Raw genomic sequence first — 71,636 nt, 5'->3', positions numbered from 1 at the left:
TAAAGGTTAGATTGGACGAAATTAGATTTTATCGTGTGATTGTAAATGGCGTGATGTGTTATGTTTTTCTTTAAAAACTTGCTTCATTTTTAGTATATGCTTATCATTTGTGTTGTTGTTTTGATGCCTCGACCTACCCTGAGTTGGTTTTTCAAAGCACATGTTTATTTCTAATTTTGGACATAGTTGATAGTTGAAATGTGTTCGTTTGGCGAAATCCTAGGTCTGGTTCACTGAGAGATGGTCGTTTCCTACTAGGGGCTGCTCGTGTTCCTGTGGAGACCCACTAGAGTGGAATTTGGAGCTCAGCGACAAGGCTTAGGGCGGAGTATTGCTATTGCTATGGTGTTGGTTGCTGCCATGAGCATGAGCCTTTGAGGCGCTTGCCGCTGCCGCCTCTTCGACATCGTTTTCCTAGGGTCCACACCGAGTCATGTTACCCACTAGACGATTCTTCGTGGGTGCAAAGGGTGGAGGGTGCATTAATCTAGACTCACCTAAAGTCATGGTCGTGCTTCCGAAGTGCTTGACATCGGTCATGACACAACTTTGGTACTCTGTGTCCCACCTTTTCGTCATTCATGGCTTGCAGGTGGATATAATTGTGATGGGTGCAATCTCTAACCCTCTGGATATGGTTGTATCAACTGTCTGGCTCTTCCTGTATGAACGATAAATCTCTTCGTCATATATTCTAGACATGAAGAATAAGATTTTCTAGCGTTGGCTTAGTGGTAGACGACGTTCACGTCAAATATGAGGCTTGTGTTGACTTTGTCAATCTCAAGGTTTGACGACTCAGACTCCCGAAGGTCTCATAGTGGTAAGGTATGTATGCGTATCTTATAGGAGCGAATGCACATGCATGTAAACGTCTGCATTTAGGAGAAGATCGGAAAGGATTCTCTGTCTAAATTTCATAACACTATGTACAACTAAATAAAGGTTAGATTGGACAAAGTTAGAATATAACGTGTGGCTGGAAATGGTGTGATGTGTTATGTGTTATGTTTTTCTATAAAAATTGGTTCATTCTTAGTGTATTTTTACATTGTTGTTGTTGTTTTGATGTCTCAACCTACCTCGAGTTGGCTTTTCAAAGCACATGTTTATTTCTATTTTTTTGACATAGTTGTTAGTTGATATGTGTTCGTTTGCCGGAACCCTAGGTCTGGTTCACCGAGCGATGGCCATTTCCTCCTAGGGGCTGCTCGTGTTCCCGTGGAGATCCCCAGAGTGGAAGTTGGAGTCGGTGCCATCGGGCGGTCTCAGCCGCAATTCTTCCTAGGGCGATGCCATCCACCAGACAATTCTTCCTAGGCGGAAAGGGTGGAGGGTGCCTTAATCCACGGTCACCTAAAGTCATGGTTGTGCTTCCAATGTGTTTTTGGCATCGGTTGTGATACGACCTTGGTTCTTTGTGTCACGCCAGGACCTTGGTTCTTTGTGCCATGCCTCCTCACCGTTTGTGGCTTGCAATTGGACGCAATTTTTGTGGTGGGTGTGATTGATAACCCATGTATTAGCAATTTATCAACCGTTTGACTCTTCTTCCATGAAATTGATACACCTCTCTATAATGTATTCTGCTTTTTGATGATGTTTGCTCAGTGGGAGACCTTTGAAGGTGCTTGTAGGGGTAAGATATGTTTGCATACCTTTATAAAAGGGAGTATACGTGCATGTATGTCTGAGCCTTTGCAGTGGTAAAAGAAGACAGAAAATAATTTCTGTCTAAATTTCATAGCCCAGTGGACAACTTATTTTTTCTAAAAGTTGGATGAAACTAGATTTTAATTGTGATTATTAATTTAAGCTTAGATAACCCTCCCCCCAACACAAATGCTTTTTTTGTAAAAGCTAAGCTATGTGGTCTCCTTCACCATCTTGCAAAATTGGGTAAAATTCTGGTTCCTAGACCTAACCAACAGACTCGCAAGTTTACAAATCTATGTGCAGCAATGAAACAAAAATATTGACATTCGCACATACTGTTTTATAATATAGTGCGCATTCGTTTTCGCAGAAGTCAAACCTCATAAACTTTGATCATAGTATTTATAAGAAAAAATTATATCTACAATACATAGTAGTACATCATATGAAAAACACTCCATCTCATGATAAATCTATATTGGTTTGGTATTCTAGATGTCGATAATTGTTTGATAAACTTGGTTAAAATTTACAAAGTCCGACTTAAAGAAAAATAGACGAAGGGAGCACCGTAGAGTAAAGGAGAGCCCCAAGATTTTGCATTTCCTTTGGATTTGTGATTTGCTATCGTGGTCCATTAAGCAGTGCGGAAAAAGCACAAATCTCAGCGCAATAATCGATCGACGACGCCAAAAACCCACGAGACAAGCAGACAACCGGTGGCCACCGGGGGGAGATGGAGCGCGCGGCGGATATGGCCGCACTCGCCCACCACCACCACCGTGTCCTTTCCTTCACCTCCTTTGCAACTCCAAGTTTTATGAGATGAACTACTGTTATGACATATTATCATGCTAGAAAAAGTGATTGAAATTATCATTGATTAAACTTGTGCACCTTCTAGCATTCACACTTCATAAATTCTTTCTTTTATCATTTACCTACTCGAGGACGAGTAGGAATTAAGCTTGGGGATGCTGATACGTCTCCAACGCATCTATAATTTATGAAGCATTCATGCTATTTTATTATCTGTTTTGAATGATTATGAGCTTTATTATACACTTTTATATTACTTTTGGGACTAACCTATTGACCGGAGGCCCGGCCCATATTGCTGTTTTATTGCCTGTTTCAATATTTCGAAGAAAAGGAATATCAAACGGAGTCCAAACGAAATGAAACCTTCGGCATCGTGATTTTTTGGAAGAATATCATCCTGGAGGCTTGGAGATCAAGTCAGAAGACCCTCGAGGAGCCCAGGAGATAGGGGGGCGTGCCCCCCTACAGGACGTGGCCCCCTGTCTCATGGACCCCACGAGCACCCCCCGACCGACTTCTTTCGCCTATATAACCCTACGTACCCTAAAACTATCGAAAATGAAGATAGATCGGGAGTTCTGCCGCCGCAAGCCTCTGTAGCCACCAAAAACCTCTCGGGAGTCCGTTCCGGCACCCTGCCGGAGGGGGATCCCATCATCGGTGGCCATCTTCATCATCCCGGCGCTCTCCATGACGAGGAGGGAGTAGTTCACCCTCGAGGCTGAGGGTATGTGCCAGTAGCTATGTGTTTGATCTCTCTCTCTCGTGTTCTCTCTCGTGTTCCCTCTATGGCACGATCTTGATGTATCCCGAGCTTTGCTATTGTAGTTGGATCTTATGATGTTTCTCCCCCTCTACTCTCTTGTGATGAATTGAGTTTCCCCTTTGAAGTTATCTTATCGGATTGAGTCTTTTATGAGAAGACTTCATGTATGTCTTGCCATGCTTATCTGTGGTGACAATGGGATATCATGTGCCACTTGATGTATGTTATGGTGACCAACTTGCGGGTTCCGCCCATGAACCTATGCATAGGGGTTGGCACACGTTCTTGACTCTCCGATAGAAACTTTGGGGCACTCTTTGAAGTACTTTGTGTTGGTTGGATGAATCTGAGATTGTGTGATGCATATCGTATAATCATGCCCACGGATACTTGAAGTGACAATGGAGTATCTAGGTGACATTAGGGTTTTGGTTGATTTGTGTCTTAAGGTGTTATCTAGTACGAACTCTTTAATAGATCGATCCGAAAGAATAACTTTGAGGTGGTTTCGTACCCTACCATAATCTCTACGTTTGTTATCCGCTATTAGTGGCTTTGGAGTGACTCTTTGTTGCATGTTGAGGGCTTGTTGTATGATCTATCTATGTTATTATTGTTGAGAGAACTTGCACTAGTGAAAGTATGAACCCTAGGCCTTGTTTCCTATCATTTCAATACCGTTTGTGCTCACTTTTACCATTAGTTACCTTGCTGTTTTTATAATTTCAGATTACAAAAGCCTATATCTACTATCTATTTTGCACTTGTATCATCATCTCTTCGCCGAACTAGTGCACCTATACAATTTATCATTGTATTGGGTGTGTTGGGGACACAAGAGACTCTTTGTTATTTGGTTGCAGGGTTGTTTGAGAGAGACCATCTTCATCCTACGCCTCCCACGGATTGATAAACCTTAGGTCATCCACTTGAGGGAAATTTGCTACTGTCCTACAAACCTGTGCACTTGCAGGCCCAACAACGTCTACAAGAAGAAGGTTGTGTAGTAGACATCAAGCTCTTTTCTGGCGCCGTTGCCGGGGAGGTTAGCGCTTGAAGGTATATCTTTAGATTTTGCAATTGAATCTTTTTGTTTCTTGTTTTATCACTAGTTTAGTTTATAAAAGAAAACTACAAAAAAATGGAGTTAAGTTTGTCTCATACGCTTCATCTTTTTAATATCTTTCGTGAGTATGATGAAAAGGAAAATTGTGCTCAAGTGCTAGAAGAAGAATTACATAGAATGCTTGGCATGAAATATGTGAATGATGAGCATGATTGCAATGTTGTTAGTATGAATTCCTTGAATATCCATGATGCTAATGATATGCAAAGCCACAAGCTTGGGGAAGCTATGTTTGATGAATATGATATTTTTGTCCCCCCAGTTTTGATGAGAATATTTATTATGATGAAAGCATGCCTCCTATTTATGATGATTATATTGATGAAAGTGGGTTTGGAAGAGTGTCAACTTTAGGAAGTATCGATCCCACTATTTTGGAGGATGTTGAATCTTATTGTGATGAGCATGAAAATGGATTTGGAAGAGTGTCAACTTTATTTAGTGATGATTCCACTATTTCGGAAGAGGTTCCAATTGATTATGAGAACAAAGTTGCTATCTATGATGATTATTGTGATGACTATGCTATTAAGAATAATTATAACCATGGAACTTGTCGTCATGATTTTAGTTTTCAATTGGGTTATGCTTCGCACGATAATTATTTTATTGAGTTTGCTCCCACTATTATTCATGAGAAGAATTTTGCTTATGTGGAGAGTAGTAAATTTTCTATGCTTGTAGATCATGAAAAGAATGCTTTAGGTGCTGGTTATATTGTTGAATTCATTCATGATGCTACTGAAAATTATTATGAGGGAGGAACTTATGCTTGTAGGAATTGCAATAATATCAAGTTTCCTCTCTTTGTGCTTAAAGTTTTGAAGCTATGCTTGTTTTAACTTCCTTTGCTAGTTGATTATTGTTCCCATAAGTTGTTTTCTCACAAAATCCCTATGCATAGGAAGTGGATTAGGCTTAAATGTGCTAGTCATATGCTTCATGATGCTCCCTTTATGTTTCAATTCTTATCTTTTATGTGAGCATCATTGCCATCATCATGCCTAGCTAAAAAGGCATTAAAGAAAAGCGCTTGTTGGGAGACAACCCAATATTTACCCTTACTGTTTTTGTGTGTCCACATGATTATGCTACTGTAGTAATAATGTTTTATAGATTTTGTTTCAATAAAGTGCCAAGTAGAACCTTTGGGAAGACTTGGGTGAAGTCTTTATGATCTTGCTGTAAAAAACAGAAAATTTAGCGCTCACGAGATTAGCTGCCATTTTTTACTGAAGAGTGATTTTAGGTTGATTATTTTTGCAGATGATTAATAGATAAATTCCTCAGGTCCATCAATTTATTTCATAATTTTTGGGGTTCCAGAGGTATACGTTTGATACATATTACTACAGACTGTTCTGTTTTTGACAGATTCTGTTTTCATTATGTTGTTTGCTTATTTTGATGCATCTATGGCTAGTATTAAGTGGTATGAACCATAGAGAAGTTAGAATACAGTAGATATTACACCAATATGAATTTATAATGAGTTCATTACAGTACCTAAGTGGTGGTTTTATTTTCTTATACTAACGGAGCTTACGAGTTTTGTTTTGAGTTTTGTGTGGTTGAAGTTTTCAAGTTTTGGGTAAGGATTCGATGGACTATGGAATAAGGAGTGGAAAGAGCCTAAGCTTGGGGATGTCCAAGGCACCCCAAGGTAATATTCAAGGACAACCAAGAGCCTAAGCTTGGGGATGCCCCGGAAGGCATCCCCTCTTTCGTCTTCGTTCATCGGTAACTTTACTTGGAGCTATATTTTTATTCACCACATGGTATGTGTTTTGCTTGGAGCGGCAATTTATTTTGTTAGTTTTTGTTTGCTGTTAGTTAGAATAATGTTTTGCATCTTTATTTTCAATAAGAACGTCAAGGATAGCCTTTGCCATGCTTATTTTGCTAGTATACATGTTGCTGTTTGAAAACAAAAAGTTTACCGCTATTGCAAAAATTCCCTAGAAAAGTCAGAGAATGGTATAATGTTGAATATTTTTGCATATTGAGCTTTGATAAATTTATTAAAGTGGGAATTTTAGTTCATAATTTTTGGGATCAGGGAAGTATTGATACTCTTGCATTCTTTACAGACTGTACTGTTTTGGCAGATTGCTGTTATAGTTGCATTGTTTGCATATGTTTGCTTGTTTAATGATTCTATTTGAGGATATGAGTATTAAATATGCAGAGTCATTTAGTATGCAATGTTGAATAATAATTTAAGTGATTTGTTACAGTAGAAAATGATAAGGTTTTGCATTGGTTTATACTAACCTATCTCACGAGTTCTTGTTGAGTTTGTTGTGAATGAAGCTTTTGATAAAAAGAGAAACCATGATATGAGAGGAATTAAGGAGACACAAAATTTCAAGCTTGGGGATTCCCAAGGCACCCCAAGATAATATTTTAAGAAGTCTCAAGCATCTAAGCTTGGGGATGCCCCGGTAGGCATCCCACCTTTCTTCTTCAACAACTATCGGTTAGTATCGGTTGAGCCTAAGTTTTTGCTTCTTCACTTGAGTTGTGCTATCCTTGCAATTTCATTTTGTTTTGCTTTGCTTGTTGTTTGAATAAGATACCAAGATCTGAAATTCTTTAATGAGATAGAGTCTTCATATAGTTGCATAATTATTTAGCTACTCATTGATCTTTACTTATATCTTTTTGGAGTAGTTTGTCATTTACTCGTGTGCTTCACTTATATCTTATGAGTAAATTGTTGAATGAGCTGATTGTCATATATCTGAAATTATATATGTGTTTCATTTTCTTATCCCATGGGGAGTAATGACTTCACATCTAAGAAGTAGAGGTTGTAAATTTATTGACGGTTAGCAAGCATTGTATTAGTCATTTGAACAATTCATGAAAGAATATTGAAGGAAGAGAGATTTCACATATAAATATATTATCATAGACATGTTTTATAATTGTGAGCACTCATTATGTATGACATGCTAAAGATTTGATGTTGGACAAGGAAGACAACGTAATGGGTTATGTTTTCTCACATCTCAGTTAAAGTATATTGTCATGGATCATTCAAACATGTTGAGCTTGTGTTTCCCCCTCATGCTAACCAAAAATTCCTAGCACCAAGTAGAGATACTACTTGTGCTTCCAAATATCCTTAAACCCAGTTTTGCCATGAGAGTCCACCATATCTACCTATGGATTGAGTAAGATCCTTCAAGTAAGTTGTCATCGGTGCAAGCAATAAAAATTGCTCTCTAAATATGCATGACTTATTAGTGCGGAAAAAATAAGCTTTGTACGAACTTGTTATGGAAGCAATAAAAGCGACAAACTGCATAATAAAGGTCCATATACAAGGGGCAATATAAAGTGACGTTCTTTCGCATTAAGATTTTGTGTATCCAATCCTAAAAGCGCATGACAACCTCTGCTTCCCTCTGCGAAGGGCCTATCTTTTACTTTATGTCTTTTACTTTATGCAAGAGTCAAGATGATCTTCACCTTTCCCTTTTTCATTTTATCCTTTGGCAAGCACTTTGTGTTAGGGTGATCCTGATATATATATCCAATTGGATGTACGTTAGCATGAACTATTATTGTTGACATCACCCAAAGGTGAATACGTTTGGAGGCAACATTATAAGCCCCAATCTTTCTCTGTGTCTGATTAAAAATTCGTAACCACAAGTATTGCGTGAGTGTTAGCAATTGTAGAAGACTATATGATAGTTGAGTATGTGAAGTTTGCTAAATCAAAGCTCTGACATAGACCCTTCCTGAAAATAGGATGAATTGCAATTGTTTGATGACTAAGAATGAAGTTTGCTAGTTTTTAATAAAGTTTATGGTCTATGCTTTAACATGTGAATTGCTTGTTACTTGTTCGTGAGAAGTTTTATGAGATGAACTACTATTATGACATATTATCATGCTAGAAAAGGTGATTGAAATTATCATTGATTAAACTTGTGCACCTTCTAGCATTCAAACTTCATAAATTCTTTCTTTTATCATTTACCTACTCGAGGACGAGTAGGAATTAAGCTTGGGGATGCTGATACGTCTCCAACATATCTATAATTTATGAAGCATTCATGCTATTTTATTATCTATTTTGAATGATTATGGGCTTTATTATACACTTTTATATTACTTTTGGGACTAACCTATTAACCGGAGGCCCAGCCCATATTGCTATTTTATTGCCTGTTTCAATATTTTGAAGAAAAGGAATATCAAACGGAGTCCAAACGGAATGAAACCTTCGGCATCGTGATTTTTTGGAAGAATATCATCCTGGAGGCTTGGAGATCAAGTCAGAAGACCCTCGAGGAGCCCAGGAGATAGGGGGCGTGCCCCCCTACAGGACGTGGCCCCCTGTCTCGTGGACCCCACGAGCACCCCCCGACCGACTTCTTTCGCCTATATAACCCTATGTACCCTAAAACTATCAAAAATGAAGATAGATCGGGAGTTCCGCCGCCGCAAGCCTCTGTAGCCACCAAAAACCTCTCGGGAGTCCATTCCGGCACCCTGCCGGAGGGGGATCCCATCACCGGTGGCCATCTTCATCATCCCGGTGCTCTCCATGACGAGGAGGGAGTAGTTCACCCTCGAGGCTGAGGGTATGTGCCAGTAGCTATGTGTTTGATCTCTCTCTCTCGTGTTCTCTCTCGTGTTTCCTCTATGGCACGATCTTGATGTATCCCGAGCTTTGCTATTGTAGTTGGATCTTATGATGTTTCTCCCCCTCTACTCTCTTGTGATGAATTGAGTTTCCCCTTTGAAGTTATCTTATCGGATTGAGTCTTTTATGAGAACACTTGATGTATGTCTTGCCATGCTTATCTGTGGTGACAATGGGATATCATGTGCCACTTGATGTATGTTATGGTGACCAACTTGCGGGTTCCGCCCATGAACCTATGCATAAGGGTTGGCACACGTTCTTGACTCTCCGATAGAAACTTTGGGGCACTCTTTGAAGTACTTTGTGTTGGTTGGATGAATCTGAGATTGTGTGATGCATATCGTATAATCATGCCCACGGATACTTGAGGTGACAATGGAGTATCTAGGTGACATTAGGGTTTTGGTTGATTTGTGTCTTAAGGTGTTATCTAGTACGAACTCTTTAATAGATCGATCTGAAAGAATAACTTTGAGGTGGTTCCGTACCCTACCATAATCTCTACGTTTGTTATCCGCTATTAGTGGCTTTGGAGTGACTCTTTGTTGCATGTTGAGGGCTTGTTGTATGATCTATCTATGTTATTATTGTTAAGAGAACTTGCACTAGTGAAAGTATGAACCCTAGGACTTGTTTCCTATCATTGCAATACCGTTTGTGCTCACTTTTACCATTAGTTACCTTGCTGTTTTTATAATTTCAGATTACAAAAACCTATATCTACTATCTATTTTGCACTTGTATCATCATCTCTTCACCGAACTAGTGCACCTATACAATTTATCATTGTATTGGGTGTGTTGAGGACACAAGAGACTCTTTGTTATTTGGTTGCAGGGTTGTTTGAGAGAGACCATCTTCATCCTACGCCTCCCACGGATTGATAAACCTTAGGTCATCCACTTGAGGGAAATTTGCTACTGTCCTACAAACCTATGCACTTGTAGGCCCAACAACGTCTACAAGAATAAGGTTGTGTACTAGACATCAGGGTGGTATCAACCGTCTGGCTCTTCTTCTATGAAATCGATACACCTCTTTGTGATGTATTCTAGACAGGAAGAATAAGATTTTCTAACGTTTGCTTAGTGGGAGACGACGTTTGTGTGAAATATGAGGCTTGTGTTGACTTTGTCAATCTCAAGGTTTAACGGCTCAGACTCCCGAAGGTCTCGTAGTGGTGAGGTATGGATGCATATCTTCATAGGAGTGAGTGCACGTGCGTGCATGTAAACGTCTGCATTTAGAAAAAGATTGAAAATGATTCTCTATCTCAATTTCACAACACTATGTACAACTAAATAAAGGTTAGATTGGACGAAATTAGATTTTATCGTGTGATTGTAAATGGTGTGATGTGTTATGTTTTTCTTTAAAAACTTGCTTCATTTTTAGTATATGCTTATCATTTGTGTTGTTGTTTTAACGCCTCGACCTACCCTCAGTTGGTTTTTCAAAGCACATGTTTATTTCTAATTTTGGACATAGTTGATAGTTGAAATGTGTTCGTTTGGCGAAACCCTAGGTCTGGTTCACCGAGAGATGGTCATTTCCTACTAGGGGTTGCTCGTGTTCCCGTGGAGACCCACTAGAGTGGAATTTGGAGCTCAGCGACAAGGCTTAGGGCGGAGTATTGCTATTGCTATGGTGTTGGTTGCTGCCATGAGCATGAGCCTTTGAGGCGCTTGCCGCTGCCGCCCCTTCGACATTGTTTTCCTAGGGTCCACACCGAGTCATGTTACCCACTAGACGATTCTTCGTGGGTGCAAAGGGTGGAGGGTGCATTAATCTAGACTCACCTAAAGTCATGGTCGTGCTTCCGAAGTGCTCGACATCGGTCATGACACAACTTTGGTACTCTGTGTCCCACCTTTTCGTCATTCATGGCTTGCAGGTAGATATAATTGTGATGGGTGCGATCTCTAACCCTCTGGATATGGTTGTACCAACCGTCTGGCTCTTCCTGTATGAAATCGATAAATCTCTTCGTCATATATTCTAGACATGAAGAATAAGATTTTCTAGCGTTGGCTTAGTGGTAGACGACGTTCACGTCAAATATGAGGCTTGTGTTGACTTTATCAATCTCAAGGTTTGACGACTCAGACTCCCGAAGGTCTCATAGTGGTAAGGTATGTATGCGTATCTTATAGGAGCGAATGCACATGCATGTAAACGTCTGCATTTAGGAGAAGATCGGAAAGGATTCTCTGTCTAAATTTCATAACACTATGTACAACTAAATAAAGGTTAGATTGGACAAAGTTAGAATATAACGTGTGGCTGGAAATGGTGTGATGTGTTATGTGTTATGTTTTTCTATAAAAACTTGCTTCATTCTTAGTGTATTTTTACATTGTTGTTGTTGTTTTGATGTCTCAACCCACCTCGAGTTGGCTTTTCAAAACACATGTTTATTTCTATTTTTTTTGACATAGTTGTTAGTTGATATGTGTTCGTTTGCCGAAACCCTAGGTCTGGTTCACCGAGCGATGGCCATTTCCTCCTAGGGGCTGCTCGTGTTCCCGTGGAGACCCCCAGAGTGGAAGTTGGAGTCGGTGCTATCGGGCGGTCTCAGCCGCAATTCTTCCTAGGGCGATGCCATCCACCAGACAATTCTTCCTAGGCGGAAAGGGTGGAGGGTGCCTTAATCCAGGGTCACCTAAAGTCATGGTTGTGCTTCCAATGTGTTTTTGGCATCGGTTGTGATACGACCTTGGTTCTTTGTGTCACGTCAGGACCTTGGTTCTTTGTGCCATGCCTCCTCGCCTTTTGTGGCTTGCAATTGGACGCAATTTTTGTGGTGGGTGTGATTGATAACCCATGTATTAGCAATTTATCAACCGTTTGACTCTTCTTCCATGAAATTGATACACCTCTCTATAATATATTCTGCTTTTTGATGATGTTTGCTCAGTGGGAGACCTTTGAAGGTGCTTGTAGGGGTAAGATATGTTTGCATACCTTTATAGAAGGGAGTATACGTGCATGTATGTCTGAGCCTTTGCAGTGGTAAAAAAAGACATAAAATAATTTCTGTCTAAATTTGATAGCCCAGTGGATAACTTATTTTTTCTAAAAGTTGGATGAAACTAGATTTTAATTGTGATTATTAATTTAAGCTTAGATAACCCTCCCCCCAACACAAATGCTTTTTTGTAAAAGCTAAGCTATGTGGTCTCCTTCACCATCTTGCAAAATTGGGTAAAATTCTGGTTCCTAGACCTAACCAACAGACTCGCAAGTTTACAAATCTATGTGCAGCAATGAAACAAAAATATTGACATTCGCACATACTGTTTTATAATATAGTGTGCATTCGTTTTCGCAGAAGTCAAACCTCATAAACTTTGATCATAGTATTTATAAGAAAAAATTATATCTACAATACATAGTAGTACATCATATGAAAAACACTCCATCTCATGATAAATCTATATTGGTTTGGTATTCTAGATGTCGATAATTGTTTGATAAACTTGGTTAAAATTTACAAAGTCCGACTTAAAGAAAAATAGACGAAGGGAGCACCGTAGAGTAAAGGAGAGCCCCAAGATTTTGCATTTCCTTTGGATTTGTGATTTGCTATCGTGGTCCATTAAGCAGTGCAGAAAAAGCACAAATCTCAGCGCAATAATCGATCGACGACGCCAAAAACCCACGAGACAAGCAGACAACCGGTGGCCACCGGGGGGAGACGGAGCGCGCGGCGGATATGGCCGCACTCGCCCACCACCACCACCGTGTCCTTTCCTTCACCTCCTTCGCAACTCCAACAACTCGCCTACCCTGCGCGTCCTCCTCGTCGCCTCCCACGCATGCCCGCCTCAGAGGCGCCCGTGTTCTCCGGCACGCCTACGGCGGCGGCGGCGGCAGCAGCGCGCCCCCTGCCGCCGGTTCATCGCTGGAGGAGCTTTCCCGGAGCTGCACCACCTGGTCATGGCGAGGGATGCGCGTGAACTACCTGGTCAGGGGGGAGGGCCCGCCCGTGCTGCTCGTCCACGGCTTCGGCGCCTCCGTCGCGCACTGGCGCAGGTGAGCAAGCCGATCGAGCCCGGCCAGGCTCTACGGATATTTACTTCACGAATATTTTACCGAACAATTCTTTTCAGGAACATTGGCGTGTTGTCTGAATCCAACACCGTCTATGCCATCGATTTGCTCGGGTTCGGGGCGTCAGACAAGCCTGCTGGATTCTCTTACACCATGGAAACATGGGCCGAGGTAAGTCCTCGGTTTGGCTAATACTCCCTCTGTAAACAAATAAAGACGCTTTAGGCCACTTACGGAGGAAGAAGTAGCTGACAATCACCAGATCACGGCGTGTAATTAAATTGCTTAATGGCGTGTCTGGTTTTGTGCCAAGCAGTTGATCCTGGAGTTCTTGGACGAGGTCGTCAAGAGGCCCACCGTGCTTGTTGGCAACTCTGTGGGCAGCCTTGCTTGTGTCATTGCCGCCTCAGGTTAGACAATTACACATGCCGAATATGGAATGGTAACTCTGTAGCTGTGTCAGTGCTGCCTGAGGCCACATCCCGTGTTCATGTCGAATATGGAATGGTAACTCTGTAGCTGGTTCTGAAGAATGATTTTGCAGCTGACAATTATACATATGCCCATCCCATGTGATAGAGTGGCTGCAATAATACCTACTCCTACTTCTGAATTCTTTAGATGGCAACCTTTTATTTTTTTACCAGGCAGGTGTTAGCTTCTCTTTTAAACAATTGAATCCGCTCCCCTGCTCCAGCGCAGGCTTAATTACAGCCACTAATTGACGTCTGTAATCATTTTACTCACTGTAAACAACGATGACTTTGTTTGTTAATGCTGGACAACAGATTCTACCAGGGACCTTGTCCGGGGGCTTGTGCTGCTGAACTGCTCAGGTGGGATGAACAACAAGGCGATCGTCGATGACTGGAGGATCAAGCTGCTCTTGCCTCTGCTCTGGCTAATCGACTTTCTGCTCAAACAAAAGAGCATCGCATCGGCTCTCTTCGGCCGCGTTAAAGAAAGGCATGTCTTCACTACATGGTTTCAGACTTTCAGTTACCCAGTCGCTTGGTCTATTGATGTGTAGTAGAGTAGTTGTGTACTGATTCCTGAGCTGAAACAGGGAGAATCTGAAGAACATCTTGATGTCTGTCTATGGAAACAAAGACGCCGTGGATGATGAACTGGTCGAGGTAAATACGCTCTGCATCTCTTGGGCCATCAGTAAATTCTCCTATTATGCAGTTCAGATATCTGAGTGGCAACCAAACGACGGCTGATGCCTTCTTGTTTTAGTGTTTTGCAGATCATAAGAGGGCCGGCTGACACCGAAGGTGCTCTCGACGCCTTCGTGTCGACGGTGACGGGCCCGCCGGGGCCTAGCCCGATTGCCCTGATGCCCAAGATCAAGATTCCGGTGTTGGTTCTGTGGGGAGACGAGGATCCCTTCACCCCGATCGACGGGCCCGTGGGGAAGTACTTCTCCGGCCTCCCGTCCGAGCTTTCCAACGTGAGGCTCCACATGCTGGAGGGGGTTGGCCACTGCCCGCACGACGATCGGCCGGACCTCGTGCACGAGAAGCTGCTACCTTGGCTGGCGAGTCTCCCGTCCGCGGCCGAGCCTGAGGTGGCGGTAGCTTAACTGGTGACGCTAACGAGCAGCCAAAGGGATGTGCACATATATCTGTCTTTTTTTATGAATCTTCAAGAATCTGTCTTTACATGATTAGAGCATCTACAACAAGAAGTATCAAATTTCGGTCCGCCGGCACTGACCGGGCAACACACAAAATTGCTCCTTCACAACCAAATGCATCTAAACCGAATACTCAAATCCATATTAGCTCATGCAACGTCGTACGTAACTAAACACATATCATCATACAACCAAAAATTGACAGGCTCTACTAACTATGAACGAAACGATGACCGGAGAAGTTCATCCACGGCCGGCAGTGGCGGAGCTAGCTCCCGGCGACCTGGGGCAGCTGCCCGGGCTGCTCCAGCCATTCTTTACTAAACAATACAAAGAAATCATAAGAAACCATGATTAGCATTACTAATTACTTGGACAAATGCTGCGCAACAGCGCTGTGTAAAGACTTTGCCCCGGCTCCTTTAGCTCGCTGTCTCCGCCACTGACGGCCGGGCTTGACTCTTGCACTTGGCTTTGCCCTTCCCGTCGTCCTTGCGATAGTAGGGGTCGAAGACGCAAAACGAATCGAGGCGGATCTGCTCACTGACAGAGTTGTCCGACCTGCCGCCATCCTCGTCTTTCTCTTCCTTGGTAGGTAGTCCGGTCATGGCGCCGACCGCTCGGCTTTGGTATTTTGCCATCGCCTTGACTGCACTCCTCCGCCGCTTCTAGGCTATGCGGGCACTGAGGGATTCCTCCTCCTCCTCCGCGTCATGGGCTGCCGAAGCCTCCTCTGAGTTGCGAGGTGTTGTGGCCGCCTACGTCGTGAGGGTTGCGGCAACCGCCTCCGCTTGAAGCCGCGCTCGAAGCCTCGCGTGGAGGGTATGCCGCCTCTACTGTACGGATTCATGTCTGGTCATGGAGGCGCAAATGGCCTCCGTTTTGGCGTCCGATGCCGCGGGGACGAGGTGCCACCTAAAAGGTTCTGGCGGCATGGCGGGTTGCGCCATGCGGGCGTGGTGACCACTGCTGGCGACGCGCGACGAGATCCTCCGGCCCCGGATCCGTCTGCCAGTTGGGCAACGGATTCCCGCCGGCTCGCTAAAGACCGCGGGAGGGTGCACTCCTCCCAGGAGCTTCAGAGAGCGGCTCATACAACCATTTGCTCCTCGGGGTTGCACTATGTCCTCGTGTACGAACATGTCGGAGTCGGATCCAGGCACCGCCATGGAGGAGAACACCGAAGCTGGCCGAAAAGGAGCTTGGTAGTGTGGGAGGGGAGAATGCAACGGAATGCGGCTAGGGTTTCGACCGGAGTGCGTATATGGTCCATTTTATGTAGGACCGGGTGGGCCAGAGTAGGCTGGATCCGATGTGGCGGGTGCATCCGGGCGCTCCCGGGCGTCCCCATATCCACCCCAGATTCGGGCCGGATATGGGGAGTGCCAATCAGTCCGAGTGTTTGGGCCGGAAATAAGGCACCTGGGTGGGTGTCATTTTTTCGTCTGGACACTGATTTGGCTGTCTGTCCGGACGTTTGGGATGAGTATGGGGGCTTACGGTTGTAGATGTTCTTACTTGGACATAGTGCACTGACGAGTTGTTTTATTAATGTCAATGTATAAATGCATAGCTGTCTTTCCAACAAAAGATTGAGGCTTTCTATGGTTCATAGGATAGGATTATCACAGGAATAGGAAACTTGTAGGAAATGAGATGACATGTATCTCAAATCTTATGAATATGATTATAAAAAGAGATGTCATTTGATTTACATCATAGGAATTTTTTCATTGAGTTTAGTCTCATATTTATTTTCTTTTGAAATATGGAGGGTAGGAACCAATTCTATATAGGAATAGGAATCCACTCTATGAACAAAAGGGCTTTAAAAAAAATTCCTACAAAAATTCTATCCTATATAATTGCTGTGAAATTCCTCCAAAGAAGGCTTGTGCTTATAAACGAACTGATTGGTGCATGCCATTCTACGTGGCATCCCGAACAAGAGACCTTAAGTCCACAAGATCCGAGGGTGGCAATTTAAATAGATGAAATTCAATCCACTTCCGGTGCTTGTTAGACTAGCCACAGTGCATAATAACATATCCATATCCTTTGACTATGTTATTATCTTAGTAACGTAAGTGTGTTGTCATGTAAAACTTTATTTATTACTTCCTCCGTTCCTAAATATTTGTCTTTTTAGAGATTTCAAATGGTTACCACATACGGATGTATATAGACATATTTTAGAGTGTAGATTCACTCATTTTGCTCCGTATGTAGTCACTTGTTGAAATATCTAGAAAGACAAATATTTAGAAACGGGGGGAGTAGGTTATAGACTCATAGTGCATTGGGACATGTGATGCTATGGTAACTAGCTAAGTTACTCAAACTACCTCTCTCCTTATTAACTCATTGCCACATAAGCAAATTTGCTTAATTGGATTTGATGTTACCGTTGAAGTTAGTCCCACCGTGGCTAGTCTTAGGCCTCACGGAGACACTCATAAAAGACCTCTTTCAATGCATTGGTTTTAGGTAAGGTGCCAAGTACATTATTTTTTTTTGCTAGTGCTAAATACACTAAAATACTTCATGGTTCATGCATTGATTGGTACTAGTCATTTTGCATTGGTCTACGTGTTTAGCATCGTTTTCTTCGGAGAGCATAGTTAATAATACAACCAGCTGCTGGTTATATGATATTGACATGTCATATATAGTCAAATTTGTAGTCGGCAAGTACAATAGTTAAATATAAATCTGCACTACTTTGTTGATATATGACTCACTTCGCTCTCTCATAAAGTTTCTAGGAACACGTGTTGCAACCGACTGTTAATTTAGTAGTCCGCTTCTCTTCTCTCTCTTCCAACTCAACAAAAATATATTTAAAGCCTTACAGCCTACCTACATCATCTTATTGTATTTGCTCTAAGGTCATCATAAGCTCTCTCTCCTCTTTAATTATTTGGCCACATCATTTCTTTTTGACTATGTGACATTATTAGCACCCGTACACACACCATGTAGCACCGGGAATGGCCTAAGGAGTGTGAAATATATGTGCTAAAATTCTTTTTCTAGTATACGCACGAGTGTGCGTACTATGCATTAAAAGGGTTATGATACAATCGTGCTCATCTCACCGCCCCTATCCACCGTCCATAATTCCAATGACAACTTCTCGCTACTAACCCGCCTAGCAATCTCTCCCCGCAAGGCATCATACTCGTCACATAGTAGGCTTGCCTGCTGCCATGGCCAACCCTTCGTTTCTATCTTAGTTAGTCTTGCTTTACATATGGTGTCGCTCTGTTAAAAACGATCGCGTTACGATACTTCCAAAGTTCCCACATGACAAGGGTCACTATCGCTCGCATTTCCTTTTGCCGTCTTCGGTCCCCTAGCAAACCGGCCTCCCATGGCATGATGATATCCTCTGGTGTCAGTGTCCACTCTGTAGTGCCCATGGTAGTCCATACCGTCACCCAAACCACCCTAGAAAATACGCAGCCCACCGTGAGATGATTAATTGTCTCCTCGTCTTGGTCACAGAATGGGTACTCGGTCTGATGTGGTAGTCCTCTCTGCCGCAACCGGTCTGATGTCCAACAACGGTTATTCATTGCAGACCAAGCAAAAAACTGGCATTGCTGCAGCTTCCTCGATCCCCATGCGAGCTCCGCGTACTGCTCGACCTATCGTGCCGCAAATTTGGTGGCTCGTACAAAGTACTCACTGTTGGGCTCCCATGGCCATCACATGGTGTTAGTTGTTGCCATTTTTAGATACACCTCGGCCAGGCGCATGCAAAGGTGTAGGTACTCCTCAAATAGGTGCTAAAAGTTGTTATCTCTAAGGGCCCTTTGATTCATGGGATGGCATGTGTTTGATTTGCAGAATGCAATCCTTTGGAATTATTCCTATTGAACTTTTCTTGGTCTATTTCATAGAACATTTTCCATGAGGTATAGGGCCTCTTTGATTTGAAGGATTGTACGGACACATGAATAGGAAAAATCAGAGGAATGGAATGTCATGCCCATTCAAAACCTAGAGTTTGCTTGATTGCGTCACAGGGAAAATAAATGTTTTTTTTCGAGAGATTGGAGTGGATCATTGATTCCCTACGCGGGCTTCCTTTGGTTCATAGGATGGGAATATCGTAGGAATAGGAGAACCATAGGAAGTGAGGTGGCATGATCTCAATACCTATAGGAAAAGAGATGTCATTTGATGCATATGATAGGATTTTTTTTTATTGATTCTAGGGTAATGTTTTTTTTTTCTTTCAAATGTGAGAGATTGATTCCTATCCTACATAAGAATAGGAATCCATTCCAACAAACTAATGGGCTACAAAGGAATTTTTCCTTTGATGAGCATACTATCCTATAGAGTTCCTACAAAGTTCATGCCAACCAAAGGATGCCTAATGTAGTAAAAATGATTCCTTAAGAAAAACAAACTATAGATTCAATCCTACGACCTCCTCTGGTTTACAAAAAAAATCCTTCGGAGCCCTTTGGTTTGTAGAAATGCATTCCTATTTTTATGTAGGATAGGAACCAATCCTTCACATTTCAAAGGAAAAAAACACATTAGCATAGACCCAATGAAAAAGTTTGTATCCTATGAATCAAATAACATATCTTCCTCTATAGGAATTTGGATACATGGCATCTCACTTCCTATGATTTTTCTATTTCCATGACATTCCTATCCGATGAACAAAAGGGAGGCCTACGAATCAAACAACCAACATATGAAACTTCCTAATGATTACAGTTCTCCAAAAATCGTATGAAAATCCTTTGAAAGAATCATGTGATTTTCCTATGCCACCATTAAACACCCACTTGTGCCAATTCCTTTGTTTTCCAACTCCCAGGATTCCAGTGAGCGGGCATAACAATCCTCCAATTTTCCAGTTCCTTCATTTTTTCTATATTATAAACCAAAGGAGCCCTAAATCGTTGGCACAAGTCGATGTAATTTTGATACCACACTCTTACGTATGGACATCATATGGCTTAGGACGTCAACTTGGACATGAGAAAATTCTCAGGCAACTTGGATTTAACAAAAAACATTAGTAATACAAAATCCCGAGCCAATCCCGACTTAAATTTTTTACGTTTTAAGGGATGAATGGCCAGCCCAAAAGCTATTGTGATTGAAAAAAAATAGATGTCACATAACTAGATGCTTCTTGCTCCAAAGAAAGAAACAAAACCAGTTTTGTGTATTAAATATATGTGATTAAAAATACGTAGATGCAAAAAAACACATTTTTTTGTTAACCACAAAAAAATTCATATGCTAGGAAAAATGTTCATATTATTGTATATAAAAATTCCATGCTTTTAAAAATATTCATATACTTTTAGTAAACATTTGTGTCCCCCCCCCCCCCCACACACACACACACATAACCAAAACAAAGACGGAACAAAAATAGGAAAAGAAAAACAAACAAGAAAAATGATAAAAACCTAAAAAAAACCATACAGAAAAATAAAAAAGGGAAAAATCTGATCGAAAACACACACAGAAAAAAGAAGACCAATAAAACTGCAACGAGAAGCAGACTCTTTTTGACGGTTAGAAAACCTGACAGAAAGAGAAAAACCCAATATATATTTTTGAGGGATGAAAAAGAAAAACCCAATAAAAAAGAAAGGGAAGCCCGCCTCGAGCCTGGCCCATGTAGCCTCGCCCGCGGACCTTTGTCTGCTTGGGCCGTACCTAGCAAGCTTCTTATGTTTCATTCACTTGGAACCCAGGCCTGCCGAGGCGCCATGTAGCGAGCCCAAAGGGCCGACATCTTGGGCGTATGGCACCTCAACCGCCGCAACGGTATCCGGCGAGCATCTTTTCCCCCCAGTTCAGAGCTCTACGTAACTGTTCTGATCATGGCGGGGACGGCGACGCCGAGGTGGACCGATCGATCGACCACCGTGTTGGCATTAAAAAGGGGCATATCAAGCTGGACGGGGCGGACGAGCGGCCTCGCCGCTGCTTTTAAGTGCCGACTGTTCGAGGGATCAGCGTTGCATATTCACGATTAAGTACATACTCCTTCCGTCCGGAATTACTTGTCATCAAAATGGATGAAAATAGATGTATCTAGAACTAAAATACATCTAGATACATTCATTTCAATGACAAGTATTTCCGAACAAAGGGAGTACTACATACCCCGCCGCGTCGACCAGCTGCGTAATCCATCCGTCTCACCGCAGGAATTGAATGCTCCTCTGCCTTTTCTTCTCCATGGGAGAAACGCACGCCTATGTCGACGAGGAAGGTTGCAACGCCACACAGTCAAAGTTAAAATTTTGATCTTTCTGAACATATTGAGCAGGACTTACACGGGCTCCTCCCTCGTCCACGAGGGCGCCGCTGTCTTGCCGCCTCCCTTTGGATCTGGCCGTCCATCGCCCCGTCGACGCAGAAAATTTTGGCTGTGAGCAAACAGCCAACGCATTCGTGCGACTCGTAGCAAATCCAGAAAGATGGCCCTGTAATTTGTCACCATTGCTTCGTTAATTCGATCGCATCTCTGGACCACCCGCGACGGGTTTCCCACGCGCAATGCGACAAGTTCATCAGGGGCCATGAGCAGAAGTCAACCGACCTTCCAGCTAAAATTCGATGGAGACTCTAGCTAGCTGCGTACATGATGCACAGCCCATGCACGCACGGGCGCACGACTGCTCTTGGAGCGAAGCACCGGGTGCATGCATATGATGCGTTGACCCGCCTGCAGGAAAACGTACGGGGCAAACACCATCGCATATTCTCTGGGTTTTTTTTTTGAAACGCGGTCCCTTAGGACCCGATTCATTAAAAAAGATCGAAGAGAGGTGCCCAGTTAATTAACGGAAAATCGGACGAAAACCGTCAACATGCCCGCAAAAATAAGGCACACAGGGCGACCTGGCAACCCACACAAGAACGCACACACGCCGTCAAAGAAAAAACCACGAACAAGCGTCGAGGCCTGCGTCGGTCGATGCCAAACAGTCCACCGCACACGCCAACGACCAGGCAGCTCCGACTCTGTCGACGAGCATTGTAGGGGAAAGCGATGGGCCTGCGTCGAGCCGGCACCGGAGCCGACCACCCGTCTCGTGTCATCGTTGCCACGGAAGCACCTCCTCTGCAGCTCCAACTTCAGGAAGACAAATGAGGCCCGACAACCCCTCGAACAAGCCGGATGAGACCGACTACCAAAGCTCAGCAGCCGCCCAACTTCGCTTGAAGCCGTCATCGTTGCCACACTAGAAGTCGCGCAGCATCCACATTGCCGGACAGACAGCCGCCGACCGCAATGTCACGAGCGTCCAGCCCAAGGAAAGTGCAAACGGGATCCAATGCTCTTCAAGGTGACGCCCCAAAGGAGGAAGCGACGATGCCGACGCCGTCGCCCGACCCGACTGGGCGATCATTTACGTACTACTCCCTCCGTTCCTAAATACTCCCTCCGTTCCTAAATGTAAGTCTTTGTAGAGATTTCACTATAAACTACATACAGATGTATATATATGCATTTTAAATGTGGATTCATCCATTTTGCTCCGTATGTAGTCCATCTAGTAGAATCTCTACAAAGACTTACATTTAGGAACGGAGGGAGTATAAGCCTTTGTAGAGATTCCACTAGGTGGATTATATACGAAGCAAAATGAATGAATCTAAACTTAAAATGCGGTTTATAGTGAAATCTCTACAAAGACTTACATTTAGGAACGGAGGGAATACTAGACAAGTAGACGACACATGCATACTATCTCAACCCACCTCCGTAATGGTTACCAATAATTGTCCAAGAACCACAAGAGTGGCAGCACTAGCACGAGGTGAATAAGTCATTCGCGTAGTTCTAGGTTATCGATTTAAGGATTTAAATATGTGTTATATGTCATGAAAATTATATCACTAGATTTGTACACGGATGTAGTTTCTAAATATATATTTTTTGTCATATATAATATATATTTAGATAGTTAAATCGTCAACCTAGAACTACGCAAATGACTTATTCACCGAAACGGAGGAAGTAGTGCGCATGCGTTCGGTTATCCCTGCGAATAAATTGCGCCGATGGTTCTATGAAAAACCCTCCAACCAACATACTCCTACATTATTGACAGTTCTTTTACATAGTTATTACTAGTACCCATTTCAAACAAAGACTAGAACATGAAGGCACGCGTTGCCCGCGCTCGTCCATTTTAATAAAAAATAGGAGAAATATCTGCCATAAATTTAGATGGTACAAATATATCTAAGACGTACGAGTGTCCGAAACTGCAATGCCTCAAATACGAAGATGATTGTTTGTTATAGTACGTTTGGGGGCAGTAAATAAATGGAATATGAAGCATCTAAGCACGACTAACAGTTAGTATTCTTCTGAATAATTGTATGCCTTGTGAAGGATATATGGTTCCCAGAGTTCTCTGAAAAGCAACAACTTCCAAGCTGATGCCAGCATCAAGGAAGCTCTCCGATGCACAAACATCAAAATCCTGCAAAAATGTAACATCAGCGTATAAGCGTGCCTAACAAGAGATGAATATGTTACCAACAAGAGTTGAATACGGATAAAAGAAGATTGGCTCTCAAAGTTGAGCATAACGTTGTTGTCAACGACGACCTCATAAAATGGCTTTGCTACATATTAATGGCCTCTACAATGTGTTGTCCATGGCCTAGCTGTCAAGCATATCAAGAATTTCAGTTTACTAAAACATGCAATGCACCAGAACAAAAAATGCAGATGTAAGGTAAATCTTTAAAGTACATGAGCATTTGATCAAATAGTCTACAAAAAGTAGCACCACACTGAATTTATAATCACATAGAACTTGCTAAAGTATCAAAGGTTATTCAAGGTACAATTTAACAATGAAAATGGTGGACATAATCTGTTAGTAAATTCATCTATTACCAATAAAGCTAATGCATGTATACAACTATGCATAATAGCTTTAAGAAAAACTATGCATAATACATGAATTCCATTGTTGCAACTTGCAAGTCAAGGAATCTGTCATACAAAACAGTACACCAACCTAATGTTCCAATTACATCCTCCGGAGATGCCCGATCACGCATCAGTACAACAAATCAACAACGTCATCCTACCTGCAGATTATGAAGCTAGCTAAAATTATCTATAAATCAACCATAGAATCAGATGTTGCAGATCGAATCTAATTTCTATGGCCTGTTGGCAGGGAGACGTTGTTCGCGTACCCTGTTGGTCAGACACAAAAGAAAAGGGGACGCTGATCCTGCGGAGTAAAAGGAGGATGAGGTGCTCGTCGCGATCGGCTTTGTCGAATCTCCTTCGCCGTCAGTCCCGTTACCACAGCCACCAGCTGCAAGTGCATGGAGGCGGACGTAAGAGAAACACAATCAGCGATGGAAGCCAGCAGCGCGTGCGACTGCCGCAGTCGCCAAGGCAGAACGCTGCAGGAGACGACATTAAAAAATAAAGTAAAGAAGAGACCCACCATGGGGGCCTGCAGAGGAAGAGTAGATGGGTATCGGAGGGCGCGGAAGCTCGCCGCCGGGATTGAGGACGGTGGCGGCGCAGCCTCGACCAACAGAGAGGAGCTCAGGGATAGGGATAGGGCCGGCGCTCGGGGATAGACGAAGAGACCTGGGCGACCTGCAAGTTCACGTATGAATGATATGCTTTGCAAATTGGGCTGGACATCTTACAGCCCGATTATCGACGATAACCACAGCTAATTCTGTGGAGCAGCGGCCCGCAAAATGGTTCTCCGTACGTGCGTAACAAGTTGACGACCGAGCAAATCCAACGCATTTGTAGGCATGATCTGACGGCTGAGAGATCAAAATCACTGTGGAGGCTCGTAGGTAGCTCTGTCTTACTGTTTTGTAATTACTAGTACCCATGGAAAAAATTACCATCGACGTCGAGAAAATTGAGCGGCCGGGCACGGGGTTTTCTTCGGCGTGCCGACCCTCGTACCGATCGATTCCACACTGATCACCCTGGACCGTACGTGACATGCTCACAGCCTGGATCGATCACATGGCGACCTACTCCACTCCAACCATGAACCTAACCTCTCTGGTGCCGTACCTAAGTACGTATACTATTGTCAGAGTGTCAGTGGATTCTTTACTTGGTTTGTCCATACATTCTTTACTTGCTTGGTCGTGCATCTATGCATAGTTAGTCAAGCAGCTCTATAGTGTAGCCACTCGAGAGATGAGAGTGGGACATTCTTTTCTTGTCCGCTCACTAGTTACTCCGAGCTGTGCATGGCTAGCAGCATTGCCCGCTTTCACGTGGAAATGGACCTAGCTAAGCATGCATGGAAACGGTCCCCGGTTGGTCATATATACATACATACAAGCAGAGTACCAGACGTTGTCAGAGACTCGACGACAGTCGTATTTGTTCCTATATCGTACCTACGTGCTGTACGTGATGGGCTTTCGATTTGTAGAAGGAAAGTCCCATCATTTTCGCATCAATACTGCATATATTGGCGGCATGCATGTTACTTGCTCGGTTGACTTGTATTCGGTCGCCAAGTTACCTACCCATTCTGTGACTAATTTGGTCCACATATTTGCGAGCCCACCAACATCTATGATGTTCCATGTTCCATCCATCTTACCAGCAATGCAAGTAGCTTCATGCTAATCTTATTTTGTCTAACTAATTTTAATTTTTTAGTCACTTGTTTAACCAGTATTCTCTACTTATGTGCTTAGTTTTCATGGTAGATAACAAATAAGTTCAGCAGTAACATAGTTTCAAAACTCCAAACTGACCAAAAACTAATTAAATATACAATCCCTGTGATATATACTTCCAATCAGTGCCCGGGGCTGCCCCTTTTCGAAAGAAAAAAAAATACTTCCAATTACTACGTACTGCCCCCCCTGTTCAATGTGCATATGAGTACAAGAGCAAGGTAGCTATTATAAATCTTTGACGCATGTGTGAGTTACTCAAGGTCACGGACTTCACTTGACTTGCTACTGTCCATATTGTACGTGCTGACATGCTTGTATGCACATGATCAAAGCAACCCTAGGCCCTAGCTACCAGCTACTCTTGAGAATTCCTCTCTGAATTTATGCTTTTCTTTTGCGTTCTCTGCGATCGGGGCTAATGAAGGAGTATATTAGAACACGATACTGTTCACTGTGATGATCAATGATGGAGATCGATGTGACACTAACCCTACCTATTGCTACTACCTAGGCGCCTCGATCAAATCGTGTCATATGACTGGACACGAGGAACTGTTTATCTCAATCAAGATTTTCAAGAGTGAATTAATTAACAAAATTAAAAGATCATGTATGATTTAAAATTCTGTCACCAACGCCACTAGTACAAATATTAGCTTAATTTCAAGTCGGTAGGTAGAGTCGATTTTCACCAAAAACAAATTCAACGGACACCACTAAGCTAACTCCCTCGTTAGAAAAAACAACAAATTCTGGAAAATTGTTAACTTTTTGCGAGAGATATTGTTAGTCTAATTGATAGTCAAAATAAGTCTCAAAATATGCACAAGCCTTTTTAACACGAAAGGAGGTAATGGTTCAGATTCGATATTGCCTTAGAATAAAAAGAGAAAGAAAATCCTAAAGTACAATAAATATGATCCCTGGTCGATGAGCCATAAGGTCTTGGGCCGCATGTCAAGCTACTTTACTGATTCACAACGCAACTTTGTCTACTATGGCATTTCTTCTATCATGGGCATGTTGATGTCTCCTCCGTTCACCAAAGCTCCGCCTGCGACAGTGTACGGCGGATACTGTTGGCGGTTCTGCCTTTTGCCCCTGAAAGGGCTTCATTGCTATTCTTGTGGGGTCTTTCTGCAAAGTGTTGTATTATGGTACCTCTGGATTTTGGCTACGTGCGGTTTTTGTAACTCTGTTCATGAATGAATGCACATGGTTTACATAAAAAAATGTACCATTAAATCAGAAAAAAAATCTTTTTTGCCGGAAGACTTTCACCCTATTCATCTTCAGTCATGGCAGTACAAACGAACACTAGGAATAATAAATATTACATCCAAATCTATAGACCACCTAGCGAAGACTACAAGGACTGAAGCGAGCTAAAGGGCTCCATAGTCATCGCCCTCATCGGAGCCGGGCAAAACTTGTTGTAGTAGACAACCCAGAAGTCGTCGTGATAAGACCCCATATGACCAGCGCACTAGAGCAACAACCGTCACTGATGAAGAGTAGCGTAGATCGGAATGATCGAACCTAAAGACACACGAACGTAGACGAACGATGAACAGATCTGAGCAAATCCACCAAAGATAGATCTACCAAAGACACATCTCTACACGTCTGCCGGCGATGCTAGATGCATCTTCGGGACGAGGACTAGGCAAGGAGAACCTTATTTCATCTTCAAATAGCCGTCGCCGTCTCGTCTTTCAGTGCAGGACATAAATCCTACTTTTTCTTGAAGAAACGTGTAAAAACGAAGCCCTCCCGCCGGCAAGTGTCGGGATCTACCATGCCCGCATGTCCCTCGAAAATCTTTTTTTACGGAAGAAAACATTTTTAACACAATACAATCAGAAAATGAAAATCTTAAAACTACAGGAATAGTTTTTTTTTAGGTTGTTACGTAGGTGTAACATTTTTGGTAGTTGGAATGGAGTTTGACCTTGGCGCTAGACCTGGATCCGCGCGACACCCTCGCACAGGGAGGTCGATCGACGCCGGGACGGCCCGTGCATGGTGCATCGCTCCTCCCTGCATGATCAACGCAGTGCAAAAGGCAAACAAACGGAATAGAAAAGGCAGAGGAGACCTCTACTAGCTAGCTAGCTCATGATACGAAGAATTTATTTCACATCCATCGACCACCAATCGCACCGCTAAAGCATAAACCCTGGCCGCGCTCGTACCCCATGCATGCATGGACCACCCAGCTGCTGCAGTGCCCACACACGAGCTGCCTCTCCACGCCTGCATGCATGCTTGCGTGTGGAGGAATCACAGTGCGTTGGAATATAATGTCACCGCTAGCTAGAGAGAGCAAAGTCACAGTGCTGCCTTAATTTCTCAGAACCACAAAAAAACATAATTTCAGGGATTAATCCCCTCAAACTTCATGGCAAAAAGACATTTTCTTAATTTGCAATACGAAAGGAAAACATTTCCCTTTTTCTTGACGAAAAAGCGAAAGATACGTTGCGAAAAAGACCGGATCAAGAAACCCAGGGCGACGAGCCGGCCAGGATGCACAATCCACAAACGAGAGATGCAAGCACCCATCTCAGTCACAGGAGCGGTAGCCGCCCAAAGTTGTTCTCATCCTGGCTGGTCATTTTCGCCTCTTTAACTCCCTTTGTTGGTGACCACTTCTTCCCAAAAGGTCACTGGTGCCGTTTCTCGATCGAGTGCTCATCCACTGCTTCCCCGGCCGGCCTGCCCAAGTGTCCATCCACCAAAATCATGCAGCACAGTCTGGTTTTATCCCAACCCGGCCGGCCTATCATATATGAATTTTGTTTTGCAAAATTCATCCAAAAATCCTTCACCTCAAAGGTCCTAGCTAGTTAAGTGGATTAATAAATACGGAGTACTACGTAACATAACAGGTGGTAGGAAGCAAGTTGTTTTCTTCAAGTTCAACCGTGATGCGTGACGGCTCTAGCAACTATTAGTAGTTTATAATCATCAAATGTATTGTCTTGGATCTTGCAAGGAATTCCAGCTCAAGACCAACAAGTCTGTCGACCTAGCTAAAGCAACAAAGGCACACATCACGTCAGTAGGAACACTACGTGTACCTTGTCCCTTGTATTCTCCTTTTATTTTATTTTCTACCATGCACCTTCGGTAATTCAATTACCACGTGGGTACTATTTTTACAAGCTATAAAGTAGAACTTTCCACATTCCTTCTAACAGTTACAGTTAATTTGTTTTAGATCATATACTGCAGTATGCCATGATATTCCATGTACAAATATACCGGCATGATTTAAGCAATTATACATTTTTTTAGGGAATCATATATCACCAAAAGGTTTCATCATATCAAATCAATACATGTACATAGCTGTACTACCACTGCACTATAGCTAGTGGGCAGCTACTGGCCATTTAATTATTACCAAGTAATCATCGATACTCCGGTTCAATCAAAACTAACCAGGATCATTAAGCAAAGCCTCCACTCCAGTATATATCGATGGTGCAAACTCCACTCTTATCCTCTCTCCCTCCCACCTACTTGCGCACCCCCAAATTGCTTGCCTTTCCTCAGCCATCTGGTTGCCCTAGCTAGCTGGCTCACCCGCCTGCTGCTGCCGTGCGCACACGCGCGCTATGCGGGCAATAGGTTCGGCGAGGGAGAGCCGGCAGCCATGAGCAGAGACATCGACGAAGGAAGCGTTTCGGCGGCGACAGCAGGAGGAGGAGGAGGGGAAGTGGGTGGCGAGCCGGTGGCCGGCGTCAGCGACGAGGCGGCAGTCGACTCGCACGAGAACGACCTGGTGATGCCGGGGTTCCGGTTCCACCCGACGGAGGAGGAGCTGATCGAGTTCTACCTCCGGCGCAAGGTGGAGGGCCGACGCTTCAACGTCGAGCTCATCACCTTCCTCGACCTCTACCGCTTCGACCCATGGGAGCTCCCCGGTACACTACATACACATATACCGATAAACGCACCGCTTATTAGCTCAAATTAATCTTGGCAGATTGGGGCCTTGATTGATTTCTTGGTGTTGGCAGCAATGGCGGTGATTGGGGAGAAGGAGTGGTTCTTCTACGTGCCTCGGGACCGCAAGTACCGGAACGGCGACCGACCGAACCGGGTGACGGCGTCGGGGTACTGGAAGGCGACGGGGGCCGACAGGATGATCCGCGGCGAGAACAGCCGGCCCATCGGCCTCAAGAAGACGCTCGTCTTCTACTCCGGCAAGGCCCCCAAGGGCGTCCGCAGCAGCTGGATCATGAACGAGTACCGCCTCCCGCCGCCCACCACCGACGCGGATCTCTTCTACAAGGTAATTGCTCCGATCGAGCGAGCGAAATTCGACTAGGGTTTTGGAATTTGGAGGCCGGACTTAAGACCCGGAAATTCCTCATCTCTTGATTGGTTTTTGTTTTGCAAATTCATGGGAAGCTAGCTATATATCAGCCGTTGTTCATGCTGTTAATCATTGGTTTGATCTGCTTTTTGTTCACTGCTAGCTTTTTTGTTGGCTGGCATGATTTACATGAACATGTGACATGCCTTTCCTCTCTTTCTTTTCAGATCTAAGAGCTTAGGGTTCGCTTTTTGCTCGTTCTTTTTGGCATACATATGGACATGTACAAACGCTACCATGTTGAATCAGAATTCCTCTTATAGCCAGCTAGATACCACTTGCATGTCCTCCAGATTCTTCAAATTAACTATTTGCATGTCCAAGCTAAACAGTCAATTCAGCTCCCTTTGCTCAAATATTCAGATCCGAACTTAATTGAAGCATTTAATTCCATGTTACAGGTAGCGCTCACTTCATATGAAAAGCATGCACCCTGTTCCTCAGTCCTCACTCAATTTACTGCATCCTATGTCACCTAGCTAGTATCACGTACGTACTCGTGTAAGATCTTTGGTATAGTATAATTTCTTTGCTTTTGACATGTCGCAGTAAATTTTGAATTCCTTAATTTGATCGTGCTTGGTTTTTCGACAAAGGGTGGATTTGATCGTGCTTGCTTATGTAGTTTATCCGAAGTTTCACAAAATGTCTCATGCATGCAGTCCGAGATCTCGCTCTGCCGCGTGTACAAGCGCTCCGGCATCGACGACGGCCACGGGCGGCCCTCCTCCAGCAACGTCCAAGCGTCCTCGGCGAGGCCGGGCACCTCACGCACCATTATTCCGCCGGCTGGCCAGCAGGTGTCATCACCGTCGTCCACGCCAATGTCACCGACGCAGCAGCCCAGCTTCCACGGCATACTCGGCCAGGGCGAGTGCTCGCCGGCGCCGCTGCCAGCCATCATGGACCAGGCCACCGCGCAGCTGCATCAGCCTCCGCCTCCTCCTCCTCCGAGGCCGAGCGCCTTTGCGTCGGCAATGAGCTCAACGATGCCCGTTGCGCCGGCCGCGAGGGGCTGCACGTACTCGCTCATGGCCCTGGCAGACGCACCCATGATGGGCAGCAGTTCCACGCCGGGGGACGAGCTGAGCCGGCTGGTGGGCCATAGCCAGGCCTACCCTAACCACCCGGCCGTCGGCAGGCACTTCCTCCCCTCGCCGTCGTCGTCGCAAATTCCGCCCCTCGGAGAGATGCCGGTGCCGCCGGCTGACAAGCTTTGGGATTGGATCCACCCTGACACCACAGGAAGCAAGGACTACGGCAGTTCTAGTTTTAAATGACTCCAAAACCAAGTAAATGCAGGCTTGTTGAGAGGAGGTTGCATTGCATATGCCAGTGGGCAGTGGCACTGGGCATAATTCGTAGGTTTTCACTGCCACGGTTAACTCAGAAAACCATCAACCTAGACTTTACATTATAGCCTTTCACCACTCCACAGCAAGTGGTATATATGATTCAGAACTAAATTAAGATATATATATAGCACTGATGTTGTAAGCACAAGTTGGTGTTCAGTCAGTCTAAATGTTCAGCTTCATGTCTTAGTTAACTCCACAGCAAATGAGGCTAGTTTATTTCGGTGAATGGTGATCACCCAAAGTCTAAGGGCATCTACAATGCAAGAGCGCTTATTTGGACGCTTAGGCAATAAAAATCTTTACCTAATAATAAAGCAAATTGGGTTTCTGTCGTCCGTCATAATAATTATCCTTCAAATTGGTAAAAATTACCCACCAATGCCACCCGTAAGTGGGAAAACGATTCAGTTTTTCGGACAAAAATCGCCGCCGCCTTGGTTATTTTATAGGGCCGCGACAGTTATAACTCACGGAACTACGGGTGGCCGAGTGGTCGTGAGATCGCTCCTCCAGCGATGAGACCGGGGAAAGATCCCCATCTTCCACATCTTTTTTATCTTTCTTTTCTCACGCATTTTTTTCATTTTACTTTTTTGTCTTTTCTTTTCTCATTCTGTTTTCTTTCTTCTTTCTTCTTTAAATTAATTCGGGATTTTAATATTCCAAAGTTGTGACTTTAAAAAAATCTTTGAGAAATCATAAAAAATACAGATTCAAAAAATGTTGGTGGTTTTGCAAAAATGTTCGCAAAATTATAAAAAAATCACAATTTGAAAAAAATGGTTGGAAAATAAAATCATGTTCATCATTTTGAAAAAAATTGACTGTGTATTGAAAACATATTCGGGAATCTGAAAAAAATTCCATGACATTTTAGAAAATGTTCACAAAAAAATTGTTTTTTTAAATTTTCTCCAATTTTTTAAAAAAGTTCATCGACTCAAAAAATGTTTATTGAGTCAAAAAAATTTAATGAATTCGAAACTGGTTCATGCATTTAGTTTTTTGTAAACAAATCTAATGTTCATGATTCTTTTGAGAAAATAAAAAAATTTAAAAGAAAATGTTTGTCGATTCCGAAAACTGTTCACTGATTCAAAAGTATTTTGTGTCTACGATTTAATTAGTTTTTCCAAAGTCTTTATATGTCTTGGCGTTGGGAGTAGTTCATGGTCAACGAGATTTGATTTTAAAATTTTAAACATTCCCTTGCGCAACATAATGACAAGTGTGGCATGCACTGACAAACTCATAGCCTTGCGATTTACCACGTCGAATGCATTGTGATCACGTGGACATCGCGACCATCATCGGCTAGGGTGAGAAAAAAATGGCAACATGGTGAGCCACTGGGTTAAAATAGAGTATGCTCATATATCAGGATACTGAGTCATACTTTTGGTTAGCCACAATTTTTTGTCTTCCGTTGCAACGCACAGGCATATTTGCTAGTAATTAATTAAAAAAGTGGCGTCGATGTAAGAGTCCGTCACCTCAACGCATGGGCGCCTGGTTGAGCGCTAATGCTATTATTTTTCTCGTAGAAAAGAAGGGCAGCACTCGTTAAGGAAAGAAAAAAAAGAAGAAAGCGCCCGGCGACAGACCTGGCATCCACGCCAGGAATAATCCTTTGATCGACCGGGATTAGACCATAACTACCCGGAATTGAATCCTAGCGCCTGGCCTAAGCACCGGCGTTGTACATGCACTAAGCCTCCGGCAGGCAGTTGTTTCTAGTAGCAGTTAATCTGCATGGCACATGAAATAATGTGTGCATGATTGGAGGGAGACCGTTGCAGCAGGGGTTGTTTCTTTCTGCATGAGTGGGGGGAAGACTTGCAGGCGCGGTAGGTGTCAGATAAGGCGAGGATTAACTGGCGTGTGCATGGAATAATCCATGTGATTATTGCTCTTGCTCTTTTGCCTAGTGTTTTGCTCATTGCTGTGAGCCACTGGCTGCAAAAGGTAAGGATACGTATGCCGCATGCATGGTTTAGAGTTCGTCTGTGCTGAAGTGCATGTGCCGGCTGTCCGGCCAGGCAAGAATGACTGGGCGAGATGCCTGTCGATTTGTATGTATCTGCTATTTGATTGATGGAGAAGACAATCTACTGGCAAATGGTGTAAAGACTAGTTCGTAAATTTGTTGTTATACATGCATGCTGGAAGCAATAGCTAGGTTTTGGCCGGTTTCGCTCTCTGCACTCTAGGATGTTTGTTACATCAATTTAGGTTGCATATATGATGATGGCAGCCGACTCTGCTATTCATTAATTGTAATACCCAACTACAATTCTCCAATTTGCCTTGTTGCATATTTAGAGATATAAAATCTACAGAAAACAATTCAGTACACTTATACACATATGCATGTAAAGTATGAAGTAAAGTTTTAAAGCATATATATACTTTCGCCTGTACAAGTCATTGTGGACTTTGACATGATAGTCTTCTAAATGGTACTTTGACCATCGATTTTTCTTTTGTGCAAACAGCCTTCCATAAAAATACAAGTAAATTCTAGTTTTTACTCCATTTTTTGACATTCTTAAAGGGATTACTCCCATTTAAGGGATTTCATCTATTTTACCCCATTTAACGAAACTTATGCCACATTTATGCAATTTTGTTGTTGCTGAACATGTTATGTCAAGTCGGTCCCACCTGTTAAGGTCACACGCTCACCTGCCCGCTCAGTTCATCCTTCTGTTAAGCTCCACGCCCGTCAGGTCACACGTTACGCGCAAAAAAAAGACGCGTCTCTCCCATGGTACAAGGCCAAACCACGTGCTTGCAGCTTCAACACGTCGCTGCCAACCGCAAGCACGCGGTTCGACCATTTTTGTATCCTCCATGTTACATGCCTCTCCCTTGACGTGCGCGAGAGTGAGGGGAGGTACAAAAATGGTGTGCCTCGAGTTGGGTCGCGGTGTGACTTAGCCAACTGGATGACGTGGAGTGAGAGGGCGAGCGCATGAAGAAACCAGTTGCAGAGGAAAAACCCTTCTATGTGGCATGCCATGTATATACTCTAAAAGATTGGACCATCTTGGCAGAACGTGCTCAGAATAAATAAATAAATAAATAAAAGGTAAAGTGTGGCATAATTTTAGTTAAATGGCGTAAAACGGATGAAAATCCCTTAAATGGGACAATTCCTATAAGAAATACATCAAAAGGAGGTATAACAAGAATACTCCAAAACTAATTATGCAGTGTAAAAGCACATGTGATTAATTTTAGTAGTACCAGTTTGATAGTTTCGGTGTTTCTAATTTGTTTTTAAGTCAAAATTTGTGCTTTTGTTCTTAAAAGTGTGGACTGAATTAGGATTTGGGCGTTAAGAAATATTTCTACATACTACTCTCTCTGTTTCATTTTGCTTCACATATAAGATTTATTTGATGTCAAACTACCAAAAATTTGACTAGATTTAAAAATATCAATAATACTAAAGTTATATAGTATGAAAATTAATTTCATGATGTACCTAATGATATTGATTTTATATTGCGAATATTGATATTTTCCTATAAAGTTGATCAAACTTTATAAAGTTTGACTTCATTCAATTTTATATGTAAATTTAAAAGAAAACGGAGGGGCGAACCAACTTGTGATTGGATAGTTAGGAGGACCGTGGTTTCCCTTCCCACTAGAGTTCAAGTCTCAGACTTGACAATGATGCTTGCATTTTCTGGATTTATTCCAGGCCTTGAGAGGATACGTTCATGTCGACTACGTAGGCGTCTGTGGCGATTTCGTCAATCTCAAGATGATGTGCCGGCCCAGTCTCTCGGAGGAGCTCATAGGGTAGGATATGCGTCCGTGCGTTCATATGAATGAGTGTATATGTGTATGTATGAGCGTCTGCGTCTATATTATGTTAAAAAAACGGAGGGAGTACTTAACCAATATGCATTAGAAGTTTACAACATTAGGAGCATGATAGGACAACCAGGGACGTGAGTACTCCCTCCGTCCGGAAATACTTGTCATCAAAATGGATAAAAGAGGATGTATCTAGACATATTTTGGTTATAGATACATCTCTTTTTATCCATTTTGATGACAAGTATTTTCGGACGGAGGGAGTACATGATATGTACTCGTTTCTATATGTGTAGGAGAAGCAAATCTCGATGGGAAAAGAACCCTGTATATCGGGTTGGAGGTGTATATAATCACGCGCCTTGATTAAAGATTCAGAAAAGCTGTAGTCACACAAGACAGAAGTTTCAGAGAAAGGCATATATTGCTTCGAACAATCATGAGCTAGCAATTAAGCTGGTCCAGCTTCGAGCCTGTCTATGGCACACATTTTGCCAGATGTTAGTGTGTCTATGATGACGAGCACCACGCCGCATTTGCATTTCCTTTAGGCCGGCCCACTGCGTGCATGATCACACGCTCCTTCACTTATATACACACATGCATATACCCCATCGCAAAGATGATAGCCGCAATCAGATGCGCAACATCAGCAAATTAACTCGCGACTTTGGAGGGGGGTCAGGCATATGTTCATATATGCCGGAAACAGCTGGAGTTGGACGACAAGGGCAGAATTGTTCACAGAAAAAAAAGAGTAAAAATTGTGGGGAGATGAACCGCTGGTGGTTAGACTATAGCATGCGGGTCCATGGGGTTAGTCGACTATCCGAACTGAAGTCCGTGACTTGGATGGTGCCAGAATGATTTCCCCTGTGCTGTTTCTGGTTTCTGATGGGTGACCATCGGCAGGGAAGTGCCAGCGGCCAGAAAGACATGATTTGCGAGTTGCGGCATGCGAGAGCTTCTGTTTGTAGAAAGAAACAAAGCTGATTCTTCGTTTCATCAATTAATGTCAAGTCCTTTCAGGGAGAAGCACGCCTGTCAGTGGCAAATGCGATGACAACCATTCAGTGTGCTACAGCTATGATAGCCCAAACCATTCAGTGGAGTTTTTCTTATTCTTTTTTGAGGGAATCATTCAGTGGAGTACATGACAAATGGCATATGTGGGCTGAGAAAAAGGCTGGGCCCAGATCAGGCCCAGTTAAGTGATGATTAACAGAGCACATAGAAAACGAAAAAATATAAATTTATTGAAAACCATAATATAAGAAGAAAGTAAATAAATAAATAGGTGAAACCAAAAACTAACCTTTCTTAGAACTAAAATGGAAAAAGAACTAAAACAGAAAAAAAATAAAAGAAGACAAAAGCAGAAAAAAAAACATCAGCCCAAAGCATTGTTGGACTAGCTAGAGTGCCATAAGGAGGAGTATGTGGCCCTCAAACCCTATTCAGCGCCTTAAGCGCCAACTATACTCCATCAGTCCATGAATAAGTGTACATATAATTTTTTACTACAGATTATGAAGTTGAGTAAAAATGGATTGAAAAGATGCAAGCCACCATCTCTCTCCTCTTTACTTACCCCACCACCAATGAGCTAAGCGCATGTAGAAAATAAGGAGACCATGTGTTAAATATTATTTGTCTTGATTACAATATGATGAGAGAAAAACATTTTTTCTACTTTAAAATGCATTGAGAAGATAGAAGCACACTCTTTTGTGGACCAATTTTAAATGTCAAATGTATGCTTATTCATGGACGGAGGGAGTAGGTGTTTGGGACTGCTAAAAAAAATTACAGGTGTTTGGGCAAACCGGCGCACACTCTCCCCACCACCTTGGGCTCGAGCCATTTAACAATTTGCTTTCTCGTCCTAAACGTATGTTGCTCGCGCCAGATTCCTGTTCAACCTTTTTTTAGAGTATGACTTTTCTTTCTCTTTTATTTTTTCCATTTATGTTTTTATATTTTAGTTTTATTTTCATTTTTTTTATAAATTCATGTTTTTTTCAAGATTTTGAATTTTCTTAAATTCAGAAACATTTTTCAAAACTTAAATATATTTTTAAAGTCAAGATCGTTTATATCTATGATTTTATTTTCTTTTCTTTTTTTCAATGCGTGAGCTATTTTAAATATCCTGAAGTTTTTTAAATTTTGCAAACTTTCCCATGTTTCATGAACTTTTGAAATTTTACTTACTTAATTTCATTTTCTGTGATTTTTTTTATAAATTTGTTATCTTTTCTCTATTTAGGTACTTTTTCAAAACGTGATTTTTTTTTCTGAAATCCATATTTTTCCCAAACCCTTGAACATTTTTCAAATGCATTAACATTTCCGAATCCATGATTTTGTTCAAATTGTGCCAACAGTTTTTGGAATATTTAACATTTTCCTATCCGTGAATGTTTTTGAAATTTATGAGTGGTTTTTGAATCCATGATTTTTTAAATTTAATTTCTTTAAGGGGACTGCTACGTGTCCGCCGGCGGATCTTTCTAAAAGATCCGCTGGCTCACGAGGTGTTGGATTTTATAAAATCAGTCAGTCAAATGTCTTTCTCTACTTCGCAACAAAGGACTTGTTGCGGAAACATTTGTAACAAGGGTTATATTGCATTTTTTCTTTTGCAACATGGGTTGTATTGCGAGATTTTTTTTTTGCAATATGGGTTGTGTCGTAGAAAAAAAATGCTCTCCTAGTGTGAGCCACATCAGTATCGCGAGCCATTGGATTTGATACAATTGGTCAGCCAAACGTCTTTCTCTACTTTGCAACAAAGGTCTTATTGCGGAAAATATTTGCAATGGGGTCATGTTGTGTTTTTTCTTTGCAACATATGTTGTATTGCGGGATTTTAGTTTGCAACATGGGTCGTCTTGCATAAAAAAAATTGCTCTCCCTAGTGCGAGCCGCTGGCCACTTTGCAACAACGTGCTAGTTGCGGAATACCTTTCTGAAACAATGCACCAGTTATAGAAAGTGGCACAGAGAGTTTAGCTCCTCAGGGTTGATTAAGAGTCCATCCGACGGACATATAGAAGGCGGACGCTCGCACGAAATCGATTGATTGAAGGGAATCTTTTCCCTTTCTTTAATCTACCTTTTAAAATCATTGAACATATAAACCCTGGTGGACTGATAGGCAGAATGAAGGCCTCCAGCGCACCGCACCACGCGAGGGTAAAAAACCACCGCAAAACAGCAAGGGCGTAGCGCACCACGCGAGGGAAGAGTGCGCCACAGCGAGCGAACCCCCTTTCTGGCAGCGAGAGCGGACAGAGGCAGCTGCAGAAATATCTCCCTCGTCACCCCCTTTCTCTCCCTCGTCTCTTCCTATCCCGCTCCTCTCCTCCATGCCGCCTCCGCCGCGGCTTCCCCCCTCCCTCTCGGCCGCCTGTCTCCCCCACCGGCTGGCGCAGCTCCTCGCGTCGCCTTCCTCTCCTCTTCATGCGCGGCGACGTCTCGTCATCCCCAGCCACCGCCCATCCCCAGCCCCCACCCTAGCCTCCCCAATCCCCTCCTCCCGCACAAACCCTAGCAGAGAGAGAAGATGAGAGGGAGAGAGAGAAGGAAGGAGAGGGGAGGAGGGAGAAAGAGAGAGGAAAGAGGGGAGGGAGGTGTGGCGGCCGGCGTCAGCCTGCGCCGGCGAGGTCAGGCGCGACCTGGCGGTTGGCGGCGGCTCGATCCGTTCCTGGATCGGGAGCTGCGAGGAGGCTGGGGCTCGGGCGCGGTGCACGGGAGGCTGCACCCCGCCTCCATCTCCACGCGTGCAGCGGCGACCCCGGGAGGAGCTCGAGCCACAGCGGTGGTCCACGGCGCCGGCGTCAGTAGGAGGAGCGTGGGCCGCAGAGACGGCCGGCTCCGTCCGGCTTTTGCGCTGCCGTCCATCCACCCGAGCGATCAGTCCGCGCGTCCTCGCCTCCGTCCTCTCACGCACGCCCTCGTGTCTGGATATTTGGTAATTTCTTTTCTGAGCATAAATAGATATTGTGCCCCCACCTGTTTGTTGTTTTGCCCAGCTGAAAGGTGGATCAAATATGAAAGACGTGAGCGTTCAATAGTGTGAAAAACAAGCCCTGGTCTTGTTGAAGTTCCATTGAATTTCTGTGATACTAATGCTCATATTTTGCAATTTGCTCTCCACAGCTTTCAGTCACGGATTCTTGAGGAAAACAAGTAATGCATTTTGTTTGTGTCAGCTATACTGAATCTGCAAAGCCTTTTTTGTCTGCAGAGAAATTCACGCTCTGCATTAGTTAACAGATGCTGATTTTGATCTTAACAATTGCAGGAAAACAGGTAATATATATATGATTAGTGTTTGGGTGACCGTTGATTCCTACACCGAGTTGTGTTGCTGTACAAATAGCCTCTCTTTTTGATGGTGACAGGGTGTCCCTTCCAGGTTAGCTGCAACCTTTTTCCCCATCATTCCCCATATTTCTTTCCGTAACCTACTTACTGAGCTGTAGGTTCATCGGACCTGTTGCATAAGGCAGAACAAGAATAAGAACATTTGTCAGTTTTTTCATGTGCAGGTTCAGCAGCAGGCAATGCTCAGGACAGAGTTGGGTGCACATCATATATATACATATGTTGTCGCATCTTAATAAACGGAGATGAGCAGAAGCAGAGATGAGATATCTATCCGACTGTCATCCTTCCCAGACTTGGGTCTGTCATCTCTGTGAGCGTCCACTTCCGCTTCCTTAGTTGGTTGTCGCTTCTTTGTGCACTGCTGTAGTTTAGAGATCATAATATATTTTCCATGGATATAATTGAATATGACACTCAGTTTGCTATATAATTTGTTCAGTTCTCTCTCATAGCGATTCATACATAATATTATGCATAATGGTCCCATTTTAAGTAGAATATAACCACTGGAGTATTCAAACTTTGCTCGTGTTTCTCAGGGCACCATAACTCTAATCCGACATGAGCAGTGCAACCACGACAGTGGGCAGTGGAATCACAAGATAGAGATAGACACAAGTAGAATATAACTTGTCATATTTCTACAATGACCACACTACTTATGGTTCCGGAAGAGAAGGTATCAGTGATACTGGGCCTGGTGATAAGGGCATCAATACAAAGAGATTAATTGACAACTCTGTTCTTGATAGGTTGTACAAATATACAAGGTACTACTGTTTCCTTTTATGTTTAAATAGCTTTGTGAGCACAACTATATGAAAATTCTGCGATTCATGGTGGAAGCTGGCATCTTTGTTTTCCTGACCGAAAATACTTAGTTTCATGCCTCCATGGTATTATTTAGAGGACAATCCGATGAGAGATTCCTACTTATAGCTAACTAATATATAGCGTTTGATGGTACTGTCTGATGTTGTAAATACAAAATATCCTGCAGGAGCATTATTTTTATTTTGAATTTTTATTGTTTGAGCCTCTTTTACATATTAAGTGTAATATCACAAACTTTCTTCTTTCAGAGTTAACTGGCCATGCTCAACCATGACTACTCTGCTCTTGTGCTCACCATTATATATTTTTAGACCTTAACCATTTGATTAAGGAGGAGAGGTGTGTCAAATAAACTCCCCTGTTCAAAGCTGAATCCAAACACATGTGGTCTCCTTTTGAAAGTGATTACATCTGTCAAGCTCTTCAATACCAATGTGGACATATCGCCACTGATTTTCCACCATCAAGCTAGCCTACCTGCACATCATGCAAGGCTCACAGCTCAGTGCTGCAATAGCTATGTTGTTTTTCCCACATCAACCATGCGGTCGTTACTAAAGCTTAGTTCCTGAATTTGTACGTGCTCCGTTGCGCACAAGAAAGTAGTGGCTATTTATTTGCTTAAACAATATGTCCAGCCACCAATTTCTGCATGTCCTGCTAATATTCCTTTATGGATGTATCGCACAAATTTCAGTTATTGGATACGAAATGTAGGTTCTCTATTCAGAGCTGGGTCCGGGTCCAATGATATGTAGTCCCCTTTTTCAAGCTAATGTATATGCTATCCTATTTAATAACAATTCTGGCGCACACACACTCATTTCAGATTATCAAACTATTATGTGTGCAAATTCTACACTTCTCAAAGCTAACTCCCCGTAGACAAGATAAGAAAAAAGAATATGGGTGGTGTTCTACGTAAAATTTGCCATCCTTTTCTAGATGTGCAGAGTCATCGAGTGACATATCCTAATTTCATATTGTGCCTTGCAGATTTTCCTGTCAGTGTACCCACCTGTCACTACCTGTCCCTTTTTTTACTTCGATGTTCATTATTTGCGTATATTAGTACCAATCTTCAAGAACAAGGGGGATGTTCAGAGTTGTACTAATTACCGTGGAATTAAGCTGATGAGCCATACAATGAAGCTATGGGAGAGAGTCATTGAGCACCGCTTAAGAAGAATGACAAGCGTGACCAAAAATCAGTTTGGTTTCATGCCTGGGAGGTCGACCATGGAAGCCATTTTCTTGGTACGACAACTTATGGAGAGATATAGGGAGCATAAGAAGGACTTGCATATGGTGTTCATTGACTTGGAGAAGGCCTATGATAAGATACCGCGGAATGTCATGTGGTGGGCCTTGGAGAAACACAAAGTCCCAGCAAAGTACATTACCCTCATCAAGGACATGTACAATAATGTTGTGACAAGTGTTCGAACAAGTGATGTCGACACCGATGACTTCCCGATTAAGATAGGACTGCATCAGGGTCAGCTTTGAGCCCTTATCTTTTTGCATTGGTGATGGATGAGGTCACAAGGGGTATACAAGGAGATATCCCATGGTGTATGCTCTTTGCGGATGATGTGGTGCTAGTTGACGATAGTCGGACGGGGGTAAATAGGAAGTTAGAGTTATGGAGACAAACCTTGGAATCGAAAGGGTTTAGGCTTAGTAGAACTAAAACCGAGTACATGATGTGCGGTTTCAGTACTACTAGCTGTGAGGAGGAGGAGGTTAGCCTTGATGGCCAGGTGGTACCTCGGAAGGACACCTTTCGGTATTTGGGGTCAATGTTGCAGGAGGATGGGGGTATTGATGAAGATGTGAACCATCGAATCAAAGCTGGATGGATGAAGTGGCGCCAAGCTTCTGGCATTCTCTGTGACAAGAGAGTGCCACAAAAGCTAAAAGGCAAGTTCTACAGGACGGCGGTTCGACCCGCAATGTTGTATGGCGCGGAGTGTTGGCCGACTAAAAGGCGACATGTTCAACAGTTAGGTGTGGCGGAGATGCGTATGTTGAGATGGATGTGTGGCCACACGAGGAAGGATCGAGTCCGGAATGATGATATACGAGATAGAGTTGGGGTAGCACCAATTGAGGAGAAGCTTGTCCAACATCGTTTGAGATGGTTTGGGCATATTCAGCGCAGGCCTCCAGAAGCTCTAGTGCATAGCGGACGGCTAAAGCGTGCGGAGAATGTCAAGAGAGGGCGGGGTCGACCGATTTTGACATGGGAGGAGTCCGTTAAGAGAGACCTGAAGGATTGGAGTATCGACAAAGAGCTAGCTATGGACAGGGGTGCGTGGAAGCTTACTATCCATGTGCCAGAGCCATGAGTTGGTTGCGAGATCTTATGAGTTTCACCTCTAGCCTACCCCAACTTGTTTGGGACTAAAGGCTTTGTTGTTGTTGTTGTTGATGCTCATTATTTGCGTCCACTAGCAGCTATAGCTCCCAAATATGATTTGCGTCGTCTCAATTTGGAGTGGACTTGTTCGTTAGTGCAGCTAGCTAGCATATTTTGGATAATATGGATCGACACTGTACTCTTGGTTGTTAATTTAGCTACCTAATTTGTTCTAAGTAGAAGTTTACAAAGTTGCATGCCATCAAGATTGTAGCCAATTAACACGCATGCATCTATATGACTCTTCAGCCGGTCCTTTTAGAGTCTTGGAACATGACTCTTCAGCGTGGGATTGGGTGGATGGATTGAGGCAGAAATATCTACCTCGTCAGACCCTCTCTCTCCCTCATCTCTTCTTCATCCCGCTCCTCTTCTCTAGGCCGCCGCCGCGGCTTTCCTCCTCCCTCTCGGCTGCCTCATCTCCTCTGCCTCCACCTCCACTGCCTCCTTACCCAACTAGCACGGGCAAGACGACGTGCAGGCAAAGGGAGATGGCGGCGGCGCTCAATTCGGTCAGCAGTACAGAGAAGATGAGAGGGAGAGAGAGAGGAAAGGGGAGAGGGGGGTGCGCCTGTCCCTCACCCCATGTCCCCGGCGCACCGTCGCCCCTCCAAGCCTTGGTGGTCCAGGGAGGAGTAGATGGCACCAACTTCGATTCCGGCCTCCGCCCTGAGCTCCGCCGCCTCACGAACTCGAGGCGACGGGCGCCGCCCCCACGAGCTCACTCCGCCTCTCGAGGACCTCCTCTCCTTCGCGGCCCCGAGCGATGTCTTGAACTCTTCTGTCCCTACACATGGTCAGCATCAGCAGAGGGCCAAACGTGAGCTCCTCAAACCTGAAAACATTCACATCTGAAGCTTTTTTTTTCATCCCCCAACCTTGATTTCTGATTGACTTGATTCAATTTTAATTCTACGGTATATTCGTTTGAAGGATGCAACTGCAGGCGCAAACAATTTTGCTGGTAAGCTCCCATATTTCCGTTATTCATCCCTTTGTACATCTGCTCCGAAAAAAATCCCCTCTGTACATGGGTTAAGATGGAGCCTTGCATGCTCAGGGTAGGTGGTCAAAGCCCTATTCTATTGTTGTGATACTGGTGAGCTTGCACGGTGCAGCAGCCTGGAGAGGCGGCTAACGGCGCACCTGCGAAGCAACAATAAACACGTCTGATGCCAACATGCCAAGGTGAGCTCCGCACAATCCATCTGTCTATATATATGCAAGCTTGTGTGATGTGCTCTGCTTCCTCCTCCTTTTTTATTAATGGATCTCTTACTAAGCAGACCATATTCTTTAGGTTGGCAGCACAAATGATATAGCTAAGTCATCCTCATCATAATTAGATAATTGTTGGCACCATCAATGATCCATATGACAACCCTATGGAATTTTTTATGTCTGTGAAGGAGGGTATTTTCAGGGATTTCAGGGAATATGATGATTTGTTGGTTGTGTTCTCAGTTAGCAGCTTTAGTTTCCTGATTATCTTTTCTCAACCCATGTCAAGATAGAAAAATTGCATCCGGCAGACTGTTTACGACATTGTGGCATTGGACTATGAGAAAGTTATGGTCCTTATTGATGCAACAACCGCTGCAAGGCCAGATATCCATTTGGGTGAGTACTCTTCTTTCACACTAGCCCTTCTATTTTACTCTTCATGTGAAATACTTGCAGTGCTGGCTCTTGTTGATTCCTTATGCATACGTTTAAATTAATGTTGGCATGTTATTTGCCATTAAGCAGGACAAGCTTTAAATGTAATTTAACTATGGCTCATGTTGCTGAATGCAATCTCGCCAACTTTGATAGTTGAGAGAAAATGAACATATTCTTAATTCTCTTTAATCTGTTTCCTATGATTTAGTACAAGTTGTGACTGTAGGCATTTACTTTATGTTATCCAGCAAGTATTAGAGATATGATGACTATTGGCGTGGAAACACCAACCTTGGAAGAGTGGCGCCGTTAGGTTAGCAGGTGGTGTACTTCATTCTTGGAGCTGACATACATGCCTAGGTGCATCAAAGTCAACAAACGCGCTGCTACCTCTTGCTGACTCTCCATTCGGCCCCGACAAGTGTAATTATCTTAATATTTGCATATAACTTCTAATCCGTTTGGCATACAATTTTTCTGTACTGCACCCTTATAATTTGGGTTTGCTGAATACACTATATGTACTTCAGTTCTCTTTTGAGTTAGCAATAATGACCAGTTAACAATGTTTTAGCTGATGATTCAGGACAATATCGTCCTGTTCATTAAGCAGAGTGGTGGGAAGCTCCCGGAAACACCCTTTCCAAATAGAATTTCTATTTCATTGTTATGAAGGTTGATTTTACCTATTTGACTTAAATGGTGACCTCCATGCACTCCCATATTTTGCTTAGATTCTCATTTAAATGGTGAGCGCTCAGATTCTAAATATCGGCTCTTTAGTACTGTTTTATTATTTTAAGAAAAAATAGGAGCAATGTGATTTTGTTCTCTAGAGACTGGAATTGAATAGTATGTCCTTTTGGTACTGTCCTATTGCCATTTGTAGCTCCCAGATGCATCAGTTCGACTAGGCATTATCATATATTTATCATGTATTTTACAGTAGTATGATTTCTGCATAGACTAAATACCTTCTTTTGCTAAAGGTTACTTTTCTTCATAAAATTTAATTCATGATGTCGTTTTACCAGTTGTAGTACCTTCAGCATAGAAGCAGTAGTGGTCTGCTCCCCCAAATATCTATAGCTCGTGGATGTGGCGGTATGGGGAATAGGGAGTAGATGATATGGGAATAAGAGGATCCAGGCACGTGCACAAATTCTTGCTACCTGACGGCTATGCTGAGGGTGAGCGCCGAGTTGCAAACGCGTCTCCCTTCCCTGCAAACTATGGCTCCTTTCAATTAACCAAATCACCATCTTATTTTTTCTCTATTTTTCTCTTATTACCTAGATGCCTCTGACCTATCTCAAGAAGATTTGAGCCGCAGAATGACGTGTACAGCGCACCACCAGTTCCTCCGACAACACAGCTGCTGTACTGGTAGCAGCGACCACAACTTCCCACACAAGCGTCGCTAGCTGTGACCGTCAATGTACCTGATGCCGTATATGCCTCTCCATCCCGTTAGTCTGCTCGATTATTCGGTTAGTTGGATACAATAGAATATCATCTTTTACTTCTTGTGGTTATGTACAATCTCCTGCAATCACCTGATAGAATTTCATGATTGTTTTGTCATGAAATAGGTTCTGCCAGCGCCAAGGTTCAACACATTTTAGTTTTATGGGATGGACATGTTAGTTCAAATGCTTAAGGGTTTGATGCTAAATTGTTCATATAAGCTTGCACCTATTTTTGTAATTCATTAGTTAAGAACACTGATTTTTTTTTGAAAGCTTTATCATGACATCGATCTTGGTTTTGCCTTACTGCCATGCAGAGGTTGGATGGAGCATCGAGGATTTCAGGCTTGGGGTGGCACAGTAGTAGGATAGCAGGATGAGTTGGATGTGTTCTTCAGAGACCAGGTGATGTCGTTGCCGAAAGGTACCTGAAGCACACACTTCTGAATTTGGTCATTTATTTTTCCTCATAGCTGGTTTCCCTTAATACTTTTCTTAGAGACATGATCAAAGATAGAAAAGTTTTACTTCTGAAGCAGAAGTGACAGTATACTACGCATGCCATATTGATCTGTTCATGGCAATGGCAGAAGTATCTAATTCATCCGACCTAATTCAAGTTAGCTTCTGTACAGCAGTAGATAAAGATTCACTTACAAATAGTACTCCAAATGGACAGTAATAGTGCGTAAAAAGTGTTTGTGTTAGTTCAGTGAAAATTAGAGATCAGCCTGATGGTACTTCATTTTTTATTCTATAGCTTAATCTGCCAAATGCTATTAAGGAAATGAAGTTTCTTCCTTGATCGAGTTATTAGTCCTTATTGTGTGCATGCTTCCTAATCAACACATGAATAATCAATTTGTACATGCTCATACATGTTAATATGCTATTTTCTTGGTGCATTAGAGATAGTACGTACATGCATATATAATCTACAATTGCAGCAAGCTAAACCTTGTTGTTCTCAGTTTTTTTTCGCATGGATTATTTTGTTCTCATGTAAATTGAAGGAAGAAACACTCATGTATGTACAGAACTGAACTGAAGCTACCAAGGAAATTACTTTTAAAGTGGATGACCTGTTATTAGAATAAAAAGGTTAACCGGAAACCTACACAACACATATATGCATGTATCAACTGAACTACACTGGGCATCCTAAAACTAACGTCAAAGAACAATTTAACACATATCTTACCTAACTAGCATACATGCCCTGTCTAAAACATAGGAGTTTAAGTTTGTACAAATAAAATGCAAATTCAACCACTATCACGGATATTTATCAGCGATGTTTTTTGTCACCAAAAATTGATAGATATACAGACACATGTCCAATCATACGTTGTAAAGCTTCCAACACTTGCTTACAATGTCTTACTTTCTGTCATCAGTCTGCCGTCATGGGAAAAGTCGGGATCCCAACAAAAGTGCTTCTGGATGCTATGAAGCAACAGCTTAGCCTTCCAAGCGAAAGTAAGACATTGTAAGCAAGTAAGACATTTCCCATGACGGCAGACTGATGACGGCAGACATAAACTCCTATGACGACAAACTGATGACGGCAGACTTAAAAATGCTTCTGGATGGTGTGCAGAGGTTTCTTAGTTCTTGTACTGCACCCCATTCTTTTAGAAATTGAAACTACTCCAGCGTCCAGTGTTAGCTAAGAGCTAAGATGAGTACAAGAATTTTCTGTAGAGATTGTTGCAAGGAGACATCTCTGTCCAGTGTTAGCTAAATTTTATTGGTCTCGGCATTGGACTATCTATGCATTGGTCTCACATCTTATTTTCGGAACATTTGAGTACTCTTCAAATATGCATACACTGCATATTTTCAGTGATAGTCTGAAAATATGCATATACACTGTACAGCAGCATATTGAAAACATTCAGGTTTTAGTATAACTGAATTTTTTGTTACATACACTCTGCGCTTCTTCTATAGCTGAATTTTCTGTTACATACACTCTGCACTTCTGCTTTAACTGAATTTATTTTTCAGGTTTTGTACATCAGCCTGCTGAAAACATTCAGTCATTGACAAATCATGACATTACAATCTGACAAATCATGCATGCAAAATCTGACCAAGTGTAAAAGCTTGTCAAAGCTCTCATTCCTTGTTATGTTATAAACTGAATGCCAAGATAGATTTCTCAATGTACAAATTGTTTGCACTTTCTGAGCACTGAAATCTGTATATTTTAGATAAAGTAGCATTTGCCAGTAGAAGTCATGGTTGGATCAACATATTTTTCCACTGGAATCCTTTTTTAATGCAAGTTTACAGCTACTCAGAGTTTCTAATTGGAGACTCAACTATCTTGACCTACCGATGATCTAATTTGTGGCATTATTACCTTAAGAAAATATTTGCATTTAATTTTCTTTATATATAGGGGTATAAGTTCTTACCAAATGTATTCAAATATACAGTTGTTGAAAAAATGCAAATATTTTCAACGTGAACATGATTTTAAACGGGTCTTTGCACCATTTGGCGCAACTGGTCATCTAGTTTTTCAAAAGTCGCCAGCCAACCAGTCAATCGTCAATGGGTCCACTAACAACCAGTCAACCAGGCGTAGCTGGGCCGACCCAGCACTGGTGCGTGCATGCACGTCGGTTCGCCTAACATGCGCTGGTTAGGGTACTGGTGCTCGCAGCCGCACCTGATGGGCCGGCCCAAAAACAACGAAGTGCAGCAAAAAAAACCTCTAAAAAGTTGCCCCCGCCAAGAATCGAGCTCACGTCATTTAGCTTATATGCAGGTCGGATAACGATACGCCCCCTAGGCACTTGTAAAACAATTCAGCGCGAGAAGTTTAATAACAAACTGTAGCGCACTATTTCCTGCACACACTTATTAGGAAAATGTGAACTTTTTTGAAAAAGATTTGAACAAAATTTGAAAGTTCACAGATTTGAGAAAATCATGAATTAGAAAAAATTCATGCACTCAAAAGAGTTCACCGATTTTGAAAAAAGAGTTCATTGATCTTCAAAAAATTTCATTGATTTTCAAAAAGGTTTACAAATTTTAAATAAGTTCATCGATTTTGAAAAAGGTTCATAGATTCTAAAAAAATGTTCACAAATTCGAAAAAAGGTTGATCGACTTTGAAAAAAGTTCATCGGTTTTCAAAAAGAGTTCACAAATTCAGAAAAAGTTGATCAATTTTGAAAAAACTCATTGATTTTTTTTAAAGTTCATCAATTCTCGAAAAAGTTCACAAATTTGGAAAAACGCAGTTCATCTATTTTAAAAAAATATCAATGACTTGAAAAAGGTTCATAGATTTAAGAGAAACTAAAAATTAAAAATAAATGAAAGAGAAAGGAAAAAGGAAACAAACAGAACAAGACAAGGGGTATAAAAGGAAGAAGTTATTGAACAGCGGCGTTATGGTCTGGTGGCTACTACATGTTAACTACTTCAGCAAGATCGCGGGTTCGAATCACCTCGATCACGGGTTCGAATCACCTCGATCGCGTCAGGCATTTTTGGTTGACTAGGGGGGCTCTTCATGCCTCGTAGCAACACATTAACAGCCATGTAGGCCTCATCATTCGACTAATGTTATGGAAACTCCACTAGCGTAGCCAGCCCAATAAGCTAGAGTGGTCCAGCAGTAGAACTTCCATTTGAATTTGATTATTTATTTTGAATTTTAATTTTTTAATTGTAATATATAAACAAAAGGGCAACAGAGTGGCCTCCGGTGTCGTGGGAACAGATCTGATAGTAGAGATACGTAGGAGAGGGCAGAGTCCTACCTACGGCGAGGTTGTACACTCGGTTTTACGAGTTCAGGCCCCTCTGAGAGGAGGTAACAGCCCTACGTCTTGGTGCCGCGGAGGCTTGTTGATTGGAGTGTTGAGTTACAGGGGGTGCGAACCCTTGTGCCAGAGGGGAGGGGTGACTTATATAGAGTGTGTCGATCCCTCGCAGCCCTATGTTAAGCAAGGGTTCAATGAGGGAGTAAAGCCACGTACATTGTTGGTAACGTCCGTGTTTAATGACCTTTATGGTGGCGGAGTGAATGACCGAGCGTTGCTATCTATAGGTGACCTTAGGCCTTCTGTCCTTCGAGTGGATTCCTGTACTCCGAGTGAATAATGACGATTGAGTGAAATTGGGGTGTCCGAGTGGATCTTCTCTCGAGTGAGTTGCACTCTGTGATGATTCCAGTCGGTACCTTCTTTCTGTCTTCGTAGGCCTTAGCCTCTTGTGTGGTGTCCTTGGGAAGGACATATAGGTCAGGCCTAAGACCCTACCCTAGATACATGTCATCGCCATCCGGACCACCTTGTTCAACGCCTAGCTACACCACTGTACATGCATCAAAATAGAGACACCAAATGTCCGCATACATGTTCAGACATGTTCACGGACTACGGTTGAGAAACTGGTCATTTAACTATAGACATCAAATAAGCATCAAATCCGGACAGCAGAGTGGGCCATGTGAACCGAGAGGAAAAAAACACATGGTGTGTACGGAGATGTAGTTCAACTAACAAGTGGGAAAGGTGAACATCCGGACTCCCCCAAACCTCCTCCGGTTTTATATTGCATTCTATGATGTAGTTTAAGACAATTACTTCAGACTTCGGAGTTTCAGTTTAGTTATATTTCAGAAGATTTAAGAAATACATGCTCCATCCATATGCATGAATATGGCAAGTTAGCAAGGCTGTGAGTAAATTCACATGATCAAAAGTACAATTGTTTTTTTTTAATGTAGAGTTTCATTACTTTCACAAAAAGAAACAAATTGAAGTGTTTCCCAACTTAAAAAAAGGTGTTTCGGTGTCACAAGGCTGTGAGATGCCGAAACAGAAAACCCCATGTAACAAAACATGGCGGCAGGCCAGGCCGGCAAGACTTGGAACGTACTCCACGGTAGTATATACTGTATCATCTTTGGAGCCATGCTATAACTTGACTTAGCATGACATGAGCTCTGCCCCCGAGACGCAGAGAGCAAGATTTTTTTTATTTTTTTTTTACTTTTCTCCAACCTTCACGGAACTCCGGCGGGCCGTCAACTCGTCTATCAGCCGGCCAACAGCATTGTAGGAAGATCCACCGCCCTCCACCGCGCTCCTCGCCTTATCACCGAGGGCCTTGGCCTTCTTTTGCATGGCGTCGCCCTCCTCGCCGTTGCCCATCAATCTCCCGATGGATTCCGCGATCACCTCGCCGCCGATCACCTCGTGGGCCTCCACACACGATGCGTAGTCCTTGCGCCGATGCTGACGCCCACCTTGAGCAACTCCACGATAACCTTCTCGTTGTTGAACTGATCTGCATACCGCGGCCACGTGACCATCGGCACACCGGCGCTCACGGCCTCCAGCGTCGAGTTCCAGCCGCAGTGCGTCAGGAACCCGCCGACGGCAGGGTGGTTCAGGATGAGCATCTGCGGCGCCCAGCCTCGGATGATGAACCCGCGGTCGCCGTGTGCCACCAGTTCGGCGAAGCCTTCGGGCATCCACTCTGAAGAGTCTGGGCATGCGGCGCCGATCACCCACACGAAATTCATGCCTGAGAGCTCGAGTCCGCGGGCGAGCTCGTGCAGCTCCGCCGGCGAGAAGCTGGTTAGCGTGCCGAAGGAGACGTACACCACCGAGCCGGCCGGCTTCATGTCCAGCCACTCAATGCAGTTGTCCGCGTCCGGCGAGAGCGCGTCGGTGCCTCTCCCAGCCATGTCCTTGGTGGCGAGTGCCACCGGCCCGACGAGCCACGCGCGCCGGCCAAGCGTCGTGCGGTAGTGCTCGACGTAGTCCGGCTCCAGCTCGTGGAAGCTGTTGAACACCTCGCCGAAGCTCCTCTGGTCCGCGGCGTTCAGGCCCTCGAAGAACGCCCAGCCCCAGTGTTCCGCCTGGTTCGTGGGGTCCATCAACTGGCTGCGCCTCAGCTCGACACGGTGCGGCAGGCCCGGCAAGGAAACGAGGGCGTCGGGGTCGTCGGGGACAGTCGCCAACGGGTTGTTGCGGAGCATGCTGTCGACGCAGGACAGCGCGAACATGCTGCTACCGAGGAACGCGAGGCGCGGGACGCCGTGCTCCGCGGCGGCGTCCACGGACCACGGGAATAAACTGTCGGACACGACCGCGTCGGGGCGGTTGTCAAACAAGAACCGGTCGAACGGCTCCCGGAGCAGCTGCGCCGCCTCAAAGAACTTGCCGCGGTCGCCCTGGGATTTAATGGCCGTGCCGTTCTCGACGCCCGGCGGGAGCCCGACGTCTGGGAAAGGCACGACGGAGATATCGATCGTCGGGGAGTCGGTGCCGGCAAAAGCGTCGTTGGCACGGTCGACGGCCGAGCGCATGATGGCAGCGTTGACGGGCGTGGTGAGGATGGTGCACCTGACGCCGCGGGCGGCGAAGAGCGCAGCCATGTCGGCGATAGGAATGAGGTGGCCGTGGGCTGGGAACGGGAAGAAGAGGATGTGCAGCGGCGGCTGCTGCTGCTCGTCTTTGACTGCCATGGCTAGCTGCTTCCTGTGACAACAGAAGTACCGCGGCGCGGAGGAAAATACGGATATGAGTTTGAGAGATGGACCTAGGCTATAGGAGTGATACGTAGTACCATAGTTTCGGAGCAATTAAGAAGAGAGCCGTGTAGAGAGTAAGGAAAACTAGCGAATATGGTGAATTCTAACTGGTTGCGCGCGCAACGCGAATCGCTGCAGTAGCTGCGACCTGCAGATGCGAGTGGCCGTGGCCCACTTGGTCCCATGCAATTATCCCTCATCTCATTTTTTTCAGTGGCATACAGTTACAGTCAAATCGTATCTGTACCATGCCTGCCCATACCTACGTCGTACCCACTCACCATTTTCTTTCTATCCACACCTACCCCCGTCCTCTCTCTCCATTATCTCATCTCTCTCTCTGTCTCCATTATCTCAAGATCCAGCCAGACCTTCCTCCTCCATGGCCGGCCACCCTCCCGATCTGGAGGTCTCCGACCAGATTATTCCCCTCCCCACCACGGCATGCGGCATGGAGTCCCGGGATCGCTCGCCGTCAACCAATGCTATGCGGATCTGGCGAGTCCTAACTCACCAAGATCCCATGACGGACAAGGTTTGTTCCGCCTCCTCCTGAAGCTGTCGAGGACCATGAACGCCACTTCCTCTCACCGGTTCAGCACCAACACATCCACTACCCGCAGGTAATCCCCCTGTCCCCCGCTCCAAATCCAGGACCTGGTCGACTTCCTCTGGTCAAGTCCGCCTCAACGAATTGGGATTGCTTCTTCCTAATTGCCCATGGATTTGTAATACACTTCGATAAGGATTTGTTTGTAGGTGTGCAAAATTGCTTGTTCCCTGATGGATATAGTAGCACATGGATCCATCACCTTTGGTCTTGTCTGGTGTTCTCCGGTCCGTGATGAATTTCGAAGGTGCGGGTGTTGTCCAGTTATTCTCCTATTTATTGTATTTCTTGCTTGTGACTTGATTTTCTTTATTTTCGTAATTTAAGGATGAAACAGAGGCTGGGCGACAGGGAGATTTAGCTGGAAGAGTGTTGCCTGGTGCCAGATCCGCCATGAAGTGAGCTGGCCCTCTCCCTCTCATGCCGACATCGGCATATTGCCTGCTTCTTCCCCCGGCTTGATGAACCTACCTTCGCCAAATTGATGGATTTTAATACAGAGAAAACTAGTTCAATTGAGTTTTATCTTAAAAAAGGCTAGTCATCGCCTGATGGCCATTGTATACATAAAATAGGCTGCAGTTTATTTTTCCTGTACTGCTGCAATAAGGCAACGTTTCATCACTATTCAGTTCTATGCAATTCCCTTTCTGTTTTTTGCTCTGGGTCATGAGCACTAAATTTTAAAGTTTCCAACATAGATTGCAATATTATGGGCAGAATTGTACAAGAACTTTTTGGATGTCTCCGTCGCACTTTGCCGAAATTTGTTGACGGACTTTATAGTTTAACAGAGAGTTGTTTTTACAAAGCGGGCTCTTTGAATAAATTGCAAAGGACTTCATATCCAATTCCCTTTATGTTTTTTGTTCTAGGTCCATGAGCAGCAAATTTTGGAGTTTCCAACATAGATTGCAATATTATGGGCAGAATTGTACAAGAACTTTTTGGATGTCTCCATTGCACTTTGCCGAAACTTGACGAAGGACTTCATAGTTTAATCAGATAGTTGTTTTTGCAAAGCAGGTTCTTTTAATAAATTGCAAAGGACTATATATCCAATTTGCTTTATGTTTTTTGCTCTAGGTCCATGAGCAGCAAATTTTGGAGTTTTCAACATAGAATGCAATATTTTGGGCAGAATTGTACAAGCACTTTTTGGTCGCCGAAGACTTTACATTTTAACAGAGTGTTATGCCAAAGCAGGCTTTTTGAATAAATTGGCAGAGGACTTTATATCCAATTTTCTTTATGTTTTTTGCTCTAGGTCCATGAGCAGACAATTGTGGAGTTTCCAACATGGATTGCAATATTTTGGGCAGAATTGTACATCGCACTTTGCCGAAACTGTTGAAGGACTTTATGTTTTAAATTTTTCATCGCAATATTTCCAAGTTTCTGAATGTCTCCATCGCACTTTGCCAAAACTGTTGAAGGACTTTATGTTCTAAATTTTTCATCAAAACCTGAAGAATTGGTCCAGAGATTATAAAGGTCGAAAAAAGCGCTATTAAAGTTCTTCAACTTTCCATGACAAAGTTCAGATCACACCTTACAAAATTTGGTTCTTGTTTACACTTATTTTCCCCGCAAAAACAGAAATTAATGCATTTTTATTCCTCACTTGCCTAGAGCTAGAACTTTTGAATTCCAAGTAACTAGATAGCCCACTGCTCCACTGCCCTCTCCCATGTTCGAAATTTGAATCTGAAAAATATGTACAGTCCATGGTACACGGTGTCAGGAATCTATAGCGCATGGTCCAATATAGTGACAGAGGAATCCATAGGCCCGGTCCCGCATCTGCTGCAATACGGCCTGATATACACGCTCTAGAATATCATGTGGCAGTGGAATACCATGCATGGCTGACGACTTGGTGGGCCACGCTGATGGGATTGCATGCTGGATGAGCGGCGAGGATACAAGTTGCGCGCGCATCTGGTTAGGAAAAATCCACGCCCGAAAACTAGCTTCTGGCTTGGTGATCTCCGTCTACTAGAATCCAAGTTGATTGGAAGTGCCGTTCGAGATTTTGATACCTTCACGTACATGCGAGAGTTCAAACAAAATTTGTTTCACTTGTTTGTACCATTGGTACTGAGTCATAAGCGTATCTACTAATAAGTGTGCAATCGTTCAGATAATATCATGACAACAAAAGTCACTATCTGTCTTGTCGAAAGAAAAAATCACTCAACAAAGATACAACTATCAAGATCCACTTACTCAAGATGATATGCCGGTTCAGTCTCTCAAAAATGCTTATAGGGATAGGGTGCGCGTGTGCGTTCATAGGGTGAGTTTATGCGCGTATATATGAGCGTTTGCGTCTATACTGTGTTAAAAAAAGATCCACTTACGCCCACGCCTAGGGTTTTACTCCTCTCTGGCGATACCCCACGAGCGCATCCTCAATCCATCTCCTCTCTAGGGTTCCTCCCCCCCAACCCCCCCTCCCACACACACATCCCGTCCTCCTAAGATAGATGGTGACCGTGTCTCATTCATGCCTAATCAGTGACAACAGTCAAAACCGACCTGGTCGCTTTCTTCAAGCCGTTAGAGCTTGATGACGAAGACTTTGATGATCTAGAGATAGATGAGGATGATCCTGATATCAGCGATAGTGTCTGATGGCTAACCCTAGCTAGGGTTCACACTGAGAAAAGTTTCAGCCAGGCTGCGTTCTACTGCGACATGCGCGCCGCTTGGAACCTAGCGCATGAGGTTCGCTTCCGCCCAATTGGTCCAAATCTTTTTGTTGTCCGAGCATTGTGCTTGGGCAATTGGAAGAAAATATGTATCAGGACCCTTGGTTGTTAAGGAACTAGGTGGTATTGATGTTCATGTTGATATGGCTGCAAATAGACAAGTTGCTGAATTGATTCTACATGAAAGGAATAGTGGAAAAGCTCCTGAAAGACGCTAGGGCGATCCTGGATATGCGACTATGGAATACCCGTGGTGACTATATACGTGTTCGGGTACAACATAAGGTGTGAATGCCTCTCACAAAGTATGTGAGTATTCTTAGAGGAAAAGAACGCCAAGTTTATCTTGTGCGCCATGAGAAGCTCGCGTGATTTTGTAGCGTTTGTTGTCTTGTTGGGCACGGGTTCAATGAGTGTGGCTCTGGTATCCATGATGGGAAGGGTAAAAAATATGGATTATGGCTCTATGCTGATGCGCCGAACCGCCTGCATGCTGATGAGCAATTTGCAAAAGGCATAACAGTAGTCCGACCATTTTTACGTTGTCTGCAACAGAGTATGATTCTTTGGGGTATATGTCTCCTGTCGAGCTCCTCTGTAGGTTCTTTGCTACTTCTCATAATCTTGACACTCTCAAGCGGATTTGGTTTTGGCTTTTCAACGAACTTAGCTAAGGATCACTATTTGGCTCTATGCAATTTTAGTGACTCGTGCCTCCATGCTACGAGTTCTTTCGTCTAAAGCCTGCACATCGTTAGTGAGTCTAACAATTTTACCGATCATTTGACTGAGAATATTATCATGATTCTTCAAGATATCAATAAAGATTTTATTTTGCTCACTTTTAGTAGTGATAAAAGTTGTGAGAGTTTCATCCAAGTATTAGTTCCACTAAAATTATTGGGTGCACCGTTATTAGTTGGATACAGTGGCCTAGGAGCATAACCATTATTTTTCCAATTGGAATTATAATTGTTGCGAGTAATGAAGTTAACATCATTAACATCACCTTCGGTAATTGCATAAATATTTACCTCTTATGGTGTTCATGAGTTCATCTATCTTTGTGGTTAATCCCTCGTCTTTCTCGTCGAAGGTAGCATTGACCTTTCTTATGGTAGACCTTTCTACATTCCATTGGGCATGGTTTTCTTGCATATATCAAGTAGCTTCTTGGCCTCTTCAATTGTTCTTCCCATTATATTTCCTCCTGCAGTTGTATCAAGCATAGTCTTTGACATGGGATTAAGAGCATTACACTAGTAGAAAAAGGGTCAAATCTGAGATACATTAGCACCGGTTTGCATTTGAGCCGGCACTAATGTGTCCATTAATGCCGGTTCAAATGTCTAGGCAGGAGGAGATCTTTAGTACCGATTCAATGCGAATCTTTAGTACCGGTTCGTGCCACGAATCGGTACTAAAGGTGCTGGCCTACCACCAGCATCTTTAGTACCGGGTCGTGACACGAACCGGTACTAAAGAGGTTGTTGCAGGTCTATTTTTAGTCCCACCTCGCTTCCCTAGCAAGAATTTTACCACCTTAAATATGTTACTTTCTCAAACTATCACAAGCATTTGGTCTTTATTGAACTCTATGTGTAGGATTTGTGGCTGCAATAGGAGTCTTCGCCGGTTCTTAAATCGGGGTAGATTCCTATTGACAATTTAGATTCTATACAAAAAGATCATTGATGATCAATGTATTTTTTATGTACTTCTCTGTAGCAGTAGCGCGTTTTGGCTGAAAGGCGGTACTGATCAATATATTTTTTATGCGTTCAGATGCACAATTCAAATATGTTACTTCTCAAAGTATCACAAGCATTACGTGGGAAACTTGCGCCGTGGGGGTACGTGAACTATTCACTTTTCTTTCTTGTGAAGAAAGAAAAAGGCGATCTAGCTTCTAGCGCTAGCGGACTCGCTTCCGCCGCCAGCCTCCGGCGGCTCCCCTCCGCCGGCGACTTCGGTGGACCTGTGCCCTCGGGCTTCGCCGTTGCGACGGTGTTTGCTCCAGCGCCGGCGTGGAGCTTGGGAGGTAGTCCAGGAGCGGATGCAGATTGTGGTCTGCATCGGCGGCATCTGGAAGATGGTGGATCGTGTGGGTTCGTGGTTCGTGGATGGCAGGTATGGTTTTCTCCTTCGGCGTCTTTGGTGAACCACTTGGAGGTCCGCAAAACTGCATATCATTGATGGAGCCGCTTCGATCTCAGGTGTGAAGGTGATCTGTCATTGTTTCCTTTGGTGGATGCTATGGTGGTACCGGAGGCCTATGACGGGCGTTGGTGTCAAGTTCAAAGGTTTCTTCGGTCTTGATTGTAATTTTTATTTCTTGGTTGTTGTTCCTTTAATTGTGCAAAGGCTAGAAAAAAAGTAAATTACTCAAAAATAAATAGAAGAAAATAAATAATGCAGAAAAGAAAAAAACTATATAAAAAAATTACTCAAAAATAAATAGAAGAAAATAAATAATGCAGAGAAGAAAAAAACTATATAAAGCAAAAATATTCACAAAGAAACTAAATACAGCAAAAAAACTACTCAGAAATAAATAGAAGAAAAAAATAAAGCAGAAAAGAAAATACTATATAAAAAAATTACTCAAAAATAAATAGTAGAAAATAAATAATGCAGAAAAGAAAAAAAACTATATAAAGCAAAAATATTCACAAAAAAACTAAATACATCAAAAAAATAGTTGGGGCGCTGTCCGGTGGGCCTGCCAGACCTAGGGTGTGCAAATTCAGGCCTAGAAGGGCCGACAGGCTCACAGGACAGTGTGCCCTAGTTAGGCCCAGAAGCCTGCTATATAGAGGAGTTCGAAAGAGCAGCCGCGGCTGGGTTTATAAACCAGTGCGACTGCCCTTCGCTCGGCGAGGTAGGATTAAACATAGTGCACTAGGGGTGGCAGCGCACGACCATTAGTACCGGTTGGTGGCTCCAACTGGTACTAATGGTTGTCCTTTAGTACCGGTTGGTGGCTCCAACCGGTACTAAAGGCCCCTCCTATATATATGGCACTTACGAAAATTCAGTTCGATCGACATTTCTTCTTCCACTTCTCGCGCGACATATCTATCGCCGCCGCCGCCGCGCCGTCGCCCCCGCCGCCCTTGATCGCCGCCCCCGCCGCCCGTCATCGTCGTCACCATCGTCGCCGCCGTCGTCGCCCCCGCCGACCGTCGTCGCCGCCCCCACCGCCCGCGCCAGCCCTGCCGCCCGTCGTCGCCGTCCCCGCCGCCCCCGCCGCCCGTCGTCGCCGCCCGTACGCCGCTCGTACCCCCCCCACACACACACTATACACACACATGTACGTACACACACATACACACACAGTACTATACACACACACATATATTTTTACTTATTTTCTGTTTGTATTGTTTAGATTAATGTTAGATGAATTCCGTAGATAAGAATGTTAATGTTAGATGAATTAGAACTACTTATTTTTAGTAAATGCTTAGTTGAACTAGTTGAATTAATATAACTAGTTTATTTTTTGTAACAAAATCTAGGTATATGAGATTAGTTGAACTAGTTGAATTAATATAACTAGTTTATTTTTTGTAACAAAATCTAGGTATATGAGATTAGTTGAACTAGTTGAATTAATAGAACTAGTTTATTTTTAGTAAGAAAATTTAGGTATATGAAATTATTTGAACTAGTTGAATTAATATAACTAGTTTATTTTTAGTAAATGCTTAGTTGAACTAGTTGAATTAATATAACTAGTTTATTTTTAGTAACAAAATTTAGGTATATGAGATTATTTGAACTAGTTGAATTAATATATAACTAGTTTATTTTTAGTAAAAAAATTAGGTATATGAGATTATTTGAACTAGTTGAATTAATAGCTAGAACTAGTTTATTTTTAGTAAATGCTTAGTTGAACTAGTTGAATTAATGTTTCGCCTATATGAACATAGGAAATGTCGTCTGACGACAAAAAGATTTCATTATGTGCGAATACTGTGAAGACCACGCGGCCCGTGCGACAGAAATTTCCTTGTTGATGATAGGCGATTCAGCATCAAGCTGGATGAGACCTTCGAATTCGATACAGTAAGTCACAACGACAAGTCTGTTTTTGTAATTAAGGATGACTTATATATGCTTCATTTGCTTCAACTTATAATTTTTAATTTTCACTATTCTACTAGCACATCCCCTGCCATGCAAGAATTTTTGTCTTGGATAAGATAGGTTTCAAAGCTATGGAAACTATGGAGGTAAAGAGAGTTTATATGAAAACTGAGCATGGTTATACTTTCAACGTCAAAGTATACAATACAAACACGTACACCTATTTTAAATGCAAAAATTGGCAAGCACTATGCAAGGCTTATGCATTTGAGCCTGATATGGTTATCACCTTTGATATTCGTCCAGAAGATGATATTGAAGGTAATAGAGACATCTGGGTCGATGTACAGACGCCTCCAGTTCTACCATTATGTGAGTTTTCTTAACTATATTTTTGTCTTTGATATTGCTTATTCAAAAATAATTGACAACTAATTTCTATTGACAGCTTATTTCCATTCAAGCAAACATGTCCGGCGCTTGGTAGACAGGACCTACTACTGTCCCGGAGCTGAACTAAACTGCAAGGAGATAAATCATTATGTTTCATGGCTTGAGAATCTTCATACTGTCAAGACAAATTTTCTTCCTGCACTTAGAAATGTTAGTACTCAAAACATGCGACCAATAGTGATCGTATTGAACTATGGTCACATCTATTTAGGAATGATGGTAAGATTTTTACTATTTGTTCTCAGTGCATCTTTTGCATACATAATTTTTTTGCTAAACTTTCATTGCTAAGTATATTAATTAAGTACTATACAATGTTCTTCAATAGGGACTCCCGATGACAGTTGTGCCTGAGGGGATCGAGACTAAAGGTCGCATGTCAATTGTTAGCTTACGGCCAAGATATCCTTCATTGCACAGGAGTGCATTCAGGATTTCTAGAAGTGATATATGCTTAATAGTGAAAGATTGGAGGAAAATTGTTAACGATCGCAGAGAAGTACTAGGGGGCAGCAATGAGAAGCGCTTCCCACGATTAGGAGACAGGATCATCTGCATGCTCCAATATGATGAATCAGGAGAGCTATACATGTTCTATGTTATTTTACCTGAGAGAGAGCAGCAGGAGTGATTTAGCTAGTTTCATGCTCTTATAGTACTTGTCCTCTCAAGTCCATGTTCTTTGTCCTGAACTTAATCTCAAAGAGTGATTTTCTTTTGTGGTGTTATGAACGCTTATAATATCATGACCATCATGTTGAACTCGATGATATTTTTGCTTCTGGTACAAGTGAATGTTTCTTCTTTAAGCTAGTGTTGGTGGTGATTAGATAGCGGTAATCAAGTATATGTCATATCCATATATATTATACTTGATCACCTAATTAGGTGATTGATGACCCATAAGTGTAGGGGATCTATCGTAGTCCTTTCAATAAGTAAGAGTGTCGAACCCAACGAGGAGCAGAAGGAAATGATAAGCGGTTTTCAGTAAGGTTTTCTGCAAGCACTGAAATTGTAGGTGATAGATAGTTTTATGATAAGATAAATAGTAACAAGTAACAAGTAAATAAAGTAAATAAGGTGTAGCAAGGTGTCCCAATCCTTTATGTAGCAAAGGATAAGCCTGGACAATTTCTAATAACGAGAAAGGAGCTCCCTAGGACACATTGGGAATTATTGTCAAGCTAGTTTTCATCACGTTCATATGATTCGCGTTCGGTACTTTGTTAATTTGATATGTGGGTGGACCGGTGCTTGGGTACTGCCCTTACTTGGACAAGCATCCCACTTATGATTAACCCCTATTGCAAGCATCCGCAACTACAAAAAAAGTATTAAGGTAAACCTAACCATAGCATGAAACATATGGATCCAAATCAGCCCCTAACGAAGCAACGCATAAACTAGGGTTTAAGCTGTTGGGGAACGTTGCAGACAATTAAATTTTTTCCTACGGTTTCACCAAGATCCATCTATGAGTTCATCTAAGCAATGAGTCATAGGAGAGAGATTGCATCTACATACCACTTGTAGATCGCGTGCGGAAGCGTTCAAGAGAACGCTGATGATGGAGTCGTACTCGCCGTGATCCAAATCACCGATGACCAAGTGCCGAACGGACAGCACCTCCGCGTTCAACACATGTACGGAGCGTATGACGTCTCCTCCTTCTTGATCCATCAAGGGGAAAGGAGAGGTTGATGAAGATCCAGCAGCACAACGGCGTGGTGGTGGATGCAGCAGGACTCCGGCAGGGCTTCGCCAAGCAACTATGGGAGGAGGAAGAGGTCTAGCAGGGGGAGGGAGGCGCCAAGACACAGGGTGCGGCTGCCCTTCCCCTGCCCTCCTTTATATAGGCCCCCAGGGGGGGGGGGCGCCGGCCCTGGGAGATCTAATCTCCCAAGGGGGGCGGCGGCCAGGGGGGTGGAGTGCCCCCCAAGGCAAGTGGGGCGCCCCCCCACCTAGGGTTTCCAACCCTAGGCGCAGGGGGGCCCAAGGGGGGGCGCACCAGCCAACTAGGGGCTGGTTCCCCTCCCACTTCAGCCCACGGGGACCTCCGGGATAGGTGGCCCCACTCGATGGACCCCCGGGACCCTTCCGGTGGTCCCGGTACAATACCGGGTGACCCCGAAACTTTCCCGATGGCCGAAACAGCACTTCCTATGTATAATTCTTTACCTCCGGACCATTCCGGAACTCCTCGTGACGTCCGGGATCTCATCCGGGACTCCGAACAACATTCGGTTTGCTGCATACTCATATTCATACAACCCTAGCGTCACCGAACCTTAAGTGTGTAGACCCTACGGGTTCGGGAGACATGCAGACATGACCGAGACGGCTCTCCAGTCAATAACCAACAGCGAGATCTGGATACCCATGTTGGATCCCACATACTCCTCGATGATCTCATCGGATGAACCACGATGTCGAGGATTCAAGCAACCCCGTATACTATTCCCTTTGTCAGACGGTATGTTACTTGCCCGAGATTCGATCGTCGGTATCCCAATACCTCGTTCAATCTCGTTACCGGCAAGTCACTTTACTCGTACCGTAATGCATGATCCCGTGACCAAACACTTGGTCACTTTGAGCTCATTATGATGATGCACTACCGAGTGGGCCTAGTGATACCTCTCCGTTATACGGAGTGACAAATCCCAGTCTTGATCCGTGTCAACCCAACAGACACTTTTGGAGATACCTGTAGTGTACCTTTATAGTCACCCAGTTACGTTGTGACGTTTGGTACACCCAAAGCACTCCTACGGTATCCGGGAGTTACACGATCTCATGGTCTAAGGAAGAGATACTTGACATAGGAAAAGCTCTAGCAAAACGAACTACACAATCTTGTGCTATGCTTAGGATTGGGTCTTGTCCATCACATCATTCTCCTAATGATGTGATCCCGTTATCAACGACATCCAATGTCCATAGTCAGGGAACCATGACTATCTGTTGATCAACGAGCTAGTCAACTAGAGGCTCACTAGGGACATGTTGTGGTCTAAGTATTCACACGTGTATTACGATTTCCGGATAATACAATTATAGCATGAATAAAAGACAATTATCATGAACAAGGAAATATAATAATAATCCTTTTATTATTGCCTCTAGGGCATATTTCCAACAGTCTCCCACTTGCACTAGAGTCAATAATCTAGTTACATTGTGATGAATCGAACACCTATAGAGTTCTGGTGTTGATCATGTTTTGCTCGCGGAAGAGGTTTAGTCAACGGATCTGCGACATTCTCAGATCCGTATGTACTTTGCAAATATCTATGTCTCCATCTTGAACATTTTCACGGATGGAGTTGAAACGATGCTTGATGTGCCTGGTCTTCTTGTGAAACCTGGACTCCTTGGCAAGGGCAATAGCTCCAGTGTTGTCACAGAAGAGTTTGATCGGCCCCGATGCATTGGGTATGACTCCTAGGTCGGTGATGAACTCCTTCACCCAGATTGCTTCATGCGCTGCCTCCGAGGCTGCCATGTACTCCGCTTCACATGTAGATCCCGCCACGACGCTTTGCTTGCAGCTGCACCAGCTTACTGCCCCACCATTCAACATATACATGTATCCGGTTTGTGACTTAGAGTCATCCAGATCTGTATCGAAGCTAGCGTCGACATAACCCTTTACGACGAGCTCTTCGTCACCTCCATAAACGAGAAACATGTCCTTTGTCCTTTTCAGGTACTTCAGGATTTTCTTGACCGTCGTCCAGTGTTCCTTGCCGGGATTACTTTGGTACCTACCTACCAAACTTACGGCAAGGTTTACATCTGGTCTGGTACACAGCATGGCATACATAATAGAACCTATGGCTGAGGCATAGGGGATGACACTCATCTCTTCTTTATCTTCTGCTGTGGTCGGGCATTGAGCCGAGCTCAATCTCACACCTTGCAGTACAGGGAAGAACCCTTTCTTGGACTGATCCATTTTGAACTTCTTCAAAATCTTATCAAGGTATGTACTTTGTGAAAGACCTATGAGGCGTCTCGATCTATCCCTATAGATCTTGATGCCTAATATGTACGCAGCTTCTCCAAGGTCCTTCATTGAAAAACACTTATTCAAGTAGGCCTTAATGTTGTCCAAGAATTCTATATCATTTCCCATCAAAAGTATGTCATCTACATATAATATGAGAAATGCTACAGAGCTCCCACTCACTTTCTTGTAAACGCAGGCTTCTCCATAAGTCTGCATAAACCCAAACGCTTTGATCATCTCATCAAAGCGAATGTTCCAACTCCGAGATGCTTGCACCAGCCCATAAATGGATCGCTGGAGCTTGCATACTTTGTTAGCATTCTTAGGATCGACAAAACCTTCTGGCTGCATCATACACAACTCTTCCTTAAGATAACCGTTAAGGAATGCCGTTTTGACGTCCATCTGCCATATCTCATAATCATAGTATGCGGCAATTGCTAACATGATTCAGACGGACTTAAGCTTCGCTACGGGAGAGAAAGTCTCATCGTAGTCAATCCCTTGAACTTGCCGATAACCCTTAGCGACAAGTCGAGCTTTATAGATGGTGACATTACCATCCGCGTCCGTCTTCTTCTTAAAGATCCATTTGTTTTCTATCGCTCGCCGATCATCGGGCAAGTCAGTCAAAGTCCATACTTTGTTTTCATACATGGATTCTATCTCGGATTGCATGGCTTCTAGCCATTTGTTGGAATTTGGGCCCGCCATCGCTTCTTCATAGTTCGAAGGTTCACCGTTGTCTAACAACATGATTTCCAGGACAGGGTTGCCATACCACTCTGGTGTGGAACGTGTCCTTGTGGACCTACGAAGTTCAGTAGCAACTTGATCCGAAGTACCTTGATCATCATCATTAATTTCCTCTCCAGTCGGTGTAGGCACCATAGGAACATTTTCCTGTGATGCACTACTTTCCGGTTCAAGAGGTAGTACTTCATCGAGTTCTACCTTCCTCCCACTTACTCCTTTCGAGAGAAACTCTTTTTCTAGAAAGGATCCATTCTTGGCAACAAAGATCTTGCCCTCGGATCTTAAGTAGAAGGTATACCCAATGGTTTCCTTAGGGTATCCTATGAAGACGCATTTTTCTGACTTGGGTTCGAGCTTTTCAGGTTGAAGTTTCTTGACATAAGCATCGTATCCCCAAACTTTTAGAAACGACAGCTTAGGTTTCTTCCCAAACCATAATTCATACGGTGTCATCTCAACGGATTTAGACGGTGCCCTATTTAAAGTGAATGTAGCTGTCTCTAGAGCGTATCCCCAAAATGATAGCGGTAAATCAGTAAGAGACATCATAGATCGCACCATATCCAATAGAGTGCGATTACGATGTTCGGACACACCGTTACGCTGAGGTGTTCCAGGCGGCGTGAGTTGTGAAACGATTCCACATTTTCTTAAGTGCGTACCAAATTCGTGACTTAAATATTCTCCTCCACGATCCGATCGTAAGAATTTTATCTTTCGGTCATGTTGATTCTCTACTTCATTCTGAAATTCCTTGAACTTTTCAAAGGTCTCAGACTTGTGTTTCATCAAGTAGACATACACATATCTACTTAAGTCATCAGTGAGAGTGAGAACATAACAATATCCTCCGCGAGCCTCAACGCTCATTGGACCACACACATCAGTATTTATGATTTCCAATAAGTTGGTTGCTCGCTCCATTGTTCCGGAGAACGGAGTCTTGGTCATTTTGCCCATGAGGCATGGTTCGCATGTGTCAAATGATTCATAATCGAGAGACTCTAAAAGTCCATCAGCATGGAGCTTCTTCATGCGCTTGACACAAATGTGACCAAGGCGGCAGTGCCACAAGTATGTGGGACTATCGTTATCAACTTTACATCTTTTGGTATTCACACTATGAATATGTGTAACATTACGTTCGAGATTCATTAAGAATAAACCATTGACCATCGGGGCATGACCATAAAACATATCTCTCATATAAATGGAACAACCATTATTCTCGGATTTAAATGAGTAGCCATCTCGCATCAAACGAGATCCAGATACAATGTTCATGCTCAAACTTGGCACTAAATAACAATTATTGAGGTTTAAAACTAATCCCATAGGTAAATGTAGAGGTAGCGTGCCGACGGCGATCACATCGACCTTGGAACCATTCCCGACACGCATCGTCACCTCGTCCTTCGCCAGTCTCCGCTTATTCCGCAGCTCCTGCTGTGAGTTACAAATATGAGCAACGGCACCAGTATCAAATACCCAGGAGTTACTACGAGTACTGGTAAGGTACACATCAATTACATGTATATCAAATATACCTTTAGTGTTGCCGGCCTTCTTGTCCGCTAAGTATTTGGGGATAAATATAGGAGTGTGATGGTGATACGATACCGGGGCACCTCCCCCAAGCTTGGCAGTTGCCAAAGGGAGTGCCCATACCCATGTGATTATGTCCTCAGAGGTGGTGAAGAAGGATTTGTTGATGATGTAGGCTTGTCGTCCGTCTTCCAAGGCATAGGCTCCCCATCATAGAAGGATGATTGAGTCTCCGGGATCCTTAAATCTGCAACCAAACTCATCCTCTTGAATCTATATTCATACTCACAGTTCTGGTTCTGTAGGTCATAGATCTGGGCTTGGAGGTGCTCAATTTTCTCTTGAAGCTTGAAGATGGTATCCCCAATGACTTTTGCATCCAGCTTGTGGTTATTGGTGAATTTTGTGATCATCATGTGGTTGGCGTTGAGTCCACGCTCCACCATCCCTTGGCACTTGAAAACTTGCTGCTCTACGGCTTCGAGCTTTGTCTCCATGCTCCCGGTATGCTTGGGTCCCTCAACATCGTGGATGTGCAGCACCCCCTCCCGGATCTCAATGGTTTGAGGGTGTTGCAGCACCTCCGCAAGATAGGGGTTGATAACCCTCTCGAAAAACTTGTCCTTAGGAGCGCTTGGAGACGACATGATGCTCTTAGATCTGAAACAGAAACAGCTCGAAACAAAAACAGAGGATATTTGCGTGATACGGCGGTCAAAACCTTCGGGAGTATATATAATGAATTTTTACCGACCAAAATACGTAACGTGCAAGAAAACGGAGTCCGGGAGGCACATGAGGTGCCCATGAGATAGGAGGGCGCGCCCTCCACTCTCGTGGGAGCCTCGTGTCCCTTTCGGACTACTTCTTTCTTCCTAAAATTCTTAAATATTCCAAAACTGATAAAAATTGCCATTGGAGTTGTTTTGGAGTCGGTTTACTTACCGTACCACATACCTATGCCTTTTCGGAGTCTGGAACGTTCTGGAAAGTTTCCCTTATGTATTCCTCAGGGGTTACGGTTTCAATAATATTAGTTTCAACATTGATAGGATTACCTGAAATATAATGTTTAATTCTTTGACCGTTTACCACCCTCGGATTTGTGCCTTCGAAGTTGTTGATTTTTATGGCACCAGAATGATAGACCTCCTCGATAACGTAGGGATCTTCCCATTTTGAGAGAATTTTTCCTGCAAAAAATCTTAAACGAGAGTTGAATAATAACACATAATCTCCTACGTTAAACTCACGCTTTTGTATCCTCTTATCATGCCAGCGTTTGACTTTTTCTTTGAAAAGCTTGGCATTCTCATAGGCTTGGGTTCTCCATTCATCAAGTGAGCTAATATCAAATAATCTCTTCTCACCGGCAAGCTTGAAGTCATAATTGAGCTCTTTAATAGCCCAATATGCTTTATGTTCAAGTTCAAGAGGTAAATGACATGCTTTTCCATAAACCATTTTATACAGAGACATACTCATAGGATTTTTGTATGCAGTTCTATAGGCCCATAATGCATCATCAAGTTTTTTGGACCAATTCTTCCTAGATCTATTAACCGTCTTTTGCAAGATTAATTTGAGCTCTCTATTGCTCAACTCTACTTGACCACTAGACTGCAGATGATAAGGAGATGACATTCTATGATTGACATCATACTTAGCAAGCATCTTATGGAAAGCACCATGAATGAAATGTGAACCACCATCAGTCATAAGATATCTAGGGACTCCAAACCTCGGAAAAATAACTTCTTTAAGCATTTTGATAGAAGTGTTATGATCAGCACTACTAGTTGGAATAGCTTCTACCCACTTAGTAACGTAATCAACAGCAACTAAAATATGTGTATAACCATTAGAGGCAGGAAAAGGTCCCATATAGTCAAAGCCCCAAACATCAAATGGTTCAATAATAAGAGAATAATTCGTAGGCATTTATTGACGTCTACTAATGTTACCTATTCTTTGACATTCATCACAAGATAAGACAAACTTACGAGCATCTTTGAAGAGAGTAGGCCAATAAAAACCATATTGTAGTACCTTGTGTGCAGTTCTATCTCCAGCGTGGTGTCCTCCATAAGATTCAAAGTGACACTTGCGTAGGATCTGTTCCTGTTCATGCTCGGGCACACAATGTCTAATAACACCATCTACTCCTTCTTTATAAAGGTGTGGGTCATCCCAGAAGTAATGTCTTAAATCATAAAAGAACTTTTTCTTTTGCTGGTATGTGAAACTAGGCGGTAAATATTTAGCAACAATGTAATTAGCATAATCAGCATACCAAGGAGCAGTATGAGAAGCATTGACAACCGCTAATTGTTCATCAGGAAAGCTATCATTAATAGGCAGTGGGTCATCAAGAACATTCTCTAACCTAGAAAAGTTATCTGCGACGGGGTTCTCAGCTCCCTTTCTATCAATAATGTGCAAATCAAACTCTTGGAGGAAGAGAACCCATCTAATGAGTCTAGGCTTAGCATCTTTCTTTTCCATAAGATATTTAATAGCAGCATGATCAGTGTGAATAGTAACTTTGGAATCAACAATATAAGGTCTAAACTTATCACATGCAAACACAACTGCTAAGAACTCTTTTTCAATAGTAGCATAATTTCTCTGGGCAGTATCAAGAGTCTTACTAGCATACTGGATAACATTCAATTTCTTATCAACTCTTTGCCCTAAAACAGCACCTACAGCATAATCACTAGCATCGCACATAATTTCAAAAGGTAAATTCCAATCAGGTGGCTGAACAATAGGTGCAGTGATCAAAGCTTTCTTAAGCACTTCAAACGCTTCTATACAATCATCATCAAAGACAAAAGGAATATCTTTTTGCAATAAATTAGTCAGAGGCCTAGAGATTTTAGAAAAGTCCTTAATGAACCTCCTATAAAAACCGGCATGACCAAGGAAACTTCTTATACCTTTTATGTCCTTGGGACATGGCATCTTTTCAATAGCATCAACTTTGGCTTTATCAACTTCAATACCTCTCTCGGAGATCTTGTGCCCCAAGACAATGCCTTCATTAACCATAAAGTGACACTTTTCCCAATTCAGGACGAGACTAGTGTCTTCGCATCTCTGCAAAACTCGATCAAGGTTGCTCAAACAATCATTAAAAGAGGATCCATAGACAGAGAAGTCATCCATGAATACCTCACAAATCTTTTCACAAAAATCAGAGAATATAGCCATCATGCATCTTTGAAAGGTAGCAGGTGCATTACATAAACCTAAAGGCATACGTCTATAAGCAAAAGTACCAAAAGGGCAAGTAAAAGTAGTTTTAGATTGATCCTTCGCTGACACATGTATCTGAGAGAAACTAGAATAACCATCTAGGAAGCAAAAATGTGTGTGTTTGGATAGCCTTTCTAGCATTTGATCAATAAAAGGTAAAGGGTAATGATCTTTCTTAGTAGCTTTATTTAACTTACGGAAATCAATTACCATCCTATAACCTGTAATGATTCTTTGCGGGATCAATTCATCTTTATCATTAGGAACGACAGTAATACCTCCCTTTTTAGGGACACAATGGACATGGCTTACCCATTCACTATCAGCAACAGGATAAATAATACCTGCCTCAAGGAGCTTTAGTATCTCCTTTCTTACCACTTCCTTCATCTTGGGATTTAATCGTCTTTGAGGATCTCTAACTGGTTTGGCATCTTTCTCCACTGAAATCTTGTGTTGACATAATGTGGGACTAATGCCCTTAAGATCATCCAGAGTATATCCAATAGCTGCTCGGTGCTTCTTCAGAGTTTTCAATAATCTTTCTTCTTCTTTCTCTGAAAGGTTAGCACTAATAATAACATGATATATTTCTTTCTCATCAAGATAAGCATACTTAAGATTATCAGGTAATGGTTTGAGTTCAAACACGGGATCACCCTTGGGTGGAGGGGTATCCCCAAGAATTTCAACGGGAAGGTTATGTTTTAGCATAGGTTCCTGATTAAGGAACACTTCATCTATTTCTTCCCTTTCCTTCATAAACATATCGTTCTCATGGTCTAGCAAATATTGTTCTAATGGATCAGTTGGAGGAACAGCAATGGAAGCAAGACCAGTAATCTCATCCTTGCTAGGTGGTTCCCTTTCACGAGGTTGTCTACTAAACTTAGCGAAATTAAACTCATGAGACTTACCATCTATGCCAACAGTGACAATATTATTTTCACAATTAATCTTAGCACTAGCAGTATTCAAGAAGGGTCTACCAAAAATAATGGGACAAAAGGCATCTTGCGGGGAAGCAAGAACAAGAAAATCAGCAGGATATTTGACCTTCCCACACAAAACTTCAACATCTCTAACAATCCCAACAGGTTTAATGGTATCCCTATTAGCAAGCTTAATAGTAACATCAATGTCTTCTAATTCAATGGGTGCAATGTCGTGCATAATTTCTTTATATAAATCATAAGGGATAGCGCTGGCACTAGCACCCATATCACATAAACCATGGTAACAATGATCTCCTATTTTAACAGAAATAACAGGCGTGCCTATGACAGGTCTACGTGTCTTAGTATCAGGTCTAGCAATATTAGCAGTCTCACCCAAGAAAGAAATGACATGCCCATCTAAGTCCTCATCCAAGAGATCTTTAACCATAGCAATACTAGGTTCAACATTAATTTGCTCAGGAGGTGTATAAGTCCTAGTATTACTCTTATGAACAACAGTCAAAGCTTTAGCATGATCCTTTATCCTAACAGGGAAAGGGTTCTTTTCAACATAAGTAGTAGGAACAATAGGATCACTATAGGTAATAGTCTTTTCTTCGACTGTAATAGGTGCAACTACTTTCACTTCAATAGGAGGATTATATTTAAACCACTTCTATTTAGGGAGATCAACATGAGTAGCAAAAGTTTCACAAAAAGTAGCTACTATCTCAGAGTCAAGTCCATACTTGGCGTTAAATCCACGAAAAGCATCGGTATCTATAAAAGATTTAATACAATCGAACTTAGGTGTCATACCTGACTCATTACCATCGTCGGAACCCCAATCTTCAGAGTTGCGTTTAATTCTTTCCAATAAATCCTATT

The 71,636-nt window shown here is 43.1% G+C and overlaps 2 protein-coding genes, 4 long non-coding RNA genes and 1 pseudogene across 21 annotated transcripts; 5 read left to right on the top strand and 2 right to left on the bottom strand.

Annotated features, from left to right (window-relative positions):
• Positions 1-12,668: 12,668 nt before the first annotated feature.
• Positions 12,669-14,779, top strand: LOC123133595 (pheophytinase, chloroplastic). The gene is made up of 6 exons (XM_044553056.1): positions 12,669-13,071; positions 13,149-13,260; positions 13,406-13,499; positions 13,878-14,055; positions 14,156-14,225; positions 14,339-14,779. The coding sequence occupies exons 1-6, from the start codon at positions 12,752-12,754 to the stop codon at positions 14,672-14,674; spliced, it is 1,110 nt and encodes a 369-aa protein (XP_044408991.1). The 5' UTR covers positions 12,669-12,751; the 3' UTR covers positions 14,675-14,779.
• A 7,999-nt stretch (positions 14,780-22,778) lies between these two features.
• Positions 22,779-24,471, bottom strand: LOC123093062 (uncharacterized). 2 transcript variants are annotated; one of them, XR_006445016.1, is made up of 4 exons: positions 24,208-24,471; positions 23,948-24,072; positions 23,764-23,836; positions 22,779-23,404 (listed from the first exon to the last, which is right to left on the bottom strand). It is a non-coding gene; the product is annotated as an uncharacterized lncRNA (long non-coding RNA). The 2 variants fall into 2 exon arrangements; XR_006445017.1 differs by having other exon boundaries at positions 22,779-23,217.
• A 4,456-nt stretch (positions 24,472-28,927) lies between these two features.
• LOC123093054 (NAC domain-containing protein 35) lies at positions 28,928-31,354 on the top strand. Its single transcript, XM_044514939.1, has 3 exons — positions 28,928-29,364; positions 29,461-29,735; positions 30,482-31,354. The coding sequence occupies exons 1-3, from the start codon at positions 29,094-29,096 to the stop codon at positions 31,097-31,099; spliced, it is 1,164 nt and encodes a 387-aa protein (XP_044370874.1). The 5' UTR covers positions 28,928-29,093; the 3' UTR covers positions 31,100-31,354.
• Positions 31,355-38,590: 7,236 nt separating this feature from the next.
• On the top strand, positions 38,591-40,009 carry LOC123093048 (uncharacterized). The gene is made up of 4 exons (XR_006445012.1): positions 38,591-39,202; positions 39,318-39,431; positions 39,565-39,713; positions 39,943-40,009. It is a non-coding gene; the product is annotated as an uncharacterized lncRNA (long non-coding RNA).
• Positions 40,010-42,698: 2,689 nt separating this feature from the next.
• Positions 42,699-48,091, top strand: LOC123133549 (uncharacterized). Of its 14 annotated transcripts, XR_006465289.1 has the most exons (11): positions 42,703-43,479; positions 43,593-43,623; positions 43,720-43,847; positions 44,170-44,279; positions 44,570-44,744; positions 44,908-45,070; positions 45,356-45,511; positions 45,618-45,811; positions 45,914-45,963; positions 46,108-46,214; positions 47,188-47,720. It is a non-coding gene; the product is annotated as an uncharacterized lncRNA (long non-coding RNA). The 14 variants fall into 14 exon arrangements; XR_006465302.1 differs by having other exon boundaries at positions 42,699-43,479; positions 44,908-45,511; XR_006465310.1 differs by lacking the exon at positions 44,908-45,070 and having other exon boundaries at positions 42,702-43,479; positions 43,725-43,847; positions 43,960-44,279.
• A 2,660-nt stretch (positions 48,092-50,751) lies between these two features.
• Positions 50,752-52,455, bottom strand: LOC123133527 (scopoletin glucosyltransferase-like; annotated as a pseudogene).
• Positions 52,456-52,617: 162 nt separating this feature from the next.
• Positions 52,618-53,630, top strand: LOC123133537 (uncharacterized). 2 transcript variants are annotated; one of them, XR_006465287.1, is made up of 3 exons: positions 52,618-52,984; positions 53,108-53,218; positions 53,299-53,630. It is a non-coding gene; the product is annotated as an uncharacterized lncRNA (long non-coding RNA). The 2 variants fall into 2 exon arrangements; XR_006465285.1 differs by having other exon boundaries at positions 52,624-52,984; positions 53,121-53,218.
• Positions 53,631-71,636: the final 18,006 nt, after the last annotated feature.

This window comes from Triticum aestivum, chromosome 1B (assembly GCF_018294505.1).
Source record: "Triticum aestivum cultivar Chinese Spring chromosome 1B, IWGSC CS RefSeq v2.1, whole genome shotgun sequence".
In the NCBI taxonomy this organism is placed as follows: Eukaryota; Viridiplantae; Streptophyta; class Magnoliopsida; order Poales; family Poaceae; genus Triticum; species Triticum aestivum.
The sequence above is the reverse complement of the archived record's forward strand: the minus strand, read 5'-3'. Positions and strand labels throughout refer to the sequence as shown.

Excerpts from the sequence above, each read along its gene's own strand:
- LOC123133595 (XM_044553056.1), top strand. The coding sequence starts at position 12,752 with ATGGCCGCACTCGCCCACCACCACCACCGTGTCCTTTCCTTCACCTCC. Across the intron at positions 13,261-13,405 it reads CCATGGAAACATGGGCCGAG|TTGATCCTGGAGTTCTTGGA; the intron begins GTAAGTCCTCGG and ends TGTGCCAAGCAG. Across the intron at positions 14,056-14,155 it reads TTCGGCCGCGTTAAAGAAAG|GGAGAATCTGAAGAACATCT; the intron begins GCATGTCTTCAC and ends GAGCTGAAACAG.
- LOC123093054 (XM_044514939.1), top strand. The coding sequence starts at position 29,094 with ATGAGCAGAGACATCGACGAAGGAAGCGTTTCGGCGGCGACAGCAGGA. Across the intron at positions 29,365-29,460 it reads CGACCCATGGGAGCTCCCCG|CAATGGCGGTGATTGGGGAG; the intron begins GTACACTACATA and ends TGGTGTTGGCAG. Across the intron at positions 29,736-30,481 it reads ACGCGGATCTCTTCTACAAG|TCCGAGATCTCGCTCTGCCG; the intron begins GTAATTGCTCCG and ends TCATGCATGCAG.